This window comes from Saccostrea echinata, unplaced genomic scaffold (assembly GCF_033153115.1).
Source record: "Saccostrea echinata isolate AGI-Se365-2 ecotype Australia unplaced genomic scaffold, CSIRO_AGI_Sech_v1 ptg000006l, whole genome shotgun sequence".
NCBI classification, from domain to species: domain Eukaryota; kingdom Metazoa; phylum Mollusca; class Bivalvia; order Ostreida; family Ostreidae; genus Saccostrea; species Saccostrea echinata.
In genome coordinates this window covers 9,982,959-10,055,047 of record NW_026889755.1, presented here as the reverse complement: position 1 = coordinate 10,055,047, position 72,089 = coordinate 9,982,959, and the positions used below count along the sequence as shown (strand labels likewise).

At 34.4% G+C, this 72,089-nt stretch overlaps 2 protein-coding genes across 2 annotated transcripts; one reads left to right on the top strand and one right to left on the bottom strand.

Moving 5' to 3' along the window:
* The first annotated feature begins 3,947 nt into the window (after positions 1–3,947).
* On the top strand, positions 3,948–7,300 carry LOC133180360 (mucin-5AC-like). The gene is made up of 2 exons (XM_061314903.1): positions 3,948–6,845; positions 7,265–7,300. Exons 1-2 carry the CDS (start codon positions 3,948–3,950, stop codon positions 7,298–7,300), a joined length of 2,934 nt encoding a protein of 977 aa, XP_061170887.1.
* A 34,662-nt stretch (positions 7,301–41,962) lies between these two features.
* On the bottom strand, positions 41,963–58,657 carry LOC133180514 (cysteine dioxygenase-like). The gene is made up of 4 exons (XM_061315016.1): positions 58,481–58,657; positions 44,771–44,906; positions 43,205–43,455; positions 41,963–42,703 (listed from the first exon to the last, which is right to left on the bottom strand). The coding sequence occupies exons 1-4, from the start codon at positions 58,536–58,538 to the stop codon at positions 42,513–42,515; spliced, it is 636 nt and encodes a 211-aa protein (XP_061171000.1). The 5' UTR covers positions 58,539–58,657; the 3' UTR covers positions 41,963–42,512.
* Positions 58,658–72,089: the final 13,432 nt, after the last annotated feature.

Below are 72,089 nucleotides of genomic sequence, written 5' to 3'. Positions count from 1 at the left end.
ATATTTAGAGAAAAGATTCTAATTAAGATGCCGATAGTTAAAATATTGATTTATATTCGTTAACTCTAGCCCTAGAGTAAACAGTTAAATATCAACATTTGATTGTCAATAATTTATATAATCTGTTTCGAATTGTTTTATTCATTCCTTAAATATTTATCCCTACCAAAGATGAATTTTCTTATTCAATACTTCATGTTAATTAATTGGTTTCTGAAATTTTAGTATGGATTGTCAATAATTCGTTAAGGTATATGTCAATATATGTTAGGTTTTCGACGCAGTATAATTAAAGGGAGCAAAGGTAAGGAGATTTATGTCCGTTTATTATTTTTTTTCAGCTTTAAGCTCAGCAATTACTTTTTTTTTCTCGGAAAAAATACTCTTGACAGTGGAATATGTTATATTATTGGCACTAGATAATCTATAGGAGACAGGGATTTTTGTCCAATTTCTTCTTCTTTTATTTTTTAATTCCATAAAAACAAAATTAACAATTTTCCTTTTTAATTTAAGAATTTAGAAGTAAGTTTTTGTAAAGAATACTCATAAACTCTTGAGTCTTTAGTAATATCTAATTTGTGATAAACATAGTTTTAGAGAACGTGCAATAGCTATTTAGATTTGATATTTAGAAGCTACAGTAGTCAAAACTGCTTAAGGCATGTCACTTGCAATATGAATTATGTAAAAGATTTTTTGAAAAGTATATTTTGAATAACTTCTCATAAAGCATTACTCAAAATTGCGAAGAAAAAATTGGGTCATTGTGCATCTTACTGAGCAGCGGTGCAACTTGACCTTTTTGCACTTAGATTGCAACTTTTTAGTAATCATACAATTTAACATATTTTATATTTTACCTAATATAACCATGGCAATAAATATAATCTTTTAAAAAAATGGTTTAATAATATTTGTTACTGAACAAATCCTGCAAATAAATGCGTCTTAAGTACTTTGTGACCTTTTCGCACTAAAAATATCCTATTTAGGATATCAGCAATCTGAAAAGGCAGAAAAACATTTTCTTGTATCAAACTTTTTATGACTTTAGTACTGTTTGGTTAATGTGTTCTGTAATTTGAAATAATGCAAGAAAAAGTTTTTTCAGTGATGTCAATTTTGAAATACTGATCAAAATATGCAATTTTCAGGTGAAAAACAACGAACATGTTATCTTAACTTCTTAAATAAATCTTTATATTTTGGGAAAGTCTGTTGAGTAAATGTGTAAAATTTGTTTTAAAAATATAAATTGAAACCTACTAGTATATTTTAAATTCCTAGCATATAATAACGAACAAAAAAACTCTGAGTGAAAATTATGTAAGATAATATGTATAATGTGTAGATTTGAAGAATTTCCTTCTAAATATCCTACTGCCACAAGAAATAATCCCTTATAAATTGTGTTCCTTGACAATTTTGTGAGCAATTTTGAAATTGAATATTGTATAATGTACATAGTTTATTTCAGACATGTGTAAGGCCCAAGGGCCTTAACGGTCACCTGAGTACAACAATTTAGAGGATCGATAAACCGATGAATGAAGCTTTGTTGCAAAAAAGCAAGAATAATAGTTCGATTAAGATCAACAAAATAATTGTTCTAGTACATGTATCTATCTCTATGTCCCCCATTTATCACTATTACCATGTAGACTTTTAACCTCTCACATTGACCTCACTTGGCCTTTGAAGAACATTTAAAAAGATAAGTTATTTTTGTTTCATTTTTATTCATGTATTATTTCCAAGTCTACCGGAACATTTAGACTAAGAAAGGACTTTTTGTATTATACAATAAATGTTCTTGCATAATTCTCTTATTCTATTAATCTTTCAAATACATTATCTACAGTGATTAATTATCAAAGGTGAATGGCAAAGGGGAATAACTTCACTCAGTAAAATACAAATTAATAGAGCCCTGGCCAGGACCAGAACACTTGACTAAATGGTCCAGATGTTCAAAATTCTGGTAAAAATACCCTTGCTTATTAACACTCTTTACTCTGTTTGCCTCCAATATGCCCAGGAGCAGAGAAGATCTTAAAAGAAATAATGCATTTTCACTATTTTAACACAGCCCTACCCTAACACCAGAACCCATGACTCAGGGTCATGGAATTTACAAATTTGGAAGAGGTACCCTCATCATCATAACTATGCAGTTACATGTAGTTGAAGATTTTCAAAGAATTCACCCATTTTCACTATATTATCAATAGACCCCCCCCCCCCTCCTCCCCCAAACACAACAGAACCTCTGGGACCACAAGTTTTAAAATTTTGTAAAAGCATCCTTGCTTATCATAACTATACACTTGTTTCTTTGCTTTATTACCAGTAGTAGAAAAAATATTTTGAAAGAAATTATGAATTTTCACTATATAATCAATAGAGTCCCCCCCCCCTTTTTCACCAGAACCCCTGACCCTGGGGACATGAATTTCAAAATTTTGGAAGAGGCAGCCATGCTCATCATAACTATGTACTTATTTAGTTTATTTAATACCCAGGAGCAGAGAAGAAGATTTTGAAAGAATTTATGCATTTTCACTATATAATCAATAGAGCCCCACCCTAACACAAGAACCCCTGACCCTGGGGCTATGAATTTCACAGTAGAGGGCTCAATGCTTATTACAATCATGCCAACAGTTTGACTGCTTGATGTCCAGGAGTAAAGAAGATTTTTAAAGATTGCATTAATTTTGGTGGTTTTAGCCCCACCCCTCAGGCCCCGGGGGGGGGGGGACCATGAAATTCACAATTATTGTCCCCCTTCATCCATAGATGTTATATGCCAAAATTGGTTGAAATTGGTTAAGTGGTTTCAGAGAAGAAGCTGAAAATGTTTAAATGTTAACGCACGACGGACGACGACGGACAAAAACCGGATAGCAATAGGTCACCTGAGTCACTCAGGTGACCTAAAAAAAATTCTTAAATTTCTCTTAAAACCTGACGAGTGATATACCTTAAGTTGACATTTGTGTGTTCAGTATTCTCAAGAAAATGACACAACTTTATTTTATATTATTTTTCCCTCTGCTGGGTTGAAATTAAAGAATTAAACATAGAATAATTTATATGCCTTCTTAGTGGTGTTTTCCGACTCTTTCTTTAACATAATTAATGTGTAGGAAAGAATACAGGCTTCGGCCAAAAATGTAACTTCTATTACTCAATTTTATTAGTTAATATTTGTTCTTTCAGATGACGGCTTTTGCTGTAACTGTTACATTTCTGGTACTTTCACAAGGTACTTGGATTTTTTAAAACCTTGATATTTCTTGTTTTCCCTTTTTACAAAAAAATGTCTATCTGATGAAGTACCTAGACATTTTTTTTCTATCTGATAAAGTACCTATTCAGCATACTGTTAACATTCAAATGATAATCATGCATCCTGCTTCCACCTGTACTTTCTCTAAGGGTCCGTGTTTTTGCCCTCTTATCATTCGTATTTTGCTAAATGGATTTTAGAATTGATCACTGTTCGTTATCTTCAACCTTTGAAAGAAATAACTGTCGCTGTCAATACATTTTTGTAGTGGTCTAAATTAATCTTATTATATGTTGAGACTATTATAGGTCAAGAAAATGTCAAGATAATAAATGCACACATCATATGCAAAAAAAAAAAAAAAAAAAAAAAATCAAAAACAAACAAACATACAAACAAACAAAGGTTTGTTTGTATGTTTTTTTTTTGTTTTTTTTTTTTTTTTTTTGTTTTTTTTGTTTTTTTGTTTTTTTTTACATTTTTGAAAACATATTCAATATATCTGCATTCTCCTCAGAAAATACTCATTTTTGTAACAAGTAGGGTGCATCTTGGCAGTGTACAGGTGTTCGTTTGATATTACAAAATGTAAATTATTTCAGCCATGTACACACATCAGACGACGTGTACGTACACACTCCAACAGTACAAGATGGCGAGGTCACCGTATAGAGCCTATTTGATCCTTGGAGGAAATTTAAATTCGGAGTGCTCAAAGCTGTGTGATAATGACAGTTCATGTAAAGCATACGCCATTGACACATCAAACAGTTACTGCTACCTAACCACTAATACATCTCCTTCCGATGCCAGCAAGCGTAGGTATTTTGCATCAAAGACATGTTCTACTACTCCTGTGCCGACGACGACACAAAATACGGGTACCTGTCCGTATGTACTACAGCAATACATGGTAATAACCTCATATTTCGGTGTCTGGAGTATTGGTGGCAAATTAAACTCCGTGTGTCAAAGACTCTGTGATGACTATGTGTCGTGTAAATCTTACACTATTGATTATGCAACCAGTTACTGTTATCTTAGCTCCTCTGAAGAAAGTCGTTCAGATTCATCTTCGCAGCGGTATTTTGGAGAAAGGCAATGTCCCAGCACTACTACAGACAGTTTTGATTTTATAATAAGTACAACAATCACTTTAGACCCTGAAACGGAATCGGACACCGTATCGGATTTCTTATCAACAGAACCAGGACTTTTGCTAACTACAGAACCAGACGCATCATTCACTACGGAGGCAAAACGTTTATTAACTACAGAACCGGACGTATCATTAACTACAGAGCCAGAAAGTATACAAGCTACTACTGAGCTGGACTTATCATTTACTACGGAGCCGGACTTATCATTAACTACAGAGCCAGAAAGTACACAAACTATTGCACCGGACTTCTCATTAACTACGGAGCCAAAAAGTACACAAACTGCCAAACCGGACTTATCATTTACTACGAAGCCAGAAAGTATACAAACTACTGAACCGGACTCCTCATTTACTACAGAGTCAGAAAGTATACAAACTACCGAACCGGACTTATCATTTACTACGGAGCCAGAAAATCTACAAACTACTGAACTGGACTTATCATTCACTACGGAGCCAGAAAGTATACATACTACTGAACCGAAATTATCAATAACTACGGAGCAAGAAAGTATACAAACTACTGAACCGGACTTATCATTTACTACGGAGGCAGAAAATCTACAAACTACAGAACCTAAATTGTTATCAACTACAGAAGAATCAACGTTAAATACAATCGAGGGAACAACTGAGGCAGAATCTACAATGCGATCTGAGCAGACAACTACAGAATTTAACTCAAAATTATCTACTGACTTGGAACTCATGACTACAAAATCTATGAACCTTTTGACAACAGAAGCAGCAACTTTGCTCCAAACAGAACCAAAAACAAAACAACTATTAGAAAGGGGCACAACATTAACCACGGAATCGATAGAATCAAAAACTAAGGAATCTCAAACATTTTCCAATACAGACGCTGTATCAACCACTGAAGAAGAAACAGTGGAACCAGAAATCTTTACAACGACAGAATCGGAAAGGGTATCGAACTCAAAAACCGACAAATTATTTAATACAGACGAAAAAACCCAATTAACAACGGACTCGGAGATGATTACCACAAAAAGAGAGACTACAGACGACATAGAACAGCATACAATTATAACCACAGACGACATAGAACAGCAAACAATTATAACCACAGACGACATAGAACAGCAAACAATAAAAACCACAGACGACATAGAACAGCAAACGACTATAACCACAGACGAAATAGAACAGCATACAATTATAACCACGGATCTTACCACCATTTTATCGACAGACACGAACCATATACTGACATCAAAGATCTTATTATCTATGGAACCAGAACACTCAAAGGCCACAGAATCCGTATCACTATCATTAACAGAAATGGACTCTACACCATACACCGAAGACGAAACGCTATTAACCACGGAACCTGGGATCATATCAACAAAGGAACCGAACACTTTCGAAACTGCAGTAACGGAAATTTCATCAAACGTAGAAACCGTGACATTATTAACTACAGAACAGGAATCCATAATAACTAATCAAGTTAATACAAAGACAGAGTCACCAAAACAACAAACGACAAAACATAACACGATATCTATAACAGCGAATACAGAAACAATATTACCTGATAAACTTATAACCTCGCACACAACAGAATCAGAAACAAGGGAAACACTGTTAACTACGGAAGCAGTAGCCTCACAGACTACTGAATCAGACACCTTAGAGACAAGAGAAAAGTTATCTACGGAACAAGTATCCATGCAAACAACGGAATCGAAAACCTTACTGACAACAAAAACATCATCTACGGATCAAGGTATCTCGCAAAGAATAACATCAGAAATACCACTAACAGCGGACACGGTGTCACCTATGGAATCAGGTATCCCAACAACCACTGAATCGAGAACCTTAATGAAAACAGAAACTGCAGAACCAGAAATCTCGCACACTACAGAAACGGACACTTCTTTGAAAACACTAACAGCGTCAACCACGGAATCAGTAGACTTGGAAACTACGGAATTGGAATCATTTACGTCAAGACAAACACTGTCGTCTATGGAGCAAGGAAGTTCACCAACTACAGAGTCTAAGACGGTAACAAATCCAGAACAGGATGTTGTGTCAACATCAGAACAAGGGACTTTTATTACAATTGAAACTACTGTCCTTTCAACAGTAGAAACAGAAACGTTATCGACAACAGAGCAAGGGATATTAAGTACAGAACCAATACTTTTATCAAGTACAGTTCCGAAAACACCTTTAACCACGGACCAGAGTACATCATTAAGTACAGATCAGGCAACTTTGAATACCACGGAACAGGAGACGTTGTTTACCATAACGGAACACATTTCAAGTACAGAAGAGGAGAAGACAACGGAATCTAAGAGCACAACACAGGAAACAACAAATACGCCTATACAAATCACAAATGGAACAGTAAATTGCATTTGTGTTTGTCATTACGTCTCTGCATCGCTTGAAGAAAGGATAAACCTCAGGAAACGGTCGCTAATGGTGAATGAGAAAAATCTTTCCTCAACTGTTAGAAAGCTTACATGTGCAAAAGATAATCGTCAGTCGTCAAAATCAATGGGCGCAGTAGGGAGTGTGGTTTTGTCAGTAATTTTTGGACTTTTTGTTTTATCAGATGTTCATCAAGTTTACTTGTTTATGTGCGAAGTATTAAAAATATTGTTACAAAAGTAAACAATAAAAAGAAATTAATAAGGAACATGTTTATTTATTTAATCGGAAAGCGTTTCTGGTCTGTAATATCGAGTGGGCTCCTCCTGACTTCCTGTGATTGATTTTTCTGTGCTTTTTCATCATTACACATCTTTGATTTTTTTCTACAGCTGTATAGATTTCCAATGTCACCATACCTAACCTGAGGACCGTGGGTAAATTAAATTTAAAATTGTTGACATGGGGGGGGGGGGGTTGGATATTGGTACACAAGTCATGTCTCGAGGAATACACCTATGAAATATGATTACCCTGGCACCACCAGTCGTTGCAAACCTATTGTGCAAATGTTAAAGTTTTTAACAAAGTTTTTCTAAGGACAATTCTGGACAAAATGGCGGGCGGTTTCCATAACGGTGCATTATTTGCCTGGATAATTCCTACAGTTTTTAGGATATGATTTTTCTTTTATTTCAGATAAACTGTAAATAAATAAGACATGCGGCTTTGATTTTGGGGAAAACCATTTATTGAACCTTTTAATTTTTATGCAAAATATGCCTTTTTCAATATTACCTCCTACAGTTTTCGAAAAAGAATTTGTTTCACTATCCATGTGATAGCATAGCTGTTTACTATTGCCTAAATTCCATATTTATTGGTGGTTTAGTTTAAAATACGAATTACGGATAGGCTTTCGAAAATCACGCTGCTGTGTTACGCTTCGAATTTCAATCCTTTTAAAGTCATAATAATACGTTAACAATGATAGGGGTATACTTTAAAACCTTAATTATAATAATGCAGTGATATATCGATGGAATTGTTTATGATACATGCTGATAAAACGGATATATGCGAAAAAAACAGGTATTAGCTAGAGATTTCGTATTGCGATATACTGAGATTGTTATGAACTATATTGCGATGTATGTATTGTAATATTTTCAAGGGAAATGAAAATGGTCTCTTTTTATTATTATTATATTATAAACTTCCATTTAAATGCAGAATGTACAAAACTAAATGGCCAAGAAAAATGTATTGTGTTGATTTAATTAGAGTCATGCACCGATATACTCCTATACGACAGTAACCTTACTGTTTGGCACGATTGAAACGTTTCTGACATTATATTCTTTGTATTTTATTTTAGGAATATCGAGTCCAAACAATTTTCCGATATATATCAGTACTACAAAAAAGTCTTGCAAAACAATACTTTTGACATCGTACCGCAATCCACCGGAATATTGGTATTAGTTCAGTTTAAAATATATATATTCATTACAAATGAAATGGATTGAACAGCAGGCATAGTGCCTATAACGTTCTCTCTCTAGGTCAAGGTACATGTAACAATTATTGGTACATTAAACTGCCACGTAGTGCAGAGCAGCTTTAAACAATTAACAATAATACTAAGGTTAAAAAAGAAAATCAACTGAGTACTATTTATAGAACTGGGAAATTCCCTTAAATCGTAAGCGTTTGAAAGACTAAGATATAAACAACCATGTGTTCGTGACAAAGCAAACTACGAGTCTCAAGACTTGTTCAACAGAGTGGACAATGAAACAAAAACGGGTTTGTTTTTTATGACCCTGGATCGAAAGATCCCAGGGGTATATTGTTTTTGTCCTGTTTGTCTGTCTGTTTGTCTATCAGCCCATAACTATTGCGCTGTCAAGGGCAAGGCTTTAATATTTGACATGAGTGTTCATTATGACAAGACCTTTCCATTGGTACAGAAATTTTTGATCATGTGACCTCAACTGTGACCTTTTGACCTACATTTGAAAAACTTTAACATTGGCCATAACTATTGCACTGTAGTCTACGTCCCACTCCAGAATTGTGTTACCATCGGGGGGCATAGTGTTTCACAAACACATCTTGTTTTTTCTTGTTTTTCTTTTGTTCAAATCTAGATCCTACTTTAGGTTCAAAAACTGGAAAAGTTACGGCCAAATTAAGTAAGTGTCTAAGGTCAAGATCAAAGAGGTATAAATTTTTAGTGCCTAAGGACAAATCATGTCACAAGGAATATACATTTGAAATATGAAACTCCTAGCTCCGAACATACTTAATTCAGGGCTATTCAAAAACTTGAGGCTAAAGTTTTTTTTTTAAGTTGGTGAAGATTGTTGATACCCAAGATGAATGACTTTAATGTATGCTTTTTTGTTCTGCTTCAATGATTTTTGACGAAAATACATAGCTAAACAAGGCTTATTTAAAAATTCAATCTTGAGGGGGAAAATCTGATTTTTCGTAAATCGCTTTTCTTGATACAAACTTGGTAAACATTCAGCTATAAAGTTTTTTTCCTCAACTATTTTTATACGCCCGTCTTTAGACGGGACGTATTATGTTATAGCGTTCATGTCCGTCCGTCTGTGTGTTAGCTTTTCTCGTGTCCGGCTCATAACTTTAATACTATTCGGCCTAGGATTATCAAACTTTGTCAGCTGATACTTCTTGGATAGAAGGTGTGTCGCGCACTAAAAGTAGGTCGCTCTGACCTTTAATTGAGATGCTATGGCCAAATATGGAAAAATCCTGTCCGGCTCATAACTAGAAAACTATTCGACTTAGAATCATCAAACTTGGCCAATTTATGCATCTTAGGTAGAAGGTGTGTCGCGACCTCTTTCAAGGTCACTGTGACCTTTAATTTAATTGAAATTTAAAAAACGTCTTTTTACTATTAGATTACACAATCCCAAAAAATGCAAGAGTGTTGCAGTATCCTTATTAAAAAAATGTTAAATCAAGAAAATACTTATTTTTTTCATAATATACTTTACAGCAATCTATAACAAATGTAATGTTACAAGAGAAATTCCAACTCTCCCAGGGGTGTAATTATCAAGCACTGGTCAAGGAGAATTTGATAACAGAAAATTGCACGTCAAATTAGAGAGAAATTAATGAGTTTAGTGTGAGGAGCTAACTGGTAGAGCATCTCTGATTAAGCAGGTGTTATCTATATCTTTTGGGAACTAGGCAAAAAGAATCAGCCGTGTTGGATTAAATAGTTGGCTAACCTAACTTTTAAAATGAATTTGGTGAAAAGTAATTAAAACTTATTTGATATTTTATAATAAATTAATTTGATATTGTATAATAAACTAATTTGATACATTGTATAATATAATTAAAACTCATTATACCCCGGGGGATATTGGAATGAATTGCAGCTTAAAACCAGTCTGACATTAAATCTAAAAAATATCAAGTTTTTAAAAAATGTTTTAATTATGGTAGATAGGTCCTAAAAATCTAAGGGTAATGCAGAAACCTTATCAAAAATGTTGCATCAAGATTACACAAGTTCTTTTTTCTTTTTATAAATCTTTGTAACAAATTAAAACAAAAATCTTTGTTTTTAAATTTAATTTCAGAATGACATAAATATGCATTTTTATTGCACTACAAAGCAGATAGTATGTATAGATCCATTCATCCCTTGGGAGTAATGAGTGAACATGCATCCAGTTAAAGATTAATTAATGAGTTCAGTGTAGGAAGGCTAGCTGTCTCAATCATTTCTTTTAAAGGATCTCTGATCAAGCAGCTTTTATCTGTATCCTTTGGGAATAAGACGGAAGAACTGCATGTCAGTTTATAGCATATGTCATTTGATGGCCAGCCTTTTGTTTTTAATATTAATTTGATATAGATTAAGTTGTTAAGACTAAATTGATATTGTTTTATATGATTTTATTTAATTTTTTGAAAATATCAACTAATTCAGAGCATCATGTCTCTCAAATCTGACGGGGGGGGGGGGGGGGTTGCAGGTTGGAATTTGTCAAGCTCTAACACAAACAGTTGAGGATCTTTAATGTAATATTTGTTATAATTAATGCCTACACCACAGGAGATGTATAACAAATATAAGGAATGGAAAAATCATTGAAATCCTTGTATCAAGGTTGACATGATTTTCTTGCACTCTAAACTGTTTATGACAACTGAACAATATTTGACGGGCGTATCATGCTGTGGCGGGGCACTTTATTTTGAATTCATACTCTCGGTTATAGTATCCAACGTTAATACCTCTGCTACGCCACTTTATTGCCAAATCATGGATGGAAAAGGTAACATAAAAATAACTTTATTCTGAGGCGGTCCGGCAACACAAAAACTGTCTTTCGGAACATAAGGAAGCTCGGATGGGGGTGGTGTCAAAAACGTGAAAATTAAAGGAGGTTGGAAGGGGGTAGATGGGGCTGTGAATCTGCAAATATCACTTGCACTATATTTACAATCATGTACATGTATAAGTAAAGTATAATTTATAACTAATATATTTCATATAAAACGGGGTGCCTCTATTTGTAGAGGTTACTCATCTTGCTTTCCATATTTAAATTTCAGACGCATCCAGGGGAAATCCAAATTCTTAAGACAACAAACGAATATTATTTCTTTCAATAATTTAATTGCTATAGACATATAACTGGGTTGAAATAAGGTAAAGTATCATTATATATTGTCTTTTTAACTAATATTTTTAAAACAAATAAATGGTGTATGACTGTGTCTAGCGCAGTGTATCACAGGAAAGACAGATACAGTTAAACTTCGTTATCTCCAAGTTGTCGGGACCGTTGATGAATTAAGAGATATCCGGGGGTTCGACATATCGAGGTGTTTAATTCAAATGGACTTAATATAAACTTAGCATACTGAATATGTACTTTATAGTAATAACTCCTCAAATTCCTCCTTGTTGGAAATTCTGTGTACAATTTCGTAAATGTATATATATACATGTATTTAGCAATAAAAAGATTTTTGTATAATTCACAAAATAAAAACTTTGTATAGTATGCACAGATGTATAATTCTTCTACCAACCGCAGGCATCGTTTCCCATGTATACAAAACCGAATATCGTCTATTTAACACTGAATCACATGTAACTATTGCACAAGTTTCACTGCGACACACGGTCACATGACGGCGTGTTTTAACGATTGTAAATTCTGCACGCTCTTACACAGGAAAAATAAATTTTAATTTCATTAAATTACAGAATTTTGTTTCATTTATAGTGACGTTTATAGTTTTCTCTTTGATATGCATAACCTATGCGAGCGCACATATTACACATAGCATTAAATAGCAATTAGCAAGATTAACGTATCCCAGCCACAAAGCAATTAACGTTCATCCACGCGTATGCATTAGACTTCAATTCAATTTCAATTCAATTTATTCTCACATTGTGTAATACAACATAGATAAAATACAGCAACGATATCAAACAAAATACATGATGCAAGATTGTACAGTTTACATTAACCTGGAAGGGTAACCCTCTTATTAATTATATTGATGAATTTAGAAAGGTTATTGATAACAGATAGCTTTTTACATGAAAATAAATTTGAAAACTTAAAAGCACTTGGTCGATTTGTATATGTTGAGGGTAAATACAATTTTCTACAATCATTAAAAACAGGACATTACATAATATAATGGTATTCGTCTTCAGTATCATTATTACATAAAGTACAAAATCTTTGATTTGAAGGTATATTGCTCCATCGACCTGTCTCGATTGGTAATTTATGATTTCTAGTTCTAAATATTGCTATTTAATTATAATATTCATTGACACATTCATGTTTAAATAGTTTCTAGTTGTAAAAGTACTATTAGTGAACAAATTATAAATTTTGCCTTTACCGTGAATTTTATCATTCTCATTTTAATATTTATACTCAATGGATATCTGCCAAGCTCACCATAAACCATATAATTTGGAGTAGATGTCTTAAGATGAAGTATAAGTTTACAAAATTTGAGTTGAAGTTTGTCAATAATGTTCACATTTTCAAATCCCCATATCTCACAACCACAAAGAAGGATAGGGATAACCATTTTATCAAACATATCAATTTGACAATCGATGGACAAATTCAATTCTCTTGATTTTTTTTTTATTATGACGTACATAACTCTGGTTGCTCTTTGCACTGTATATTTTCTCGTGCTATAAAAAGAACCAGTTCTTGAGAAAAACATTCCTAGATATTTAAATTGTTTTACAATTTTAATAACATTATTATTATAGGTAAATGCTACGCTGGATGATTGTCTGCCCTTACCAAAAATTATGATTTTTGTTTTATCAATATTTACGTGTAATTTCCATTTTTCACAATATTTTTGAAAACCATTGAGTTGATATTGAAGATCATCCTTAGTTTCACACATCATACAGTATCATCTGCATAGAGCATAATCATAATTCTTAAATATACATTTAGCTTTTGCTCAATTTCTTCAGACAGGCTGTTCAATCCAATCACATTTTCTTGTATTAAAAATTCTTCTAAATTATTAAGATACAATGCAAAGAGAGGAGGAGACAAATTTTCTCCCTGTGGAACTCCATTTCGGTAGGAAAAATATTCAGACAAATCATTATTATAAAATATTCTAGATTTACAATCATTATACATATTAGCAATAACTTTAAGGCATTTCCACAACCCTATTCGCCATACTTCATCAAATGCAGCCTTAAAATCAATAAAGGCACAATATACTTGTAATTTCATTTTCTTTAGTAAAGTGAGTTCTATCAAAGAATGAAGTACAAACATGTTATCAACAATAGGGTAATTTGCCCTAAAGCCGCTCTGGTTTTCCTTAATGAGGTCAACATTATCTGTATATGTGGTCACCCTTCTACACAATACAGATGTAAAAACTTTTCCAAGACCTTAATGTTAACTTAACAACGTTATAGGACGATAGTTTTGCGGGTCGGTATAACTTAATTGCCTTCACCACATTCAGAATTTCAGACTCGAGAGTGTGTTTATCTAGCTCGCCATCTGAGCCCCCCTGAGTCCTGTTCATTTTCATTAACATTCTTAAAATAGTTATAAAAATCTACAATATTTATGTTATGGTGTTCTTTAGGTCTTTTACCATTTACAATATTCCAGTATTCTTTTGGGTTTGAACTTCTTAGCTTTTTAATACTACGTTGTAAGTTAGCTCTATAATCTTTGTATGATTCATTCAGCGTAGATTTATATTTTCTTTGAGCGTCTCGTATTTGTTGTTTGAAAATATTAGATCCATATGATTTGTATCTACGTTTTGTTTTTCTAAAGAATTTCATCGTTAAACCATGTTTTTGTTTTTTTGTTTCTATTTACGTCAAAATTGCGGGGCAAAAATGTGCCAAATGTAGTTTTTGTCGAGGATAGCAATAGATTAGCCGTGCTATTAAACAACAAATCTACATTGCTTTTTCGTGTATTATCAGGGTCTAATATTTTGTTGTCTACAGTTTGCTCAATATTTAGTAGATCTAGTGCACTTATGTTGTTACAGAAATCATTCGATTTAGTGGGGTCCCATGATTCAATTCTTTCTGATAAATTTCTTTGTGGTACACCTTCTGATTCATTATCACTACAGGTAATACAACTTACATGACATGTCAGGGGCATATGGATATCCGAGTACAAACAATTAAAATCTAATACTTCAAAGTGTCTAACAAATTGAAGAAAAAAAAATCAGCATTGCACATGAAATAGTCAACAATACTTGACCTTGTAGTTGTAAAATGTCCCTTTTCTTCATCTTTTGGTACTCTACCGTTCATTATATATAAACTATTTGCCTTACAAAAATTAGTAGCTGATATCCATAAGTATTTGTCTTCCTATCACAACTTTTTCTGTCAATATTTACATTATATGTAATAGGCTTATTTCCAATGGGATTTTCATAGATTGTAATTGCTTTAGCACTAGTGTTTTGATATAAAAAAAAAATAAATAAAACAAATAATTAAATAAGACAAGATATGTATTATAAGATACTAATAATATAAAAACTCATTTTCAGACATTGATCTCATTTTGAATAAAAGGTGTGTTTTTTACTTTTTTTTTTGGAGCATAGATTTCTTGTTGATGGATTTTATCTTATTATATAATTAACTGTTGATCACAGGAACACAGGTAACCCGTGCGTGACAAGACAGGTGGGTGTTATCAATTGAGCGTTCAGTTTACCATACGGACTTGATTAACAGAGCGGAAAATTATCCTGACTAGATTTAATGAAAAGGTATACAATTTTACTTCAAGATAACCGGGGTATTCGACAATACCGTGTTCGACATAGAGGGGTTTATTTTAATCATTTATACAGCAAACGTCGTCGGGACCACGGCCTAACTTCGACATATCCGGGGTATTCGAGATATTCGTGTTCGATATTTTGGAGTTGAGCTGTAGTAATTATTGACAAAGTCCTAAGATAAACTTTGATTTCAAGAAAACATGCACATTGCACATATATAAAAGCATCCTCAGGTAGTGTAGATTCAAGTTTGTTCAAATCATGTCCCGGATGGGGGGGGGGGGGGGGCAATGGGCGATTAATGTTTTACTTAGGAATACATGGGGAAAATCTTTAAAAATCTTCTTCTAGAGAACAGCTAAGCCATTATTGGTCATATTTATATGGAAGTATCTTCAGGTAGTGTAGATTCAAGTTTGTTCAAATCATGACCCCCGGGGGTAGGGTGAGGCCCCAATAGGCGATCAAAGCTTTACATAGGAGTACATAGTAAAAATCTTTAAAAATCTTCTCGAGAACAGCAAAGCCATGATCGGTCATATTTATATCCTCAAGTAGTGTAGATTCAATTTTGTTCAAATCATGACTCCCGGGGGTAGGGTGAGGCCACAATAGCTGATCAAATGTTTACATAGGATTACATTGGAAAAATCTTTAAAAATCTCCTCAAGAACAGCAAAGCCATGATTGGTCATATTTATATGAAAGCATCCTCATGTAATGTAGATTCAAATTTGTTCAAACCATGACCCCAAGGGTAGGGTTGGGCCACAATGGGCGATCAAAGTTTTACATAAGAATACATCAGAAAAATCTTTAAAAGTCTTCTTAAGAAAAGCAAAGCTATGATTAGATATATTTATATGGAAGCATCCTCAGGTAGTGTAGATTCAAGTTTGTTCAAATCATGCCCCCCCCCCCCGGGGGGTGGGGATAGGGTGGGGCCACAATGGGTGATTAAAGTTAAGCATAGGAATACATAGGGAAAAACTTTAAAAATATTCTTCACAAAAACAGTAAAGCCATGATTGGTCATAATAATATAAAAGCATCCTCAGGTAATGTAGATTTAAATTTGTTCAATGACCCACCAGGAGAATAGAGGGGCCATAACAGAGGATCATAGTTATACAAATGAAAAGAAAGGATATATCAATAAAAATTTTCATCTTAAGTGTCTCGGAGAAAACCATGCAAAACAGTCCACAAGCAGGGTTTATGTATTGATATCAATTTTTGTGTGCAATATAGTATTGATATACCATTATATTTGCCACATCGATAATAAATAAAACAATAACGTAAAAATAAATTAAATAGATAGATAAAATATATAAATGAAAAAATAAATAAATATAGAAATAAACAGACAAAGAAATTGATAAAAAAAAAAAATACATGAATAAATTTAATTTAATTAAATTAATAAATTTACTAAAGATACTTCAAACAAAAGAAACTAGTGACAAAATCTATATTTTTATTTATTTATTTTCTTTTTTTATTTATTTATATATTTTATTTTTTATCTATTTATTTATTTAATTTATTCATTTCTTTCTTTTTAAAAAAAATGTTTTATTCAATCATTTATTAATTAATTAATTAATGTTATTTCTTTCTTTATTTATTTTGTTAATTCATTTTCAATTTTTTTTTTTCAATTTCTATTAATTTGTGTAGTTCCACATAAACAGTCTCAAGGTCAAGATCTAGTAAATGATTTTAGACTGCATTTTTATGCTAGATCCATTATGACGTCATAATCAAATTAAACTTTCTTTTTTCCCGTACTTTACGACTGTAATAGAATTATGAAGAAAATAAAGTATTTTCCTGGAATTCAATTTGAAATTATGTGAAAAGTAATCCCGAAACCTATATTTAATTTAATATTATTTTAAAGGAGAGGCTTAGAACATACAAATTGCCGTTTTTTGAGAGACTGTAGGCAATCTGGATACATTTAATTTGATATGTAAAAAAACCTCCCATATTCATGACTGATTTTCTTAATTTTTCAATGAAAAGGATTTTATAATATAATTTTTAGTCTTGTTTACCCACAAATTATGCCCCGAAACACCTTATTTGACCAAGCTATACTTATAAATCATCATTAAAGGAATTTATTTCTCAAATTTGAGAAATCTTTAGGCTTCTTTTATTTACTAGATCTTGACCTTAAGGAAAAACAAACTATGCTTCAAACTATTTTTAGGCATATCTGCATTTCTTTTAATTCTTTTAATTTCATGATGGGTGTCAAAATAATCGTTTTATTACATACAATCTGAATTCGGAATCTGTTTATTGCTTCTTTTACTTTGGTACAAAAAAAATGAAATGTTCCTCAAAAACTGTAACGGTTGTGAATGTAATTCCGAACTGTTGATAATTGATCAGTGACTCTGGGTACACAGACAGACACCTATTGTCCTTTTGACTGACCATTATACACTGTTTATTCTGAGGCAGCACGACCGTATCCACTCTGCAGGTGTTATTTCTTTCACAACCGTGACAAGTATTTCAGCAAATTTTTATTTACCAAAGTAAATCGGATCAATAAAACAAATTCCAGATTCAGATTGTGCGTAATGAGACGAAGATTTTGGTACCCATAATGAAATTAAAAGAATTAAAAATAATTTAAATATGCCTAAAAAATAGTGTGAAGCATAATTTGTTTTACTTGAGACTGCGTATGAAGAACTACACAAATTGAATTTAATTAACCAATAGATTAAAATAAATGAAATAAATAAAATAAAAAAATTTAAATAAAATTAAAATAATTAAATAAAATTAATTTGTTTATTGATTATTAAATAAAACAAATATATAAAAATAAATTAAATAGATAGATTAAATAAAATAAAATAAATAACTAAACAATAAACAATTTACTAAGGATATATATATCAAACAGAAAAACTAATGAATAAATCTACATTTTCACAAAACTTGAAAAATTCTAGTAGTAAAGTATTAATTTTCTCACAAATAAAAAGCAACAAAAACATATTTTTACCCTTTTACTGGGTCAAAATGAATGTCAGGGGACGACAGGGAATTGAGAGGGTGGTCAGGGGATATCAGGGAGTCGACAGGGACGTCAGGAAATGTCAGGGCACATCAGGGGTTAGACAGTGGTAACAGGGGCCAGGTCAGGGGACGTCAGGGAGTAGACAGGGTAGTCAGGGACAACGACAGGGGATCATAGGAGAAAGTGAGTGGGAGACAGGAAAATGTCAGGGACTGACAGGGGAACGTCAGGGTTTTTTTTTTTTGGAATCTAAGGGAAAAATCATTATAGTAGTGAATGTAGACTCAAGTTTGTTCAAATCATGACCCCTGGGGGAAAAGTGGGGCCACAATGGACGGGCAAAGTTATAGGTAGGATTATATGGGAAAAATCTTTAAAAATCAGCTTCTCAAGAACAACAAAGCTATGATTAGTCATTTTTATATGGAAGCATCCTCAGGTAGTGTAGAATCAGATTTGTTCAAATCATGACCCCATGGGGTAGGGTTGGGCCACAATGGAAGATCAATGTTTTACATAGGACTATATAAGAAAAATCTTTAAGAATCTTGTTCTCAACAACAAAAAAGCTATGATTGGTCATATTTATATGAATGCATCCTCAGGTAGGTAGTGTTAATTCAAGTTTGTTCAAATTATTACCCCAGGGGGGTGGGGGGTAGGGGGTCCACAATGGATGAGCAAAGTTTTACATAGGTGTACATAGGAAAAATCTTCTCATGAACAGCAATGCCTTGATTGGTCATTATCTACTTCGAAGCATCTCTGGTAGTGTAGATTCCAGTTTGTTCAAACCATGACCCCGGGGGGTAGGGTGGGCCACAATGGACGAACAAAGTTTTACATAGGAATACATAGGAATTTTTTCTTTAAATCTTCTCACAAACAGCAAAGCCATGATGATTAGTTATATAAAAGCATCATCAGGTAGTGTAGATTCAGATTTGTTCAAATCATGCCCCCCCCCCCCCCCCAAGATAGGGTGGGACCACAATGAAAGTTCAAACTTATAGGAAAAAAGCCACAATTCAGCAAAGTAATGTGTAAGCATCCTTAGTGTAGATTCAAGTTTGTTCAAATCATAACCCCCCCCCCTTTTTAGGGGGTAGGTCGGGGCCACTTATGCATTTATACTTTTTAATACTGAACTAATTTCTGCTTTTTTTCCTAGCCACAGTGCTCAGGTGATGGATATGGCCCATGGGCCTCTTGTTCTGCTCATCGGCTTCAAGGTCGACATGAGCATATGTTAGAAACAGAGCGTTGTGCCCAGTATGAACATTGTGGATGTGAATTTCCACTGACTCCCATTTGGCCCACAATACCTCTCCATCACCATCTGGCGTTGAGGCTGCTACCCAGTACAGGTGGTTGGTCAGGCTCTTGCATTACTTCACCAGATCTGCACAGTCCTTCAACTTGGATGCAGAAACAATTTTCTTCTTTAACCTGAAATATTTGTGAAAAATAATGAGAAGTCTAGATTTGAATAAAGGAAAATAAAAGCAAAAGTGAAGTGAAAGTCTATTACATGCATCCTTTATTTTTATTAAAGTGTTTTAAAAAATTGAAACAATTCTGAAACATATACATATAATGTGATCAAACAAAATAGTGAAACGATGGTAATACACATGTAAATCTATATGTATACAAACCTTTAGCTACATGCCAGACATCATAATAATGTTTTGTGTTAGGTAAGTTTTCTCTGATCCATTTCTGAATTTGTAAATGTCTGTCTGTAACGATGGTTCCCACTTGTTGTTCTTTGTCTTGTAGCCACTGTATAGCCCTTTCCAGTCCTCTTTATCTCCATACCATTACTATTCTTCACTTCGTTGCTCTGTAAATGTAGTGAAGTGCCTTATTTTATAAATAACAAATACATCAAGAGGGTCTTATTTATCTGCATTATAACAAATTACTTAATGTTGAAAAGAAGCCAATAACTTACTCAAACTTCATAAATACAGAGAAACTTTGATTATGTAAATTGATAAATTATTGCACTCTTTCATACCTGAACTAGCTGTATGTCAATGACGGTGCCAGTGTCCAATTCCATGGTGCTGTAGGAGCCATACTTGGCAGAATGACCGGGAGAATCAGCCCGACCACCTCCACCAATGACAAGGGGTTGTCCCTTCAGCTGGCATCTCTGAACACACTCTTTCTGTTGATTGTCCCACCCACGGTTATTGAAGGAAACAAAATGGAGGATTGGTGGGTGAGGAAGGTTCTAGTAGAAATGGTGGCAACCCCCATACACTTCAGGACACGGAGAACCTTAGCTGCCAGGGCCCCAGAGAATAAGATGCTGGCAGACAAGGCGAGGTTCCCAGATGGCATGGTTCCAATGGACGGTTGACTGCACCATTGCCAGGAGTATCCACAAAACATGCACATGCACTCAGCAGCAATCCTGACCATGGTCCCAATTACTTGCTGCACATCTGCTCTGGCATAACGATGGCATATCTTGAAGGAGCTGGGGCCTGCTCACTATGAACTTCTTCTCCTCTCGGGGATTGCATGATGTTCCACTCCTAAAGATAAAACCGATTTTAAATCATAAATATGCCATCAAAACAAAATTACACCTATTCTTTTTCATAATTTTTTGAATATTATAAATCAAATAACCAGTCTTTTTAAATAATGACACCAAAAAGGTGTTTACCTATTGAGTGTACATTTATAATTAGAAAAATTAAAAGACCCCTATTGATTTTGAGATCAAAATATTAATGATTTAACACACACACACACACACTCACACAAAATCTTCGATAGTTCTCATCCACCCCACCCACCCACCCACCCCCTTTCAAATTGGTGCTTTGCCTAAAATAATTTCATAAGTACAGTATATAAACAAATTCATATGACTACATCATAATTTTGTTTCCATCAATTATTAATTTAAGGAGGCTGGGGGGTCAACAAATTAACCACAAATTAACCACCAGATTTAACTTAATTTTTTAGATATGATATCTTAAGCTGTCAACTATCATTTGGAAAAGAAAACTTTCAAAAATTTTAGTTTTAAAATTTGATCATTTTCTATATCTTCATATGGAGCTCTTCTTCTAAAGGAGATCAATATAGTCTAAAAATGGCCACAACCCCCCAGCCTCTTTAAATGTGTAAATTGTCATGTGTTGGACATGGACTTACACTCATTAACAAATCGAAATCACTGAGGAATTTAAATAACAGTTTGTCAGCATAACTCCTGCACTGAATTTCCTGAAACTTTGTAGGTATTTCAGACATATTGTATAGATTTGTATGTTACCAAGAAATTTTGATTCGTTTATTTATATAGAAATTTCAGCCCAATTAGATTTGTAACATACACAGATTTGAATGTCCTTATATGCAAGAAGTTTTGATGTGATGATTTTTTGCAAGTTATGCCCATTTTTGAATTATACTGTGTATTTCAAATGCACTGTGCCATTCATTACATGTTGCATTGTCGAGTTTTTAGGGAGCGTGGGGTTTGTGAGCTTGCTCACTTTTTCTTTCATTAATAAAAAGTATTATGAAATTCTAAAACATGACAAAAATCTGTTCTTATTTAAAAGTTATACAAATGTATTTAAAAATAGTTGAGTATTTATTATAGTCTTCCTTCATATGCAGGAACATACAGTATCACTTGGGGCCTAGGACCTCCAACCTTTTTTCTGCAAGTCTTCTGCTATTTTTAAATGGTATGAAAATTTAATTGACAGACTCAACCACCCAATTTTATTGCAGCGAAGGCAAATTGAAAATAGAAAACTGCATTCTAATTACTTGTTTGGGATCTTCCTTTTCGAAAACATACATTATTCTTTCAGCTTTACCCAAATATATTACAGATCTGTATGGTAGTGATTTATGCAAATACACATGAACAATGCTCACAAAAAACTACCCTCTAAACTTTGTAATATTTTGTCATTTCTAATTTACTCAGCAACCCAGGCTTAGCTTCAAGTTTACATACTTTCCCTTCACGAGGAAATTAGAACTAAAATAAAACTACAACTGTCCAAAAGGGACAAATACCCCCCGCTGGGTTTTTCAGAGAAAGTACCAAATCACTAATGTTTTCTAGATGTGAGAGGTGTTCACAATTTCCTTAAACATTTACAGTGAAAATTTAATTACTCATTATATATTTTTATACGTCCGTCTTACGACGGGACGTATTATGTTATAGCGTTCATGTTTGTCCGTCCGTTAGCTTTTTCATGTCCGGCTCATAACTTTAATACTATTATGCCTAGAATTATCAAACTTTGTCAGCTGATACATCTAGGGTAGAAGGTGTGTCGCACATTAAAACCATGTCGTTCTGACCTTTAATAAAGACGCTATGGCCAAATATGGAAAAATCATAACTAGAAAACCATTAGACTTAGAATCAAAAAACTATGTCTTTTAACTTTTAAATTACACAATCCCAAAAGATGTCAGAGTATTGCAGTATCTTTATTAAAAAAGTGTTAAATCAAGAAAATACTAGTCTTATTTTTTTCATTATGTTCTTTACAGCAATCTGTAACAACAAAAATTCCACCTCTCCCATGGGTGTAATGATCAGGCACTGGTCAAACAAAAATTTTGATAGCAGAAAATTGCATGTCAAATTAGAGATAAATTAATGAGTTTAGTGTGAGGAGATAACTGGCAGAGCATCTCTGATCAAGCAGGTGTTATCTACATCTCTTGGGAAATGGGCAAAAGGAATCAGTCTCTTAATTAATTGCTTTTGTTGTATTGAATTGTTCTTGTTGGCTAGTCTTACTTTCAAGATAAATTTGATGTAATTAAAACTAATTTGATATTGTATATAATAATTAAAACTTATATGATATTGTATAATATAATTTAAACTAATTATTTATTGTACATTTTTTATTTGAATTTTTATATCTTTACAACAAATTGCAGACTGCCTTGTCTCGCTAAGATGTCATTCAAACAATTGAATCTAAACTGTTTATGATAATTTAACAATATTTGATGGGCGTATCATGCTGTGGTGGGGCACTTTATTAAATGAATGAAACTAAGGTGCAGCCTAATAAAACATCAACACTAATAATTACAGTGTTTTTTATTACATTGAAAAAATAGTTTGCAACTATCTGCCATCTTTGTGAGACATGACACACAGCAAATTGATTGTTGAAAAAAAATATAATTAATTAATTATAGAAAATCAAATTGATTTTAATACCTTTATATCAAACTCATTTTAAAAATAAAAGGCTGGTTTTAGCAACTATGTATTTTGACAGACATAAATTACAATTAAGAGACTTAGACAACAGAGATCTTTATTTCTTTCTGCCCAATTCCCCTGAGATATAGATAAGACCTGCTTGATCAGAGATGCCCTAACAGCTTCCCACACTGAACTCATTAATTGATCTTTAACTGGATGCATGTCCACTCATTACTCCCAAGGGACAAATGGATTTACACTATCTGCTGTGTAATGTAAAAACTGTTTTTAATACTTTGTGTTTTTTTTTTAGCTCTAATGAGTAGTTTTAAGCTGTAGTTCACATTTTTGTACAGATGTTCTAGATTCTATGTCTCAAACCTTAGACATGAACCCGAAATGACTAAGTCAATAAAAAAAAAAAAAACACCTGTAAAATGCAGAAAAATTATCAAATAATGTTGAAAATACCAGGTGCACATCTTCATATGGTAAATAATAAGTGTACAAATTTTCATACAAATCTATGCAATAGTCTCTGGGAACAGATCCAGACAAAACCACATAATAAAAATGAAAAAAACACCTGTAAAATGCAAAATAATTATCCAATCATAATGAAAATACCAGGTGCATACCTTCATATGGTGAATAATAAGTGTACAAATTTTCAGACAAATCCTTCCAACAGTTTCCAAGAAACGGTCCGGACAAAATCTCGTCTACAGACAGACGGACATGCTGATTCCAATATACCCCCCCCCCCCCCCTAAACTTCGTTTGCGAGGGGTATAAATATTCAATTGTCTTCGATATCGTGTTTTATTCCCTATTTCACAATTGCAAATTTGTATTTAATCAGAGACTGTTTAATGGACTTACCCTGTCAGCCTCACGCTTTACAGGAACACGGCGGTCTGAAACATGAGGGGTCTCCAGAAATGCCTCGTTGAGATCGTCCCGTTTTCGCTTCGGGTAGACGTTCTTCGATGAGAATCCAAACTCTTTCATAAAAAACCCTGTGCTTCATTGAAATGTTCGCTGCATATCACAGTATTCTGCGATGGCCCAGTCCAGTCTCTCCTAGTGAGGTTAACAAATCTAGTCCAGGCAGCTCTCAATCGCTCTTCTTTTGGGAAAATATGCACCGATACACTTTCCGGTTGTCTCTTACTACACACATACGTCCCTTGCTTTTCCCACTCATTTTTACGCTAAATAAACACACAATGTACGTTGTAATTCTTCATTCATAAGCGCCAGCTGATGTATTATGAGGTCAATTCCGTCCGCTCCATTTAGCCTCGTTTTCGAGATCGTAAAGGTGTGATTTTTCGAAAATCGTATTTTAGCCTATTTCTTGTTTATAAGGGATCGCATTAAAATGAAACCTTCGAAGTATATTTTTATTAATCAAAATGCACCATTTAAACTGAACTTGTACTTAGACTTCGCAGACACAGGACAAAGATTTCAGAATGAAAATGGTATGTCTGTAAATTAAATATTTGTTCTGATACTTTTGGTATACTTTTAATATAAACAAAGAAAAGAAATTTACACATTTCATTTATTTCTCATGTTTAATTGACTGCTATTTTTTTGCATGAAGAAGACACTGTTGCTGAAAGTTGGGGGTTTGAATGAGGCAGACGGTGTGAAGAAATGCATGCAAAGGTAAACATTTAAATACCAAAAAATGGGGTTGGGGGATTGGTTAAAACATGCTGTCTCAATTCTCACTTTTTTCCCCAAACAGATGTCTGTCAAATGCCATAATCGCAAGAATGAATTTGAGAGGAAATAAGGGAAAAGGCTGCCTTCAGCAAAACGATTTTATATACTGCGATAAAAAGTAGACATAACATTTTCTTTAACATATGACTAGAATGAACAATAATCCAGAAATACATAAGGTCATGATCTACATATGCATAAAATGCATAAATAACACTCACTGATATATGATTTTCTTGCCAGCAATCCAAGGGCAACTGAAAGCAACATAGACTTGATAATGGTGAAATACCTGAAGTATGCCCATGAAAGAGCTTGAGGAGGTGGCCGAAAAGATAAAAAATGACTTTTGGGCATTGTGTTTGAAAATATAGTGTTCAAGCTGTTGGTCACACTCCTAGAAAAAAAATTGCTCCAGTTCAGTATCTTAAATATAGCTTCTGCAATAGAAAATAATTATCAAAGTAAAAAAAATGCTATCATTCTATTAATTTTTGTTTTTAAATTGGCATTAAATTTTCGACCCCACTAGAGAAAAGCTTACACACTTATTTTACCTTGCTTGTACATGTATAAATGAATTGAATCATGTATCATTTTAGTTATATATTTTACTGTGCATAATTAAACAGTCTCACTTGTATTATTCATGTTGTTGTCTTAACGTAAAAGTTTAATAAGGGAAGTAAGGAATAGCAATTGTATTAAAAAACGTGGATAACAACCTGATTTTGACCTTTTGTAGCATTTACAATTAACTTTGCAATAAGGTTAAATTAATATTCTTTCAAAACCTTTTTTCTACCTTATTTCAACGTCATATCAACGTCATAAGTTGACGTTGAATCAAGGTCAGATTTCAACGTCAGTTCAATTAACAAATCCAACCAAATTTCAACGTCAAAATCTGATGTTTCAACGTTGAATCAACGTTGATGCGCCTGCTGGGGTAGTATCACTTGAAACAGATATAGAGGTTAAGGTCGATCAAAAAAATCCTAGCCATGAATTAAATAATGAATCTGACTGAGGAAGGAAACTCCGAGGATGAAACACAGCTAGCTAAGCTTGCTAGTAAATATAGGAAAGAAAGGGATGATTAGTCTTCAGAAGACGGCATACCATTATGGGAATTGTCAAAATGAATGAACCAAAATCAACAGACTGTTGAGGGCTCAGAGTAGTAAGGGGGCAGAGAACAGTCAGGATGACGTCATGGGTTTTTCCAGACCCCAACCACAAAGGTCAAAATAGAGGTCACAGTCAAGGGTGGATTCTACAGTCAATGACGTCATGGGTTACCTTAGTGCGCAGAGTGAGTCTACAGTCAAGAGGGAGTCTACAGTCACTGACGTCATGGGGTTTTCCAAACATTAGAGGTCATACGATTTTACAGTCATGGGGAGTTTACAGTCACTGACCTTTTTAAAAAATAAGAATAAATACCTTGTAATTCTCAGTTGCATTGTTATAACGATGGCAACTCAGGGAAAGCAGTACAAATGGAAAATTTTACCCTGGAATGCTTTAAGAAGAAATGAAAAGAAATGGACTTTACAAGAAAGTCAATGGTTTGACAGGAAAGAAGATTGCATTGTTGATTTGAAGGAGAAAATGAAAAATGGTTATGACGTTGCAGACAGCCGGGGATCTGAAGAATACATATTGAAACGTAGGGTTATGCCGAAAAAATACTTTCCACAGACCTTAAGAGAATCTGATTTGTACAGTTCAAGTTGACATCAGGGGTTTTCCAAACCCCTCCCTACGGTGGTCATAAGTATATAGATTTTAATATAACTATGATTTTCCCCTAAAATCCTTTGTTTTCTTTTTTTTTTTAACTTGAAGCAATATTAATGGTTAAAAAACTATTTTACCGTAAAAATGCGAAAAAATAAGTGATATTTCATTGAAAAAAAACCCAGATTTAAATTAGTCTAAATATGATAAAGTAGTGAAAATTAAAACAAAACCTTGGTCCACATACAATCTAATAACATATCATGACAATAGTAATGATATTTTATACGTATTATCATATATATATTTTTATATTTCCACACAATAATTTCAATTAGAATAACATACGAAAACACAATTATAGTTCGTCTTTTTTTTTCCCTTTTGATTGTTGTTTTCCTGTCTTGTCTTGTCATTAAATGATTTTTTAAAAGATACAAAAAAAAAAATAATTTTGATTAAATTTACATTATCACAGTGACGCAACAAAAAATCCACATATTCGTTTGCAGACTTTGAGGAGATGTTGATAAAAATGGGGGAGGAGTTGGAAAGGACAGCATTGCCACCTCCGTAAGCAATTTTGTAAACCCTGGTTAAATCAGCTTTTCATACCAATAAGAGTTATCCCTCTTTTCTTTCTTGATATATCATTTTAGTAAAAGACCAATGTTTTCCTTTAAAAAAATAAATGTTGCAAGTATTTTATTTTACAATTTTTTCTTTCCTTCTTTTTATTGAAGTTATATCCCATCCCCAACCTACCATACCACATTAAGAACTGTCAGCAGTGAAAAATTAACCTCAAACGAGCCAGTTCAAAGGTAAAGATTAGTTTTCCATGCATCATAATCACCAAATATTTACGTAGTAATACATGTATTTAAAATAGGTATAGGCATTCAGATGACACTGAAAGTGTTCACATTGTTAAGTTACTTAATTAACTGTTGAACAACTGATTTTAATGTGGTTAAACCAAGTAATAAATAATCTTTTACACTTCAAACAATAGAAAATACAGGTTTGAATAATTTCGGTAATTTACTTTAACATATAATACAGACATTAAATGTCTTTTTCCCTCTCTCTCTTTAGACCGTAAAGTCCTACACCGGAAAGTAAATTATTTCAACCGGTAGGTAGAAGTGCTGACTACTCCCCGGCTCATGATACAAACTGGCCACCGACACTGGCTGACAAGGAGTCTGCATCATTTAACATGCAGAGGACTCCATTTTGACCACCTTCAGGTAAAAGACTTAATTTGTTTTTTTCTAAATTAATGCTTAATTAAAAGGGAATGCCACACCAGAAAATTTAATGTTGAAAAATATTTACACAACAATACTTTGAAATTAGAAACTTATGCAATGACCATAAAAAAACTTGGTTATCAATTGCTGTAATATTGATTTTATTTTATTTTTTTTTAGAAAAAGAGATTCTCAAAAAGCTGCAAAGTTAGAAAAAAGGATTGGGAAACCCCCAAAAAGATTAAAGGAACAGATAGAGCTAGTTGATCAGCTTGTAGAAAGCATAATCCAGGATGTGCAACAAATTAAAATCATTGTGAACTACCTGGAAGACCAATTGCCAAAGTCTTTCCCGAAAAGGGTGAAGTTTACCACTTTGTAGACGAAAAGTGTATGATTTTCATTGATGATTTTTTTTTTTATAAATCCACAGTTGTGTTCAATTTATGAACTAATAGTACTACATGTAAACAGATTTTTAAAATATTAGAATTAAACACTGTTTAAACCAGCACAAAACTTTAACTTAGGAACAAATAGATCCTAACAAAGCTGAAAAGTTAGAAAAAAGGATTGGAGAATCCTCAAAAAGATTAAAGGAACAGATAGAGCTAGTTGATCAGCTTGATGAACGCATAATCCAGGATGTGCAACAAATTAAAATAATCGTGAACTACCTGGAAGACCAATTGCAAAAGACTTCCCCGAAAAGGGTGAAGTTTACCAGTTTGTAGATGAAAAGTGTATGATTTTTATTGATGATTTTTTTTATATAAACTTCCTTTTTATGTGTTCAAAATATCCACACTTGTGTTCATTATGAACTATTGCATGTAACCAGATTTTAGAATTTAAAATAAACTTTATATATGTTATGTTGTATTTGATAATGATTGTACATTAAATCTAAAATGATATTCTTTTTTCTTTTTTTTGGGGGGGGGGGGGGGGTAAAAAATAATTTAGATAAGTTAAAGGGATAATGATTATGTCGTTCAAGTATAACAACAGTTTACTTACTGTGTGAGGTTGATGAATGGTTGTTTTTCTGATGCAAGAGATGTTTACATTCAGTGGCTGAATACTTACTTGAGTTTTGGACATTTATATACTGAACTTCAGTGTCATAATTAAAGAGTGACCTCACTAAGCCCTAGAGTTTTTATAAAGGCCAAAAAAATCTAATTTTAGTGATTCTCTTATCCTGTTACTATGGGTGCAGTTGTTTTGTATGTAAAACTTTGTAAAAAAAATTTATATGATAGAAAATGTTATTAAACTGTTACTAACTTATTCAGTTGACTTGTATCTTCAAACTGTGCACAGAATATAAAAAATTTGACGTTTTAATAGCAGAGGGAAATTTACGAAAGTGTGATTTATAGCAACATCCTTCAACTGTTGCTATGGGAACTAGAGTGACCCTGGTGATAAATATTAATAGTATCCCTCTTCAACTGTTGCTATGCGAACTAAGGTGACCCTGATAGTAGATATTTATAGTATCATCCTTCAACTGTTGTTTTGTGAACTAATGTGACTCTAATATCACACCGTTCACAGTAGCTCAGTCGGTAGAGCGCTCGCTCCGTGATCGGGAGGTCGTGAGTTCGAGTCTCGGCCGCGACAGACCTAAGTCGATAAAAATAGGTAGCAACTGTTCCTTCGCCATGCGCTCGGCACTTTGAAGTGAAAGTTGCGGGTCCTTCGGATGAGACCTTAAAAACCGAGGCCCCGTGTCACGGCAGGCGTTGGCACGATAAAGATCCCTCACTGCTCAATGGCCCTGAGTGCCGAGTAAAGGTCAAAATTTGAAGCCCTTCACCGGTATATGGTGACGTCTCTATACGAGTGAAAAATTCTCGAATGGGACGTAAAACAATATACAATCAATCAATCAATCTAATATCACAAATATTGAGTCAAGAAAGGTGTTTTCATAGTATCTTCCTTTGAGTGTTGCTATGCAAACTAGGGTGACCCTGAGGTATGTTTGGAAAATCCCATGACGTCAGTGACTGTAGACTCCCTCTTGACTGTCGACTCACTCTTTGCACTAAGGTAACCTATGACGTCACTGACTGTAGACTCCACCCTTGACTGTGACCTTTATTTTGACCTTTGTGGGTGGGGTCTGGAAAAACCCATGACGTCATCCTGACTGTAGACTGACTGTTCTCTGTCCCCCTTACTACTAAGGAATAATCTTCACCTTTTATCCTTTCACATTGTGACAGAAAATTTTTCATTATACAACAGTGACATAGAGATAATATAGAAAATTATGAATGAATAGTGAAATATCACAATACCTATCAAGATACAGTTCCAATATATCTTGTTATTCCACAATATGCTTATGCCATATTATTACACCCCTATGATAAATGAAATAGCCATCAAGGACCAATTAATGTTTTGAATTGCAATTCAAATATAACAAACTTGTTAGTGAATTATGTACCCTACAGAATTTTACATTTGACTTTTAACCTGAGTTATCGTGAATTTCCACCTTGAACTAGAACTTTGTGATAAAAAGTTTCAGAGTTTGTTGTCGAGATATAGGTCAGTAATGATATTAATAATATTCATGCATATTGCTTGTCCCCTAGAACTTTGGGAGTAAAGAAGATAAGGTATATTGTGTAATAGATTTTAATATATGACCAATTTAGTCCCACCCAGGGGACTTATTCCTGGAACCACTGCATGGACATGAATTTTGCTTTTTTTTATAGAAGGCTAGCGGCTCATTGTAAACATACAAACAATTTGCCTGCTAGATGTCCATGAGAAGAAAATGTAATGATTATTTTCAATATATGACCTAGTTAGACCCATCCTGGAGCATGAACCTTAAACCCATGGGGAAAGGGGGGGGGGCATAAAGTTAACAATTATGGGCTCATTGATTATTATAATTTGTACCTGCACAATTGTACCTCCTGCTGGATGTCCAATTAAAAAGTTTTGTAGATTGCATGTATTAAATTGCACGTAGATGGTTTTTGCTTAATCCCATAGGCCCTAGGGGGGTAGGGACCTTGAAATTCGAAGTCATTGTTTCCCTTCACCCATAAAAAGCATTTAAATATCTAGTTTGGTTGAAATACACAATTTTCAATGAATGTTGCCTGGGTTTAAACTGTTTGATTTACATCAGTACATCTGAAACCAATATATCATTGACTTGTCTAACAATCTGCATGAGAGATACTACATACATGCATTTATTATGACTCTTCTTACCTGAAAGTCTCTGCAAAGCTTCATTTAGGTTTTAGTCCCCTATCGGTGAAACCGGAGAGGACTATAGGTTTCCTCTGAGTCTGTCCGTCCGTCTGTCTGTCTGTCTGTGCGTCCGTCTGTCAGTCTGTCCTACTGGTTTTCCGCACTTTTTTTCTTTATGCTTTTGAGAATTGATTTGAAACTTGCTATGTACCTTTATAGTGAAAAACTACAGATCAAGTTTGAATTTTATCACGTTCTGCCAAGCGGTTCCAGAGTAAATCAGTTTTAAACATTCCTCTTTTTTTATAATAGTTAAAGATCGGGTTCGTGCTGCACTATATTAATGTTACAAAACGAGGTTGTCAGGTTTAAAATTATTGGTTTCAAACTTGCTAGGTAGCTTTATAGTGACAAACTATAGATCAAGTTTGAATTCTGTCACGTTTGACTAACAGGTGCTAGAGTAAATCAGTTTTAAGCATTTCTCTTTTTTATAATCGGGTTCACGATCGGGTTCGTGCTGAACTAAAATGTTCCAAAAACGAGGTCGTCTGTGACAGAAGACGGTAAAGTAATATTGTGCATTGTTTTCAGCAATTCCTACAAGCGAATACTTAATATACTTGGCGAAATAGTACCAGATGCAATAAAGACTGAATATTTTTCCCGATTTGAATTGTTTTTTATATCCCTTTTTATTTATAAGTTATAAATAAGATATAAGTTAAAGGCAGAGATTTGTTACAGGGTGATAATGCCAGGTTAGGGAAAACGAGTAACGTAAGCAATTGTCATGTTTTTCATACATTATGTGATTTTAGTCAAACACGTCTTTGTAAGACAACCCCATTTTTGATGAAAATGAGCGAATGTACACAAACAGCACTGTTGAATGTGTAATGACAAAAACTATATGCCCCAGAATCTTCGATTACGGGGGCATAAACGTTAGTGGCAAGGTTTAAACTTAATAGATTTAACTTAGTTTTTGTGTTGGGTAAAGGCATATATTACCATGCCAAAGACATAAGTAATTTCCTTGACACTGTTCATGGCACAATAAATAGTCTTCTAAAAGCCGTGAGTATGGACATTAAAGAAGTACTATTTCTGGCAGGTATTAAAGCATTTGGATTGATATCTGAATTCATTTCTGCACCACTGTGGAGAGAACTTGAGGAACCAGGACACATTCTTGAAATGAATGAAACATTCAAAACATTGACAGATTTCCTTAAAGATGTATGATTATGTTGCAAGTTTATCAGGGGTGAGGTATCTCAATCTGATACCACAATAAGAGAAAATGACAGAGTAACCTTACATCTTGTAGTGAAGACACTGAAGTGGATGAAATACTTCTCCCTCTTTTCAAAAGTCTCTTCAACGCAATACAAGAATTGTTAGAAAGAATGGTAGAGCATCATCTTCCTGAGGGACAGTTTTGGAATCCAACCGAGGAGCTGAAACAAAAACACGATCTGTTATGAAGCATAATAAATTACCAGAATTTACCTTTGGCAAATTAGATCAACTGCTGAGAACAAGACCAAATGCAACAACATTAACCAACGAAAGTTTTTTAATGTAAAGTTCTAATAAGACAAGAGAAAATCTTTGTGGACATGATCAAGAAGAGAAGGACAGGTTACTCAGTGAATCACGAAAAGAAGGAATCAAGATACGCCGTTTGTTCAAAGAAAGATACAGGAGCAGATAGAATTAAGAAAGTTGAGACATTTATAAGTGATATATGCTATAATGGATCATTTCAAAGTTTAAATCAGCTCAATTAAGGATTAGAGAGACTGGACAAAGAAAGTGAGACGAGAAAAGCTTTGTAATCTCAATTAAAATTTCCTAATAATGTTCTTTATCAGAAGCATGCGGATAAAAAAATTTTCAATTTAAGTATTTGGATAGAATCAGGTAAATACAAAAACTTTCCATTAGATACCATCAAAAAATGTATTGACACTGATTCAGGCAATTTTTACTGTTCCAACTATACGAAGGTTGTGTCATATCTCTTATTCCAGGGTTTCCGCAATGGTATAATGTAAAATATGAGGATGATTCAGCAGTCTATGCATACAATCTTGCTGCTGATTATAAGAAGGATATCTGAAGATTATTGTTTCAGCAGAATAAGGAGGAGTTGGTTCTATTAGATATGACTTTTGCAGTTGTAAATATTTGTATATAATTTGTCAATAAGTATCTCTGAGTTTTTAGACACGGTGCTAGGACAACATACTTAAGTGCGCTTTCATCCTAAGGTAGTAAAGATACTAATTGGTAATGGACACTACTACCGTTTACTAATTATCTACTACATGCTGAGAGGGTCAGAAATAGACACTAATGTGTACTTCTAATTAATCGGACATGCAAGAATGTGCTGACCACTCTACTGACCATTATCTGGTGATGATTTGATACCTCCTACGCATCTAGTGGGCTGGACATAGATCACACATGGTCCTCTCCTATATGGAGATGACAATAATATGCTAATTAAAACCACCCTAAGAACGCTTTGGTGGGAGGAACAGTGAAGATGAACTAAATATTCATTAAGATGTGATCTGATTCCTGTTTCCAAATATGTGACACTCGTCCAGTACCATTCAGTATAAAACCTGGTGCGCGCTTGGTATCAGCAGCCTTTTAACATCCTTCGCTCCGAGACCTTTAGAGAACGCTTGTTGTTTAGAGAAACTTTAGGTGCCTTTTGACTTTGATCTAAACCTTTGTTTGTTTGCTAACCATTTTGGATTGTAATAATATAGCAGTTATTTAAACTTTACCAGTCTTCTTAATCACGAGTAGTGTCATATGTGATTAATTGGTGCTGTGACCAGGATTACGTATTCTTACGTAACACGAACGGGAAATCACATCAACGCTTAAAAGGACAAAGACTACTGTAAGTAACTGTTTTGTTATATTTTGATAAATTCATGATGGACTCCCAAGACATGGGCAATGCTTTTGATCTAAGTAGTGCATTCACGAGTTTGTCGTCAATTCTTGAGAACAAATTTGATGAATTAGGTTCATCAGTAAAGGGATTATCTTCAACACTGGGTACTAATGGCATCTCTAATGTAATCACACCATATGAGGGGGATCCATTAAAATTCAAAGATTGGATAAAACCTGTTGAAACGTATGCATTCATGAATCACTTGCAAGATGATAAAGTGCAAATTGTCGCTTTTGGTTCCAGTCGTGGGGCGGTTTCTGATTTTATACAGAGCAAAATACCTAATAGCCCAGGGGGACCTGGAATGCATTAGAGGGCGAATTATCTTCTCGATTCGCCAAGGTGATGGATCCGCAACATGCGTTTATATTGTTGCGAAAAGTTGTCCAGAAACCAGAAGAAAACGTTCAAATTTATGCTGATCGTTTGCTTTCGTTGGCAGAAGATGCCTACAAAGGTCTTGATGGAGAACCGTCTGTAGAACGACAGCTTGTGGGATTCTTCATCGATGGTCTATACTCAGATAGACTAAAATTCAAGGTCATGCGAGAGAATCCTGCAAACGGCCATAAATTCTGCCATTGCTGAGCAGAATTTATACAAAAGATTCGAACTCAGGTCAGGTAGACAAGCCCATGTACCCATGGAAGTCGATCATTGTAGAACACGTCGCCCTAAACCAAAACCACCAAACAGAAAAAAGTATTTATTCTGTAAATCAAACAAAAAGTCTTAAAGACATAGAGTGTTGGAATTGTGGAAAGAAGAGTCACCTAAAAAGAAATTGTAAAATCGAAACGTACAGTTAAACAATTAAACTTCTTTCAAAATGAGACCGTTGGGAGGGGTAAACAATTGTGTGAATAAAAGAATCAAAAATCAAACATTCCAAGATTCAAAATTAATATCGCGGGAAATCCAAATTCTTGCATTATTAAAATTAACACGCAAAAATTCCGAGCACTTATCCATACAGGTGCCGAAGTTTCATCGATTCATTCAAAAGTATTCAGGTCTCTTCAAAACATTCCACAATTATCAAAAGAGAGAGTCAATTTACAATCAGTAAATGGTGAAAATTTAAACATCAAAGGGAAGGCAAATGTCAGTTTTCAGTTGGGAGGCATGACTTTGTACCATCCATTTTATGTTATTGAAAATATGAATAGAAATGTCATATTGGGACGTGATTGGTTGATCAAAAATGGTGCACGACTATATTACGATTTAGGGACATTCAGAATTAGTGAAACATACATTCCGTTTGAAAAAAGATATTCATATATCAGCAGTGATAAGAGCAGTAAAAAAGTCAATAATCAAGCCACAAACGGCGCATGTTTGTTTGGGAAAACTAAAATTCAATTTTGTTGTTGAAGATGGTTTAGTTGAAATTTCATCAATTGAAAATGGTTTTGTAGGAAGCAAACCAGGACTATGATAGGAGACTCTATAACAAAAATTAAAACAATAGAGTACCAATTCTTGTTGTAAACAACACCAATAAAATAATTAAGATTAAACGAGGATGTCCACTTGGTCGAGCAGGTAATGTAAACAAAACATCGGTGGCCTCGTAAATGAAATTCAAACAACAAATGAAACTGGCAGTAAAATAAATAAAAATCAAATTGACGTTCCAAATGTTCACAAAGATAAAATTTCAAAATTAATTTTTGCTAACGAAGAACTTTTGCTGAACGCGAATCTGATTTAGGTCAGACGGACACGGTGAAAATGAAAATTGACACGGGAAATCATCAACCCATAAAAAATTGCGACCATATAGAGTTCCTCTAAACAAGCACTAAATTGTTGATGAAGATGAAATGTTAGAAGCAAATGTAATTCGAAGATCTAAATCACCATGGAGTTTTCCAATAGTTGTTGTTGATAAACAAGATGGGTCTAAAAGGTTTTGTGTTGACTTCAGACAGTTGAATAAAATAACGAAAATCAATTCATATCCATTGCACTAATTGATGATATTCTGGCTACTTCAGGAAACCCAAAATACTTAAGTTTAGATTTGAAATCTGGATATTGGCAAGTTTCAATGGATGAGTCAGGTAAGGAGAAAACAGCATTTACCCGATGTTCTAATTTATTCAACTTCTCTTGAAGATCATTTCAGACATATTCAAAATGTTTTTGACAGGCTTAGACAGCATGGTTTAAAACTGAAATTGAAAAAATGTAGTTTTCTGAAACAAGAGACAAAATATTTGGGTTTTGTTATCAATGGAATTGGAATTAAACCAGATGAAGACAAAGTTAAAGCTATTTGGCATGTTCCAACTCCAAACTGTGTCAAAGATATCAGAAGTTTCATTGGAATGTGTAGTTATTATAAACGATTTATTCCAAATTTCTCAGAAATTGCAGCACCTCTCATTGATGTAACAAAAAAGTATGCAAAATTTAAATGGAATGAAGCATGCCAAAGGGGGTTTGAATATTTAAAAGAAAGCCTAACTGTTGTGCCTCTGTTAGCTTACCAAGATTTAAATGAAGAGTACATTTTGTACACTGACGCGTCGGATAAAGCAATAGGTGCTTGTTAAGTACAAAGATCAGATAATGATAATGAAATTATTCCTTGTGTTAGGAATGAAAAACCAATTTATTATCTATCAAACAAGCTAAGTGATACTCAAACGCCAATTAAAAAAGAAGCATATGCAATATATTATGCTCTACAGAAATTAGATCACTATTTACATAGTGCTAAATTTGTAATCAGAACGGATCACAAACCGCTAAAGTCTCTATTTGAGGCTCCAATGAAAAACAGAAAAAAATACAACTTTGGGCTCTAAGCATAACAGGATACAATTTTAAGATTGAATATATTGCCGGAACAGAAAACACTTGCGCGGATCTACTATCAAGATTACCTGAAAACGCTGATATCAATGAAAAAGAAATGGACGATTTTGAAGATCCAGATGAAAATGATAAAACGTATGAAATAATAAATTTTCTACATTCAGATTCATTTGACCCAAAACGGTATGCAAGTTGTGAACTTGAACCACCAGATTTTCCGTTTAAACGTGACCTTGAGTTGTCAAAAGAAAAAAAATGTAGATATGATCTTAGAACAAAGTAAAGATCCTGAAATTCTAAAGCTTAAAAATAACATCTTACAGGGTAAAGCTGATAGAGCAACACAAAGTAAATATCTACTAATTGATGATATTGTGTATTTCTTCTCAAATGCAGACCACGACCCAGTTGTAAGATTATTTGTCCCTCAGCATTTTAGGGATGGGGTAATTAATCAGTACCATGATGACACTGGGCATATGGGAATAGACAAAACATTTGACTCAATCAGACAGAAATACTATTGGCCTAATTTGTATCAAGAAATCTACAGCTATGTAACTAAGTGTGTTACTTGTTCAATGAGGTCCTTGAAAAATTTGAAACCACCACTTCAAGAAACAGATATACCTCAATATCCATTTGCTAAGATTGGATTAGATTTATCTGGTCCATACCCTAGGTCCTTATCGGAGAATAAATACATGTGGGGTTCGTAGATCTGTTTAGTGGGTGGCCAGAGGCATTTGCTATGCCAGATTAAAAAGCTGAGACGATTGCTCATTTGATAATCGAAGAAATCTTTCCTAGATATGGGCGATCTTACAAATTGTCACAGACAATGGAACAGAAAATGAGAATAGGATTGTGAAAGAGACTTTGAAAGAACTTAACATCTCACACGTTACTACATCTTACTACCATTCACATAGGATTCCTGAAGAGAATGGTGGACGAGCTGGATGCTGCAGAAAAAAGACCTCTGATTCAAGACATTTAGCAGTTTCAGCGATGGCGTTTCACCACCCCTAGTCAAATTTCAAAAAGCTAAAAACCTTCCTCAAAAAAGAAGAAGAACAAAACAGAAGAAGAAGCCTCGTTAGAAGCACGACAGATAACGTATTCCCTACCAAAATAAATTTGAAAATATATCGTTAATAATTGAAAAAACTAATAAATTCCTTGAAGAAGAAGGAATTACCCCTCCTCCCTCCGTAAGAGAAAGAAGTCGAATCTACGACGCAGTCGGGTTGCTGTCTAGATAACTGGGACAGCACTCTGACAAATACGCCATTGACCTAGCCTTGTGTATATCAGGCAAGTCAATAGTTCATGGAAATGCCAAACTTTACGCCGATTTCAGTTCTGATTCTGACTCGGATGACCATGATTGGGAATCGGTTGAGAGTCTGCCGATACATAGACTTCTAGCCGACGTCGAGGAGGAAGACCTTGATATTGACCCCAATTGTGAAAAATTTATGGACAATGTTAAATAAATATAACTTGATTATTTTTCCTTTTCAGAAATAAATCCTCAAATAAATCGTTCTACAATAAAAACTTAAAACTCATGTACCAAAACTGGAAAATCCTTTCAAATTAAAAGAATTGTGTGAATTGCGTCTCTATGGAAGAATAAAATGGAATTCTACTAATCAAGACTGATTGTATGAAAAATATCTAAAACCTCTATTCGATCCTGTGGTCACAATCGTTTTATGACAATTATAACAGAAAAGCAATCTCTCAATGCTGTAATACAAATTCTGAGTGATAACTGAGTATTTTACACAAATATAAAGTAGATGTGACAGTGATTAAGAAAAATCATCTGACAGATTTTGGTAGGTAAGCTGGAGGACACAATGTGAACAATGAAGGTTATTTAATTTATGTAGACAGTGAGTATAACATCAACAAACTGTCTACAGATACAGAGTAAAGACTACATTAATAGAGTACACAGCACCATGGAGACCATCGCGTGTCTACAGCTTCTCGTATATGTGTATACTCTTTTTTATATTAAATCTTTATTCTTAATATTTGATTACTCTTTTGAAATATTTATGTGTGGTCTGTGTATCTATATCATCCAGGCAGGTCAGCAGAAACACCGAAAAGATTTACTGTCATGGACAAAAGATGTCAGCCAATACTGGTACACAGCTAGCATTTCAAACACCTAGGAGGAGTTTATTGTAAGTTTCCAAGTGCAAACAAGAGACCCACATGCCTTACCATACACACAAAGTACAAAGGATCCACTGAACTATGAAATAAAACAAAATTAACTTAGAGATGAAGATATGTTACCTCAAAGAAGGAGAAATAAGATAATTAGGGATCAACAAAATAGCAAGTCTAGTACATAAAGGAACCTATTTATTACTAGTACTTATGCACATTAAACAGACTAAACACTCATTAGCCTACCTTCATCGTTAAAAAATATATAATGTACAAACATAAGGTATTTTTGTTTCATTATTTTATCTATCATTTACATGTCTACATGTATAAAACTGTAAATTAAAATGCTTTTTGTATTATACATGAAAAAAATTCTTTCACTCAATTACATTATTTACAGTAATTAAATATTAGGTGAATAACAAACTAAGAAGAATAACTTTCAGTACAAAATATAATTCCCTAATATGTCAATAGAGCCATGTCCTGCACCGGAACACTTGACCCAGTGGTCCGAAATTTCACAAATCTGTATAAAACAATTCTGTACTCTGTTTGCCTCATAGATACCCAGGAGAAAAAAAAAGTTCTTATTTAAACATTTTTTGCATTTTAACTATACGATCAATAAAGCCCCACCCTAACACAAATGCCTTAAAGTTCGGATAATCTTTTTTATAATCCTTTCCATTCCAATTATAGGTTAAGCAAATTACGTCATACATACATTTTTTTTGTTCAAATTGGTATCTTTTCTTTCTTGTCAAATCCTCCGTGTATATTCTATCCAATGATTCTTAGTGCAGTTTGACTATCCTAATACCTCTACCATCACCTTTCACCTTTTCTGTCCCTATTGTTTTAGGATCACCCGAGGTAACATTTACTCTGAAGAACAGCATCAAGGTATAATTTCCCTCAATATACATTTTATCCTTTACTAGTGAGGCTCTCCTTTGATCTTCATTTTCTCCTTCTTTGATCCTAGCCTTCTTGTATATAGGATACAGACTCGTTCTGCGTTCTTGGATTTCTTTCGGGAATTGATGACCAAACGAAATGTTTCTCTGTCTTTTAAGTCTATAGGCATTTTTGGAATCCGTTTCCGCTGGGGATATCTAGTACATTTTGTTTTTTTAATATATATGTTACAGAACAAGTTCCCAGCAGTGTCATTTTTAGCAAGTTACCAAGAAAGAGAGTGAACAAGCATGGATTGATAATTTGCTATTTTGTCATTTCTGCTGTCCTTAGTTTATTGTGCATGATAATGGTCTGAGAAATGAAAGTGAACATTAAGTTGATTTGTATGAGAAACTGGGGAGTTGGAGATTGGCATGACCATGCTCTGAGAAGATGTAAAAAGAGATGGAGAGTCAATGAGAGTGGATGTGTTTTACAATTGTAGACTTTGTTTATTGTTATAACTATATTGTGTGCGTTGTAAATATGATCTGATAAAAATGATGAAAATCGCTCTACTTTTAAGGATTTCAATGCATAGATTACAAAAAAAAATTTGAACATATCGCACGAGCAAAGAGAGAAAATGTTAACCCTAACCGCGTTTTTTTTTTTCGTAATCAAGCAGGAGATCATAAGGAATATTTAGACATCGATATTAACGATGGTTACCGCTCTGTTTGTGACGCTCTACATGGAATGTTTATTCACTGTAGCCGATGCTACTTTAATCAAGCTGTAAAAATCCTGACTGTAGAATCTTTTTCATATTAAATTCAGCTTATTTGAAAACAAGAGAATTTGTTTGGAACCAAAAAAGATATTTATGTCTTAGATGTATCTACGCAAAGACCTGTATTTTAACAAAGATATTTGCTAGTAGTAGTCATAATTAATATGCACGTCATTAGTCATTGCTCCATTACCTTTTCTTTATAAATAAGTTCTGTTGAGAATTTTAATGGAGGCAAATCTAAACCCATTTGATGTGCTACTGCTAGTATGAGAGATTCACGTTTTTATATCGTTGTTTTTTTTATTACCGTCATTTATTATGAATATAAATACACCACCATGTTACCCAGCCGCGGAGACTGTAGCAATCAATGTCATACATGTAGTATAATGTCAACTCAATATTTTTGTAAACTAAGGAAAAAAATTGAAGGAAATTGCTGGTATTATTACCTTAATTACTGTATAAAAATAATAAATGTAATAATGTAATAACTATATTTGTATTGTATCTATTTGTTTGTATGTATGTAGCATAATGCAAGTGCGTTAATGCATCTTGTATTAAAAATAATAATTGTACAGATAATAGGGGATCATTCCAAATATGTGCCACATTATAAAAAATTTTAAACCCAGAGATAAATTTTGGGGTCGTAATCAGGTGCTACACTGTTAAGTTCTGTAAATGTGTCCTACTGTTCAGACGTATGATCTTACTTTTACAGACTTCAAACACTCCTGTGATATAGCAGGAGTATGTAAGAAAATAAATGAATTAACAATTTTCATTTTATTAACATAAACCATAAAATACAAAGTAGCCAGTTGCATAACAAAACCAAGGTGAAAACAGTCAGTGGATGCATATGGAAATCATAAATAATTCCCATTAACACCATCCGATACAATTATTTTAAACACATCTCTGCTCGGAAATTATTATTTATTGCTTTTAAGAATTCGTATAAAAAACAAAAATACATAGAACAATTCTTTTTTTATTGTTACTTGCGATATTAAAAAAACACACACATTTTGAAATGAATAAACAATAGGATAAAAAGAAAAAAAAAATTCTGAGATTCGGTTTTCACATCAAGGAAGATCAGAACTAGCAGAATAAGAAAAATTTGTATTTAAAAATGCAGTAAAAATATACAGTATGTCATAAATTGTTCAAACGCATTTAAACAAGAATAAAGACAGTTTATATTTAAAGTATCACAATAGAGATATGTTTTTATCAACATTAATAATAATAATTTAACTTAAAATCATACAGAGATATCTCTTGATTACACGTAGACATTACAGAATCAGTTTACTTGGAACAACAGGAACGTGAACAGCATTGTTCACTGAAGTCCTGATCGTAACCCATCGGAACCTCTGTAGATTTTCCCGTGGCGTCATCATATTTCCTGCACGAGGAAAAGGGCGGGGAATAAAGGTGTAAAGTGACAGCGCCGTTCACGTGACTTTTGTTACCAACTCGGTGAAGTCCGTCTGCGTCTATATTAATAGATGATATATCGTTTTAAAATTTTATAAATAAAAATAAGCCCATACATATAAGTAAGACCTATTCAACACGGAAAATGTTTATGCTGACATCACACAATATAACAATAATTCAAAATGTAAGAAAATGACATTATTTGCGATTTAAGGCTGTATAAATTAAACCCCCAAAAAAACTCAATAAACAGCTTAACTATACTGCTTATAATGTCGTCGGTGAATTGTATAGAACTGCCAAGGAATAAAGCAATAATAAGGAATGGGGAATCAAGATGGCGGCAATGACAATATCGACTATAACGAACTGAAATTTTGTTTAAAATAAGTCTCTTTGTCATTCCTTTCAATTTCTTTAAATGAAATTTCTTTTGTACATAAGTATGGATTACAAAGTGCCCGTCAATATAGTTTTTTGCCTATTTTGCCAAAATATTCCTCGACGTTTAAACGTTTTAATATAAAAATACAAATGTATACAATTTATACACATACCAGTGATATGAGCCACATCATTAAGTTTGTATACCCTGTCTTCTATCTTCTCCATTTTGCATACACAACAGCTTTCACATGACGTCATATCCGGATTTTTATACAACTCCTCGAACACTTCTCCCTTCAGAGTCTTCATGAAGCAATGAGAGTTAGGATGATTATGTATAGGGCTTTCCTGGCCGGTATTCCAACACAGTATCATCAGATTATAATGTCCATTTCCTTTGTCCAGTAGAGTTCTCGTATATCTGCACAGTAAAGATTACATAAGACGAGGCATTTTGATCACCACATTTTTAAATATATACATATATTTATTTCTTTTCTAATTTGTTAAAACAGTTAAATCAAGCCCCCGGAATGTCTTTCTCATTTTGCGATAATACAAAAGTAACGATTTGTTATACAATATATTAATCATTTGACAAAAAGCAATCAGGATATTTTGATAAATAAAATAAATATTTATTATATTTAGGCTTATACGGATCTTTACACCTGTACAAAATATCAATTGTAATATATAAAAAAGGTCAATTAACAATAACCTATTTAAAAAACATAGTTACACCCTACCATAGGATTTAAAGACTGTAGCTCTACTGGTTTGTTCTCATAACAAATGAGGAGAAAAGTAGCACTTGGACTTTAAACTTTGCAAACAGCATTAAATAGAATAATGATCCTTGGTTTAGTCTCTTTTCGTGGCAAGATTTATTGCAATCAGACCAAAACTGTAGGAGGAGTAGCCTTTTAAAGGAATGTTACAGAAAATTCGATTTTTAGTAACCATGGCAACATCGTTCATCAAAATCAAAAACCGATAAACAAAACTATGAAACTTAATGTAATCTACTTGTGTGCCACGTTATATTGAAATCATACCAAAACTGTAGGAGGAGTAGCGTTTTGAAAACTTGTTTACAGACGGACGGACAAACAGACAGACATACGGGCGGACGACGGACACCCTACTATCGCATAAGAGCTTCTGGTCTCTGACCAGTAGAGCTAAAAATGATCGAAAGAAAAATTCATAAATGCAATTAATTGTTGTGCATATAAGAAATACACATTTGATACTATATATTGTTTTAAGATACACTTAAATTTCTAAACCATTTATAAAAATATAAATAAAAAAGAACAATGGACATAACGCAGTTTTAATGATATATTTACTTTTTAAATAAGTTCTCCGAATTCTTTTAAGACTAGGTTTTAGACTCATCAAATGCATATTTTAAACTATAAGTGTTAGTAAAATTTTTCTGATTTTTATCATATTATAAAAATCAAAATAAAAAAGAACAATGGACATAACGCAGTTTTAATGATATATTTACTTTTTCAATAAGTTCTCCGACTAGGTTTTAGACTCATCAAATGCGTATTTTAAACTATAAGTGTTAGTGAAAATTTTGAGATTTTTATCATATTGATGAAAAAAAAGTGCTTTTTCCAAATATATATATATATAATGTTTTGTTTCTTTTATATTTAAGGAATGTTTTTTGTAAAAAAAAAAAATAATATCAAAAGACTAAAAAATTCTGATCTTACTTTTTATCACTCCACGTCTCCTTGTCTTCCCAGTCTTTGCTCTGACTTTTATACCGACACATCATTTCTTTAACCTTCTCTACCGATTCCTCATCCAATCCGTGCGCTAGCAACGTTCTCAAACTGGATTGTAGATCTGTCAAATTGAACTGATCCATTATTTTGTAAACAGTGTAAGAGTAGAAAGATTATCGAGCTAATATCAGATCTGTATACAACACAAAAAAAATATTAAGCTACAGACTGGTTACTTCCTCTCTTATATAGGGTACTAAGAAGCAAGGATTTTTTTTTTCTTGCATGTGTTTATTAATAGCGTTCGGACTTCTTGGAATTCTCTACATAAGCACACTAATACTTTCGTTTCTCAGTTTCCTTACGCTGGGTTTTTTATGTTATGGTTTCTGTATAAATTATTTTTGACATGACGGATATGAATAAATAACAAACAATACTATGACCATGTGTTGTAATTAATATTTCGACTTCGAAGCAAAGGAGATACAAGATATTTTAATATGTTTATTTTGCTTCAATAGCATCTTTTAAAACCGTTTCCATTGAAATGTTTAAACAAGAAAAAAAAAATTTTTTTCAATAAATTCAGTCATAGAAAATATTTAGATGAAAAAAAAAGGAAAGTTTTCAATTAATGAATATTAGGTGTATAATTATGTCCTTATGCTATTAAATTTATCCTTCTCAATTTATAACCGTTAAAGCTACATAAAAATAATTTTAAAATTGAAGCATTTAAAAAAAAAAAATTAATAATTACAATTAAAAGCCCCCCCCCCCTCCCCCCCCCCCCCGTAAATTATTTACGTCTTAGTTAAATGTCTGAATCACAGTTTAGACCTGTGGTATTTTTCGGTTGAATCAATAACCTGGGCACTAAATGTATCAAATGACCGAGTTCACTGGATCGTACACCTATTTAAAAGCTCATTGAAATGAAATGTTGACAACGCTACCGTACATGATTAGGAGCGTAACAGTGAACAATAAATCTGTATATGTTTGTTTTCTTCACAGAAAACGCACAGCAATAATAAGCAAACGATTCTGGGAATTGTATATATATATATTGCTGGAACTTACAAAACCTATATGAGAAACGTACTTTCGTTTTCGGTTTTCGTCTACTGGCATACGGAATACCGATTACATGTTTTATACAGGTTAAATACGAATTGTTTTATGTAATTATTTCGGTAGTTAATGAAATGTTGTATCGACTTTAGCATTCAGAAATACTGAATAATATATTCATTACCAAGATTTAAATCGTTTCAAATAGACGGTATTGGGCTTAAAGCTTTTCATATTTATTTCTAGCCACCGTGTAAACCTATAGGGTTTGAGACAATTATTTTAATCAGAAAATCAACATATTAAACTATTTACAATGTACTTAAGATAGAGTGCATTGACCTATAATCCAATCGGGATATGAAAGTGTAAGACTTTTCCGTAAGAATAAACAAACCTGGTAATCGGATTAAGGACAATGTAATCTACCAGGATGCAGGACAGACGATACGTTCCTCAATAATATATAATTTTTTCTAAGATTCTGTCATTGAAGTATTGCTACTTTAACATGTTTACTCGCAAAAAAATGAGGTACTTTACCAAGCATTTGTGCAAGATACCAGAGGATGTTTTTCCTATAAAATCCTTTTGGAAAAAACTTAATTAGCCAATAACACATTTTTTGGTGTTTCATTTCTTTAAAGACAATTAGAAACCAGTTTAGAAATCAAAAGGTAATTAAAATTTTGAATATTTTCCTCATAATTCGAAGGTATACAAAACAGATATTTGAGGAACGTATCGTCTGACCTTAACATTATATTAACTTTTGCACAATACAAGGACGTTAGACTGAAGCTTATTAAAGTTTATGTTTCAATTACAATTTATTTTATAAAATTCCAGGATTTTGTCCAAATTTATTGTATAACTTGTTTACTTGAATCTGATTTGTTTGTTTCATATGTAAATGAATATTATGCATTGTACATTATAAAATACGATCTACGGCGTACTTCAGGAGACGCTATACGATCAGCTGTACGACTCACAACTTTCAGTAAATAAACTCTTTGCAAACATTTTGGTTTCATTGGCTTACAACCGTTCATGCAATTTTTTCCTCTTAGCTTGACCATTTCACTCCCATCATAGTCAACCTGATAATAATTAAAGACCGGGCTAAATTCCTACTATGTCTTACATTGAATATTCTACATAAAATATAAAAGAATTTTTGTAGCACGTTTAGGTTTAATACAATTTACTGATGCATATATATTAACGGCTCTTAAATTTACTTATTAAAATGGTTTAAAGCCTGTCAAAAATGATTTAGATTTAATGTAAAGTATTATAACAAAATGCAAAATGGGTTTCACTTATTACAAAGGAGAAGATTTAATCTCGAACTCATAGGCAAAAGTATATTATATGGACATGTTTAACTCGTATGGTATTTTTCTTCTTATTAAAACATCAAAAATAATATTTTTTATTTCATGCATAGAGACACTGCGTAGTAGCAGCTTTTCTTCATATTCTATAAAACTTATAAGATTAGTGTGATTAAAATATAACTGCATTAAGAAGAAAAAGCATATTTATTTTTTTTTTTCGATTTTATGTTTAATTTTGTTATGTCCGATCAAGTACTTTTTGTCATCTCCCTATAAGCTGGTGGTCTTGCAAATGACCTGATGATGACATGTTTTCTAAATATAAAGATGTAAACAAAATTGAGCGTGCTGTTTTACTATTACAAAATGGCCCATCTTAAAGTAAAACTACTCAGGGTTCATTAAGGGTAATAGAATTAGGATCACTTGGGTGGTGGTCTTCAAAATACACATAAACATTGTATCTACGATGATCAGCGCGCGGGGATCAAAACATCCAGGATGTATCAGCCAAGGCGTGGATCCAAGATTTACGGACGAAAGAAAACAGTGAAAACATTCACGTTAAATGCATATATACAATGGCAATAACTTAACTTTTATGTGTACGTAATAGTCAAACGATAATTACTGCCGTATATATTTAAAATAAAACAGAACTTATTAAAAAAAATAAATTTCGAAGAAAAAGAAATTTTACCTAAAAGCACAATTTAAGCAAAAACATAAATGTCTCTGATTTAAGTAACTCAGTGCTGCAGGCATTGGAATAAATATCATAAAGAATCATTACGAGTATTTTCTCGGATGTCTGCACTATTCTTTTTTTTTAATTTAAATGTATTCATGCAGAAAAGTTTTAGGAAAAACACAATTTTCTTTACCTAGCTCAGATTTCGTAAGGATTAATAAATGAAGTAACTTATCATTTTCTTTATACAATTCTAATTTGCGTTTTTTGTTAATTGGATAAAGTAATAAAAAATCACTCCTTGTATTCTTGAAATAAAGCCAAAATTATAAAATGTGTGTCTCATGGAACAGCCTATAAAATCGATGTTGGTAGATTGGGGCTCTTTTCAGTGTGAAAAAACTTAGTTAATGGTAACTTTTCAATTTTATAACCTTTCTATGCATGCTATTTTCCTAGGAGCGTATACATGTACATGTACTAATATTATACATAATATAGCGTTAAAACATGAATCTGCATGGGCAACAGGATCCCATGGTATGATGCAGGAGTGTTTCAAATTTTCTCAGTGGCTCGATGGCCAAGTCACGTCAGAGGATACAATTAAAATAAGGAAAATATTTGGAAATTAATTGAGGTTCGGATTATTCCAAGTTAGCTCTTTTAAACTTTTTTGCTACCGTAGTAGGCCACTAAAAACTAAAGTCCAAAGGAATACTAAGGTTTTATCCATCTTCATATGGAATAATTGTTATCTAATTTTTGTGAATATTTCTCAGTGGTTAGATTTTTTTACAGACATTGTACAAAAAATATTTAAAATGAATAAAGCATATTTACAACAGGTAAAATAATACAGACACGTAGCATCAGGAGGGTCGCCCCTTCCACTTTTTCCCAAAGATTAAAAATATTCATTAAAGGCGCGCCCTTGCCCCATCTTCCATCTTTTGTTCCAGTATGGTATCCCATGGGAATGTATTATAATAAAAAATATGGTTGTTGGAAAAGTTGTAATCCCACTTCCAAAAAATGAAAATGTTGAGTTCGAGCTCCTTTTTCCCCTTGTCAAAGATTGTTCAGATAAGTCGTCAATCCCCCCCCCCCCCATATTTTTTTTTAAAGCGATACTACTTCCTGTAATGGCTGAGAAAATAATGTAACATTCTACTGTTTATTCTGTGACATTCATGAAGCCAAAGAGATGACATTTCAGGCTTTCTGGAAAGCCAAACTTGTTTTATTAAGTTATATTAGAAGTCTTTACAATGAACAACTTGTTCTTTTGAAGTTCGAATGTTTCTTTCTTATGTGTTGTACATTGTGTAAAGTTAATCTTTATCTTTTAATCTCTATAAAGTACGCCTTATTAATGATAATAAACCCCTTTTCCACTTCCAGAAATCTGTAGTATGAAGATGACACAATTTAAACACCAAGTCCTAATAAGATAACAACAGTCAATTTAGGGTATCACTTGAAATATGGCTTTATAATTAATATCAAAAAATAATTTTTTTTTTATCGCATTGTTATACATAATAACAAAAACAGAAAATCCTAACTTTAAAATTTCAAACTAAATAAATCAAAACGACAAATTACTAACACACTCTCGTAACAGCAAGAAATATTCAACTCTGATTTAATTTTAGTTCTTTTGTTTGAAACAGAAACTACTGAAAAAGATATGAGTTGTTTGCTTTGTTTCGTTTTGGTAATAAATTTAAAATTAACTGTATTCCTATTATAGTACAATAAAGTGCCCCTCCACAGCATGATACGCCCGTTAAATATTGTTCATTTGTCATAAACAGTTTAGAGTGTAAGAAAATCATGTCAACCTTGATACAAGGATTTCAATGATTTTTCCATTCCATATAATATTTGTTTATACATCTCTTGTGGTGTAGGCATTGATTATAACAAATATTACATTATAGATCCTCATCTTGTTGTGATAGAGCTTGACAAATGCCCATCTGCAGCCCCCCCCCCACCCCAGCTTTCAGATTTGTGAAACATGATGCTCTGAATTAGTTGATATTTTCAAAAAATTAAATAAAATATCATATTAAACAATATCAATGTAGTCTTAACAACTTAATCTATATCAAATTATTATTAAAAATAAAAGGCTGGCCAACAAATGACGCTATAAACTGACAAGCAGTTCTAATTCCCACAGGATACAGATAAGAACTGCTTGATCAGAGATCCTCTAACAGAAATGATCGAGACAGCTATCCTTCCTACCCTGAACTCATTAATTAATCTTTAACTGGATGCATGTCCACTCATTACTCCCAAGGGATGAATGGATCTATACATACTATCTGCTTTGTAGTGCAATAAAAATGCATATTCATGTCACTCTGATATTAAATTTGAAAACAAAGATTTATTTTTTAATTTATTACAAAGATATATAAAAGAAAAAATACTTTGTAATCTTGATGCAACATTTTTAATAAGGTTCCTGCATTACTCTTAGAGTTGTAGGGACTATCTACCATAATTAAAACATTTTTTTTGGAATACTTGATTTTTTTTTAGATTTAATGTCAGACTGGTTTAAAGCTGCAATTCATACGGACAACGGGCATGCCGATTCCAATATCACCCCCCCCCCCCGAGTATAATTAGTTTTAATTATATTATACAATATCAAATTAATTTATTATACAATATCAAATAAGTTTTATTTACGTTTCACCAAATTCATTTTAAAAGTTAGGCTAGCCAACTATTTAATCCAACACGGCTGTTTCTTTTTGCCCAGTTCCCAAGAGATATAGATAACACCTGCTTGATCAGAGATGCTCTACCAGTTAGCTCCTCACACTAAACCCATTAATTTCTCTCTAATTTGACATGCAATTTTCTGTTACCAAATTCTCCTTGACCAGTGCTTGATAATTACACCCATGGGAGAGGTGGAATTTCTCTTGTAACATTACATTTGTTATAGATTGCTGTAAGGTTATATATAAAAAAAAATTAGTATTTTCTTGATTTAACATTTTTTAATAAGGATACTGCAACACTCTTGCATTTCTTGGGATTGTGTAATCAGATAGTAAAAAAACAGTTTTATTTTTAAATTTCACTTAAATTAAAGGTCACAGTGACCTTGAAATAGGTCCCGACACACCTTCTACCTAAGATGCATAAATTCGCCAACTTTGATGGTTTTGTCAAATAGTTTTCTAGTTATGAGCCGGAAAGGATTTTTCCATATTTGGCCATAGCATCTTAATTACATCTTAATTAAGTACAGCTTGCCGTGAAATGTAATCTCACCAACTGCAGAGTTTTAAAATTTTTCTTAAAGTCTTGTTAAAATGGGGTTTTCTTAATGGCAACTGAAAATGGACATACTCATGTGAATACATATATATAAAAACTAAACTATTCAAGCCTCAAATACTTCAACACTTTCTGAAAAAAAAGAGATAATTCTCTGGGAAATAGATACTTTTAGCTGACTATGAAAAAGCCAGAAAAAAAAAATCAAATTAGCAGATGTTACTTCGGACCTTCAAACCAATACAGAAGAGACATCCCATGCAAAGTTGGGGGTGCGTTGGTCCAACATCAGCTTGCTATCTCAGACTGGTATTGCCTGCCTCTATCGTTCGAAAGAGACAGGTGACTACCGCCATCTAAGCCAGGAATTCCTGGCTTGATTAATGCGCCATCCATCGCCGCTGCTCTTCGCCCTGGCATGGGAAATAATCACAGTAAACTGATAAGCCGCGGCTATCTGCTGAGTCAGTGAGTCATCCTAAACCGATGAATGTTTAAAATGTGTCAGTTTCAATTAACAAATGTTGCAGTTTTCTTTTATCCAAGTAATGTATGGTATGTAATGTGATAGGAGCTTCGCAAGCTAATTAAAATACCTTCAGGCGAAGCGAAATGTGTGAGTGAAATTAGGGACCTATAGGCCTATAGTAAGTATATAAGTCCCTGGTGAAATGTTAACACTTGTGTTAAACAAAATCTGAAAAAGGGAATATTTGTATTGTATGTGGAAAGTATTGTGACCGTGTTAGATTGATTGCATCAAAAGCAAAAGCCGAGAACTTGTAATTCTAACTAGTGTCAATACTTTTATGATTTGTTTCAAAACATCCCTCACGGTATAATTTTTTCCAATGCAGCTTTTGTACGCATGTAGAATTTAAGGTAACGATATAACGCCCGATATCTCTGCACTCTGTGATCTGTTTTGGTTTCCCCGACACATTTAAATTTCTACGTAGGCGAGAGTTTTTATCAGCCAATGAGCGCGGCCAGCAGAGGGCTCTTTACATTACTGGTCACCTGTCTGTATATCGCGCATATCAGACAGGCAAGCCAGTCTACTTGCTATCTGGGAAGCTACCTCATGCTGTGTTGTTAACTTGTGCACCGGAACTGATTTTCTTAGGACAGATGGGCAAGAAATGTGTCAGTCGTGTAAATTATATACAATTAACTAGAGCCGAGCTCGTTGCAGAGTAACGAATAGGTCTTCCGTTGGAGCAGTGACCTTCAGTCAAGGTCATGTCATATTCTAAGATGATAAATAATCTTGTAAAGGACCTATCAACTGGCAATGTTCCGCCAGTAGAAAGACAATAAAATAATGTACACTTTCTATTTTGTGACCTTGAACTTGTCCAGATGACCTTGCGTCAAGCCATGACACACTCTGGTTATGACGCAAACCTATCTGTGTTACCGACTTGACAAGTTCACATATGTTCTTTCAGACCACACATCCAGTAAAAGCATCGTTCTTAGTGACCTTGAACTTGAGTCAAGGCCATGATACAGTCTGTATGATACCAGCAATACCCTTCTGAGTGTTTCCGACTTGACAAGTTTACACATATTTTCTTTCATTTCATTTCCATATAGTTGTAATTTATTACGTTTAACTCGCTGGCTTCAAATTTTATTATAAATATGTTTTATGTCCTATTTCGATATTGAAAAACGTCGGCGTCTTTGAGTATGTGTACAATGTGCATTACGTAACCCTATCACATCATGTTTTATAACGCAGACCATACATGAGTATATAGTCAGCGTTATAAAAAGGTAAAAAAAAACCCAAAAAACAAACATTTTATTCATTAAAAATCTCTGCATAATTATCTTTGCCGGTTTCTTACAGAACTAGATCTAAGAGTGTTCCAAGGAACGCATGTGTCGCCTGCTTTTAGCTTCATTAAAGATGTAACTAAGTCTAAAAGTGATCAGCTATTTATTTGCTACGGCATGGCATATAGTTCATGCAAAAAAAAAAAAAAAAAAATCCAGGGGTAGTAAGACTGCGATAGAATCTAACAATCAAATAAAAATACAAATCCTTAATCCCTCAAAGCTAAAATGGATATTAATGAAATTTGAATAAATTTATTGTAAATAATTATTTATAAATTAATTTAGTACGTGATTACAACAATCCTTCAAAAGAGACTTCAGTCTATCATATCCGCAATTGTCAGTCTACACCATCCATTTTGGAATACCAATCCCGTTGTATTTTCATAGTACTTAAATTTCAGTTTTTGTGGTTTCTTTATTTCATACAGTGTCAAAATGCATTGTCATGAGCACATAAACATGTATAAATATTAATTATCAAACCCCTGCCTCTCTAATTTCAAAAGACTTAAGTTAAATTTAAACCTCCACAGTATATTTTGCAAAATAGGTCCAAGGTCAAGTGGACTGTAACGCTGGTATTATTCAAAATGTTTTATGACAAACAGTACACAATCTAAAGAGCATAGACTTACCTCTTTTAAAAATATCAAAAAGAAGTTGTATATCGGCATTATTGGTTATTTTGAAAAGTAGGTCAAAGGTCAAGTTCACGGATATCTAGGTCGGAAGCCATGGTAAAATACAAAAGCCATAGTGTCAAGCTATATGTGCAAATTATCAAATCCATACCTCTTACAGTTCTCGAGATATAAGGTGTGACAGACGGACGGACAGCAAGACAGACAGACAGACGCCAGGCAAATTGATCGTTAAGTGCTGCTCTGCTCTGCAGGCGACACAAAAATGTTTGTTTGATTGTCTGTTTGTTGTTTAACGTCCATTGAGCTGCCAGCATTGCCAGTGGAGGGCTGCAAATTTAGGCCTGTACTCGGCACTTACGGCCTTTAAGCAGTGAGGGATCTTTTTTCATGCCAGAACCTACTGCTACACAGGACCTCGTTTATACGGTCTAACCCGAAGGACCATACTCCACGTTATTTAGTGGAATTGTTTGTTTGTGTGTTGTTTAACGTCCTTCTCGAGATTTTTCACTCATATGGAAACGCCACCACTTGCCGGTGGAGGGCTGCAAATTCAGACCTATACTCGACACTCAAGGCCAATGAGCAGTGAGGGATCTTTTTCGTGCCAGCATCTACTGCTACAGGGGATCTCGGTTTATACGGTCTCATGCAAAGGACCAGTCTCGATCCGCATCCCGCAGAGGGAGTCGAATCTGCGACGTAAAGATTAACTCCCTACTCCGCGACTCTAGAGCAAACGCTCAAACCACTGCGCCACGCGGGCGACGTGGTGGTTTTCGAAACTGCGACTCCAAATCGTAGGGGTAGAAACAATTTTTATAAAGGTAATATCATTATGTACTGACTCAAGCCTGTAGAAAGTAATTTCATTTTTTTCTGGGATGGGGCAGGAACAATCAAAATTTTTTGATATATAAGAATAAAAATGAATGAAAAATTAAAACATAATTGCAGGGGGGGGGGGCACGACCGTATAGCTTTAAGCTATATAGTGACTAAGAAGCTATATAGTGACTAAGAAGGAATAACTTGTCATTTGTCAAAGTCTTTTACCTAAACTCTTCACTTTCAACTGTCAATAACAGATTCTTGTTACAAAGAGAAAAGTATGCATTTATATGTAGTACAGGTATCCATCTCATGTGCATAATCTATTTAATCAATCATTTTATTCTAAAGGGAGAGTGAAACCTCAATCAAAACTTGTCACAAATACTGGACTTTCTGATTAATTATAATATACATGTAAGAACGGATCGTAAATTAGGACTGCAGGTTTCATAAATTCACAGCATGCATCTTCAGCCTTAATTAAAACGTTTTTTCGAAATATTACATTATCTGTAAAGCACTGTGTCTATAAAGCAGTGGCACCAGAAGTTTACAATTTTGATTGACAGGTGAAGCGCCGTGCACGAATTTCATGTAACTATGTACCAATAAGAAATGAAGGGATCTAAAGAAAAGAGTTATTGTGATTGACATTGAAATTAAAACAGAGACAATTAAGAGTAGTTTGGCTGTACTGGCCTTTCTGACATTTGAAGTAAAGTTTTAGAGGAACTCATCATTGAAATGAAGTTGTAAAAGTGTATTATCAATTATTTTTATTTTCATCATTACATGTGTGCTAATATGTTTGTTATATTCAAGTCCATGTATATGTACTCCTTGTACATTTTTTCTTTTGAACCACGCGTGCAGGTGGAATTAAATTATAAAAAGTGAACATAGTTCTTAAATGCATGACATTTACGTTACACAGTTCTGGACATTAGAAATAAATAAGCTTAAAGTGTTGCCGATATTTTATCGCATGCTAAAAAATATGTATAACATAAAACATGTATTTTAAAAAAATCAGCACAATATAGCCTTTCAGATACTCATACATACAAATCAAATTACATATAATATGAAATATTTTATTGAAAATTTACGATCTCTTCTCTGTAAACAGGTAGACATTGAAGGCGAAAAGGGGCTCGAATAGCCGCCAGTTTTTTTTTTTCTTCTTCTTCGGAGAGCTGTACAATTATCTTGGACGACATATCGCGTACAAGAACAGTGTACAAAACAGCAGTGAAAATAAAATAATGAACTCAAAGTTTAATTCTCTTCTCTCAATTATTTTTTGAAATATAATTACCAATCAATATACAAGTTTTTTTTACCAGAGTGTATAAAAAACTACTTTACATCGACTTTTCAAGCGGTACATGAAAGCTTTGATGCATGACCAGGTACATGTAATTGCTTTCAAAGCATGCAAACTCAGACTATCAGGTAGCACAGGTTGCTGGCCTGTCAATCAAACCAGCAGCTATTGTTTTGTATGATTGACGGGCGGTATATTATCGATCTTAAGCTAGGTAGATTTCGTGGGCGTTAATGGAAAATTGGGTGTTTAATAAAAGCACACGTACTTGCCATATGCTGGAGTTACAAAACTTTAGTTGACAGAGTTTTTCACATAGCATGTTCAGAGCTGGTGTAATCATATAGATAGCCATTTTAAAATGAAAATATATGTCAGAATTTTAAGCAATGCGTCTTATTGTTTTCAAATATATCTCTTTTGAATTCTTTGTCTACAAACCTTGTGTGTCAAGTTAGAATTATCTGCAGAATTAACCACACGCAATGAATCTCCGAAATTTAACACACAATAACACATAACTGAGAAATATATCGTTTCTTAAATACATGTACATGTATGCAGTTTTAAGATTAGGATTCATGAAATCGGGGACCTTTATACGCCCTTAATAAAATGTTTTGGATTTAAATTAAATCAAATTAAGATAAGATTAAATGATTTAATTGAATGATCCGATATGATTTAAAAAATAATTTTCCGTAAATCATTGTGTTAAAAGCAAAATGAATATAGAACGACAATGTTTTGTGTTTGAGCAATAATACATGTAGTTGCTACCTCGGCCATCTGCTATCGAGGGAAAGGTTACGCAATTGTAAACAAACACAAAACCCGGGATGTTTGTGAAATGCGGTTAAATGCAGTTAAAGACTGATTTATTTTTTGCTAACTTTTTTAAAATTTAATATAGTGTATGTTTCAACATTAAACGACTAAAAGATGTTTTGTTTACGAACGCAGGTCGCTGGTTCACATGCAATGGATCTCTTGTGATTTCCGCCACAATAATTTAATAAGTATATCACCAACTTGACCAACATAGATAAGATGAGATAATTTGAAGATCCGATATGATTAAAAAACACAGTTATCCGTGCATCGTTGAGTTTGCAAAATAGATTTAGAAAGGCATTGCCTGTTTAGTGTACGGCCACTGATCACTGGATCTAGGTCACGCGTGATCGGTTATGTAATTATAAACAAAAACAAATCCCGAGACGTATTGAAAATGTGTGACTCAATAATTTGGAATGAAGCCACAGAACACGTAAAAATTTATTACAAAGTAATATTAGTATTTATTTTGGATAGGTTTATCATTTATAGCAAGTTTATTTCAGTTATGCGCATAAAGATTTCACCTTCACTTGTCTAATGAAACTAGTTACCTGTATATGGGTCAAGCTTCTAGCTCATATATTAAACAAGACTCGAACAAAATAACAAGTTCATGAGATCAATAATATGTTAAAGAACAACTTTTAAGCGACAGTTATCTCGAAATATTTACTGTTTTTGAGTTATAAAACGAAAACTTTCAAGGACCCCTAGATCCCTAATTTTAGGGACCAGCCCCTTTTTGGTAGTGCCAAATGAAAGACCTTAAAATTGTGCACAACTTTTATTCAACATGTCTTAACAAAATATTTTTAGTTTTAAAGATACATAGGAAAATATGTGTAAATTTTCACGTTTTTAGGCGTTCTAATTTTTGACCCCTATCTAGCGCCATTTTGAACGCAGAAATAAAAAAAACAAAAATAGATGTGCACAACTTCAATGCTTCTATTATTCAAATACAGTAGTATTTCTGCTCCAGCTTTTTTAGTCTCTGAGCCTTTGTCTGGAAACGAAACCCCCGAAATTTTCATTTAAAGGGAGATAACCCAAAAGCGGAAGTGGATTTTTGACATATTTGACAGCATTCTGATAGAGTTTTGTAATGTCTATAAACCCTGCAAATTTGAGCAAAATCCGTTGAGAAATGAGCGAGATATGAAGTCTCAAAGTTGGCGTCTAGAAAGGAGAAGAAAAAAAAAAGAATAATAATCTTAACCATCAGAATCAGTAGAAGGTCTTCCGTTGTGACGAAAGACCTTAATAAAAGCAAAGATTTTACATTAAATTGGATATAATATTTTAAAATTAAAAAGTAAAATAAATGTTGGATGACAAAATAATGTAAGGGTAAATCAAATATATGCTTCAAAGAAGTTGTTATCATGGTTATTGGAGCTGAGGAAACCAGATAGAAAACATCCTAATGTACACACTAATAAATAAAATACTGAAATGAGATATTTCTACAAAACACAACCCCTGTTGACTTCATCACAATACAGCAACCCCTTGCAAAGTGTATTTCTACTCAGTGGCAGAAAGCAGGAGGTGGAGGGGGCAAATTTCAGCATTTGAAAGAAAAAAAATCCGGAAACTTAGAGAACCCCCACTCCCGACCCCCAAGAAATAGAATTTCTAAAAACCTTGCTTCCTGTGGGCCTTGATTATAATTTGTAGCAAACCCACATGAAGAGCGATGGACATCCTGCTTGTCGTTTACACACGCTTGGTAAAGGTGCCTTTAATATATATTATACATAACGTTACACGTACATCCCAGTTTGCGTCCGTGTAGACAAGAGCTTTCACACTTTGTCGCTCCATTGACCATGCTGACCACAGATTGCCGTTATTCTCGCCGCTCCATTGACCACAGATATTGCCGTTACAAATTTTGCAATTCTGTATTTCTCATTTAATTCATTTTTTTCCTCCAAATTATTGGGGCGGCGATCGCCGCCCCTTTGCCGATGCCCTTGTGCTGTATGTTGAAGTGTTGAACATCTCGTCAATATCCAGTAACGGCATGTCATTAATGAGTGTTAATCTTATTAACAGCAGCCAAGTTAGCATTCTGATGGGGAACGATAAGGGATACAAATATTAAAATTTCTTTTTCTGCCTAACAATAAATGTTAGAAATTAAATCAACTGCTGATTTTGTTCCCCGAATAAAGAATTTCGTCCTATAAAGTAGTAATTTTACTGGCATTATAGTTTGTTTTTAAAAATCCGGAAATTACATGTTCGTCCCTATTCCTTTCAAATTTATGAACGTGTTTTAATTTTAATATCGTATAAATGTGTAAATCATATTAATAGTTCATTATTTTCTCGCTTCTAATATAAACAAACGTTACACAAGATCCATTCAATGGTTTTAAGAACCCATCGCATTCAATAAAATATAAAACTTCAACCAAAGAACAAGTAGAATACGTGTTCGTACAATTTAATAATTACGCTGATCTGCCGTATTTTGTCGCTCGTACGAAGAAAACTCGACATATTCACAATGTAGTATCTGTGCGACTGTCCCGTGGTACAACTTACTGTCTGTATTACTTCAGACGACGGGACAGTCGCACGGACCTCTTCTACACGTGGATGCCGAGCTGACAGGACGTGTGAGGGACAGCAGCGGAGCGGGGAGTCGGCCCGGGCCAGAACCTACGGATCTGTATATGTGTTAATAAATATTTGTAAAGAACCTCAAAAGACTTTACTGGCGCCCAACTCGCGGGGCCCGGGAGATTCCCGTACTGCTGTCAAAGTTGGGTTTTTTTTCAGGCATCGTTTTAGCCGCCATTTTTGGTGCTGCTAGGTATGCGAGAGCACGTGTTGGTTTTTTATGTATTTCTTGAATCAACTTTCAGAATTAATTTGTATTGTATGTGATTTTATCTGATTTATTGTGATATTTTATTATGGATATGTCGGTAGAGGAAGCCGTGTCGGCTTTAGGCCTGGGCACTCGCCCGGCTGACACGCGGTCAGACAATACCACCCCTCACACTCCGGGTAGGGTGGGGGGATACCCCGGGGAGGGGGGTTATTCACCATACGCTTATAGCGGGAGTGAGCATTTTGCCTCCCGTCACACACCTTTTGCTCAGTCAATGTCAGGTCACATGGGAGGGGGGTTGCCCCTGGGGGGCCCCTCTACACCTATGCCCGGCCTGCACTCGGGCATCCCCTGTGGGGAGGGTAGTGTATTACATGGAGAGTCAGAAAAAGAGGTAAGGTTTGCCCAGAATCAATTTGGCTCACCAGGGATGATGACCAGTGATTCCCTGGAGGCCTCTCTAGGTAGCCCGTGTAGGTGTGGCTCACCTGGTAGCACTGTGGGTTGTAGCCCACCTAAACAAGAATATAGTGAGGCCCCTTCAAATTCAGGGTTAGAGCATCCATATTCTTTAGGGCATGTGCATTCAGTTAGTAGCCACCCTGTCCTTGTGGGAGACAGCTAACCTGGGGGGCCCTGCTACTCTGGCTAGACCAAGCCGCTTGGGTGAGGTTGTACCACACCCACTTGACCCCACCCTTCCGTCCCATACACCGTGTGTTAGTCAGCAACCTGAGAGGCCTATGAGGCCTGCACAGCTCACCTCCGAGTATGATCGTCAACATGTGAGGCCCGTAGATCCTGTAGGGCTCACCTGGGACCCTGCACCCATACAGAGCCAACCTAGACTAGCAGATTTTGGTGCGCCCTTTCTCCCTGGGGATGATTTGCAACCCCGGAGCTCAATGCCACGCACTATATCTGCCCCAGCCCCTGTAAATGTTGGAGTGTCACCAGCAATGGTTCATTTACAAGTAAATCCTTTAAACACTGGTGTGACTGCTGCCAGACCCCAACCTACATCATTGTATGCTAGTTCCCCAAGCACACCTTATCATGTGCCCCAATCAGAGTACATCAATCCTGGGGGTAGGCATGCCCAACCCCCAGTACCCGACCACACCCAGTCTGTGTTGTACCGAGGCGAGAGTACTCCAGCCACACTCCATGGTATGGCTATGCCCAATGCACTGCAGCACCATAGTGTTCCTGTGTCAATGAATTGTAGTCCTGCCCATCCCGATACCCCAGCCTGCCATTTTGGAAGGGAGGGGGAGAGGATAGCACATGTTCAACCTAACATGTATGGGGCAGCCCATCCGGGATACTATGCTAGTCAGTCAGTCCCGGCTAACCAGGCTTGCAACTTTAGTACACCAATACATTATGGCTCACCTGGTTACCAGGGCACCACACCATACCCAGGTAGGGCAGCCACTGGGGGTAAGCCCCGGTATAAGGACCTTAGGTATGATGGTAAGACCAGTTGGAAGGCATTTTTGCACAAGTTCGTTAGGTTATCTCGCAGCCAGCTATGGACAGAGGAGGAGCAGCACGACCAGTTTTGTTTCTGCCTTGAGGGGGCAGCAAGCGAATACTACACCTTGCTGTTAGAAACCAGTAGCCAGCTCCACCTAGGTGAGATCTTGCAGAGATTTGAGAAGCGTTTTGGCTCCTCTGCCCCCTATCTCACTCATCAACTCAACTTCCAGGCTGCCAATCAGAATCCAGGAGAGTCACTTCGTCAGTGGGCAGACAGGGTGCTGACCTTGGCAACGCGAGCCTTCCCTTGTGTGCCGGACGTGCACACACACGCCATACCTAGGCTGTGTTATGGAGCCGAGTACCGAGATGCTGGCCTTTACGCCCTCGACGGACATCCCCGGACTGTGGAGGAAGCCGTGGAGCGAATGCAATACTACCAGCACTCCCGGCTACATAGGCCTAAAGCCAAGAGAGAGGTGCGGAAGTTGATCCTCGGTGAGGACACTGGACGGGATGATCCTGGGATGGGAAATGTGGATGCTAGGGGGGAGCTTGAAGCTCTCCGGAGCAGGATAGAGAAACTTGAGGAGGCCCTGAGGCAGAAAGGATATGCCCCCTTTCCGAAACCTCGGAGGGCTGGTTCCCCGCCATCCAGATGGACGGCTCATAAGCGGAAGCCTTCTGTGTGTTTTAAGTGTGGAGAGGTGGGGCATTTCCGTAGAAATTGCCCCACTCGAGCTACAGGGAAGACAGTAGCCACTGATGGGCCGCGGGGCGGAGCCCGGATGAAGGGACCCCTTGGTGAGAGGTATCGTAGGCCTGAGTCCCAGGAGAGGGGACCTAGGAGTGGAAGGCCTGGATCCCAGGGAGGGCCCTCCCAGGCAGTTCGATTTATGAACCCAGAGCAGTCCCCAGAGAGGACTGACTCGGAGAGTAAGGAGCAGGGGGCTAGTCAACCCCCTCCTGTAGGCGGCGTAGGCGCAAGCGGCGCAGGCTAAGGGTCCACTTTGAGACGCCCCAATCGCCGGAGCTATTCTCAGCTGAGGAGGAAGAGGCATCCTTGGACGAGGAAGTGGGGAAGCTTGTGGCCCCCCACTCCACTCCGGAGCCACTTGGACCAGCCCGGGATAGGACTAGGGAGTTTCAGGTCTTTGGGAGGACCAGCCGTGGTAGTTCTGATCAGGTGTCACCCGAGAATGAGGGGAAGGAGACCTGTATACAAACTGGGCAGTCACGCCAATCTCAAGGCTTTGCTGTTAGCCTGTGCGTGCCATGCCTGGAAGTAGAGATGGTGGAGGAGTCTCTATTGGATTCTGCAGTTGAGGATATCAGTGTTACACCTCTTTCCCCAAGACCAGCCCAACCTTCGAATGAGGCGGCCTATGGTCTAGTTTCTGTGGGATCACTGAGTTCTGTGGACAAAGGCTCCACCCTGGAGGTAGATATAGATAGGGTCATGAAGGACCATGTTGCGGAAGTGGGGACAACCCCATATGATTCTGGCAGTCCCTCGTCTGACAGTGCGACACCAGAGGAGAACAGTGCATGTCGTTTATACAGATCAAGGCGGAGGCGTGGGCGACGCCGGAGGGTGAGTTTACCCTCCAGGGCCTGATGGTGTGACTGGTGTCACAGTTTCTCAGTAGTGAGTGGGCCTGATGACCTTGGTCCACTTGGTTATCGTTAAACAGATGTAGGATGATTGTCTGGGAATTATCCCGGACATACCACCTGGTTGGGAGTAATCCCGGACTTGTTACCTAGGATTAATCCTGGGTGTGGTTTTGCCTGGAGCTTGCTTTGGCACTTGTATTTCTTGGGCAGTTAGCCCGGGAGGGTGTTTACAACGCCCCAACGTTGGAGATGGTTCCGGACCCTCTTTCCTGTGGTAGACTCCAGCCTTTCAAAGAAAACAGGGGGGGAGTGTAGTATCTGTGCGACTGTCCCGTGGTACGACTGTCTGTATTACTTCAGACGGCGGGACAGTCGCACGGACCTCTTCTACACGTGGATGCCGAGCTGACAGGACGTGTCAGGGACAGCAGCGGAGCGGGGAGTCGGCCCGGGCCAGAACCTACGGATCTGTATATGTGTTTGTATATGTGTTAATAAATATTTGTAAAGAACCTCAAAAGACTAACAATATCACTCTATTCATAGATATGTTTTATTACTAATTCAGTGCCCAAATGAGCATAAAGGGAACAAATTTACAAGAGAAAGGCCTAAAATATAGTTAAAAGAAAAAGAAAGAAGAAAAATCGTTTAGACATACATGCACCTATATAAACATGTACATAAAATAGACATATGACTCTTCAATATACACACACACACACACACATATATATATATATATATATATATATACACAGTGGCGCCGCGTTTATCCGGACGCTTCACAATCCGGACGATATTTTTTGGGAACCGATTTTTTTCACGTTATTTTGTCTCATTAATCCGGAAATTCGCGTTCCGTATCCGGACGGTCAATTTCTACTACAAAACATAATAGTTCATTGAAAAATGACTCGTTTATCCGGACGGTAATTTTTCAAGAAACGACATTTTCAAACTTATCTAATTGTTGTAAAAACGTTGGCCATGCAGTCAGTTTGAAGGTGGTTATACCTGTGACCTACAAACAATAGCGTCTATAATTAGCGTGTGTTTACTCCATTCAATCACACGTTTATCTTTATTATGAAGCTCAAAGAATTTAGCTGACAATGTGCATTAATTAAATAATAATCCGTTCAAAATGATATTGCTAACCGTATATACATCGGTAAATTCAGGAGAATTTTTGAGAGTTGTAAATAAAATGAACAATAAATAACGAGCGATTTCGTATTTGCTCTTTATCATGTCGATTGCGTTAGTTTGAAATACGATGTTCCATTTCTAAAAAAAAAAGTAAATGTATTTGAAACGCTTTTTTTCCCACAAGACAGTATAGAAAGGTACATAATTGAAGAAATATCTCTATTTAATGTACTACCGTTTACAAACGTCCATTTCATTTAAGACTGGCGTAACCCTGGTAACGTACAGAAGTTGATTACGTTTTTCAAGGTATTTTTTAATGATCGAAATTCCAACTTAGCGTCTGTAGAAAAAAAAATATTGATAATCATGAAGATGGCTTGTGTTTACGAATGTTTTTAATACTTTGTTTGAGTTAGCTTGCAGTGTCCAGTTAATTTTATAGTAACCCTGTGTAATGAATATACGGGGAATATACAGGGTTAGTTTATATTTGAACATTTTCAATGATGATGCTAAACAGTTCTGTCATATCATATGAGCTTCAATAATTTTAATATATGGCAAAATAAAACAACAGTTGATCAAAATTTGCTCAGCCCATGAAGTCACATGCCAAAGAGAAGGCGAATTAAAAAAGGAGGTCTCGGCATAAAATTGCCCATCCATTTTTTTTATTGTGTAAATTACATTTAATATTTTATTTTTTCATTAATCAATTACTGCTTTTAAAACAATTAACCAAAATATAATTTAGAAGTTTTTTTTTTTGCTGTCACATTTGAAACAAGAATGTGCATATATACATGCTTAGAGAGTGCTTTTTGAGATGTGATTCAATTATCCGGACGATTCATTTATCCGGACGTTTTCGTTGGGGACAGAGGCGTCCGGATAAACGAGGCGCCACTGTATATATATATATATGTATATATAAATTTTTAAACAGCAAAAGGCAGCCAAAAAACCTCAGAAGAATGCTCTGTCCTTCCAAAATAAGGAAATCTACAAAATCCGTGACAAAGTGTAAAAACCAGCGATGTGGCACATGTCCTTTTTTAAGACAAGGACGTCATTTAATTTCAGAGGAAAAGATTTTTATATTAATTCGGACATGACATGCGAGTCCAAAAATTTAATATATGTTATTACTTGCGGAGGATGTAACCAATTCTACATCGGTGAAACGGGGACCACATTGAGAGCCAGAATCCGGGTGCATAAACACATTCAAGTCCTCGAGTACCGCAAGATGAAACTCAGCGAACTGACAGGTGCGTCTTTTTTTTCTTATAAGACAAACAAGTCCTGTACGAGTGTAGGAGGACCACTCAATAGTGTAACTGCCTACAACCCAAATGAAAATCATTCAAATATAAGTTTGTCTTTATTCAGTGGCGTCTCTGCATGGAATGACAATATTTAAAATCAAATGAACAATAATCAGTGCATTTTACTTTAACAATACTCAATCCCTTACTCATTACAATAGTATATAAACAATGACAGAGATAATTCGAGCTCTACGTACTTTGTCGCTGTGAACAAATAATCAATTAAAATAACAAAGTTATAAATGAACAACTCATTCGTGCGACCTGTTACCTTACACAGATATATTAATAATCGTGATCGCTTGTTATTTACTTACAAGAAATGGAAAACAACATGCCGAAATGTATTTTGACAATTACTAAAAATAAATTAAATTTCTTTGACTAAAGAGTTCCAAAAATAAACAAGGGCGCTAAATTCAAACATGATGTAAAATATTTGACAAGTTTCCGGAGATTTTTCAGTTAATCAAGATAAAGCATTTAAACGACAGTAAGATATAACAAGGTAAACAGGCGCATATAAAAATCACAAAGGTTAGACATTTCCTTAGCATAAATAATTAAACTTTGAACTGCATAATCAGACAATAAAATAATTATTTCACCTATCAATCGTTTTATACCAATTATAAAGTATTTAATATTAGCCAATCTCAGCTCAAATTTAGAAAATAAGTTTTATGAAAGTAAAAGAAATTAAAGATAGAAATCTAATAAAATGTGCTACATACCTACAACCCAAATGAAAATGATTCAAATATAAGTTTAACGTAGGTCGCGGGTTTGCTGACGTCGTTAAAACTGGGTACGCAATTTCTATGATTTGGGCGACTTTCTTGTGCGCATTTGATTATGACGTCACAATGAAAAAGAAATTTGTTTTATTACATTCCTCAGTATATCATTATTTAGCTATAACTTTTCTTGGAATTGATAGTTTAGTGTTATAGTATTTAAGCAACAACTTATCACAAATAATGAAGGCTTTTTACGATATGTATAGTCGATACAATACTTAGATAAACTTTTGTTGGAATTGGTAATTAGTGAAGAAAGCTTATTACGATTCGAATGATCGACACTGGAGATATTAATAAAAAGTTTAATTATTTGTTATCAATCGCATCTTCTCGGGCGTTTCCTGCAAGCTTGGAAAAACAAGTGGTTCTTTTTAGGCTTGTCGGAAAGGCCCGAGAAATTGCGATTGATTTATTTTCACTTGGTATCGCGAAACGATATGGACACAAGGTTCAACTGACTTTTTTTTCCTTTGATCGTATTTGAATTATCAGTTTGATTTATTAAGAGAGAAGCCATTATTTAAAAAGAATCGCAAATACACCTGTTATATCAAAGATTAAATTTTATTTTTAAACAGGATATTTTTTAAAATATATAGATGTACAAGTTTATCATAAATTAAATACTGCTAAGGTACGATGAAACATTAAACATTAAGGCAATTTTTAGCGACACTGACCTCCTGTTAGGGGACAACTATTTGATTCTGAGGGAGAGGGTGGGGGTGGTGGTGGCAAATTTTACCGAGTCAGATTGTTTATTTTCATGTCGGTGAAGGACAGATTATTTATTTCCAAAAAAAAAAAAAAAACCAAGGACAGATTATTTATTTCTTCTTCACTGAAAAAAGTCTAACAAACAAAAAAAAAAAAAAAAAACCAACAAAAAAACCCCATCAAAGTTGAAAACTTCCAGGGGGGGGGGGGTGCTAGAACTAGTCTTGGACAGATTATTTATTTTCTTGCCCAGTTGAGGACAGATTATTTATTTTCAACATTTTCGAGGACAGATTATTTAATTCCAAAATCTGTAAGCCCCCCCCCCCATGAAATGATCGTCCCCTAAGCAACAGCTTGTAATGCTGTTACCTACAGATTTTATTCGCTACTTTGCTTTCCATGTCCAACAAGTAGAATTAAAATTCTAAAAAAAAAAACAAAAAGGCTGTTGATTACGTCAGATAAAATTAATTTTTAAATCCTCGTCCCATTTACCCCTCTGAAAATGTGGTATGTAAAAATAAATATTTTGTTTAAATATATACTGAAAATATATTGTATTTAGCCGGGACATATTTGGCAGAAAATCGTAGATTTGACCGCTTTACTGCATGGTCAAAATAAAACATTTTTATATTTGAATTACTTGAATTAAAGGATACCGTTTTCCGCCAGCACGCTTAAAAAGAAAAATACACAGCCAAATGTAAGGATACGTCTAATCAACGAAAAAAAGCAGAACAAAACAAACAGAAAAGAAACGGTAAGAAAACAACACATTAAGAAAGTAAATTGGAAGAACGAAACTAAAGGAAATGACAGTTGTTTTACGTCCCTTGCGAGAATTTTCACTAATATAAGACGTACAAAAACCCTAATCTGAAGAGAAAAATGTCTAATAATCATTTCAGAGATATTCAATTATTGTGATACTATTCAGGGGTAACTTGAAAGCAGATAGATGTGAATCTTTTTTTTTTTTTTTATAAAAATTAGTTAAGCTTATTTTTCTGCACTGAATACCGGATAGATATTCACGACGTCAAGCATGACGTCGCGATATTTTATGACGTCGTTCTTAAAAATGTTACATTTTCCGATATAAAAGCAATTATCCACATTTAAATTACGCGAAAACTAACCCGAAGACATACTGATTTTTTCACATTGATTTATTTCAAATCAATTCTTTGTTAAAATACCAAAGGGGAAACAATTTCGTCTGCACCATTTAAAAGTTATTGATATTTTTTGAAACAAAATCTTGCCTCAAAACGAGCCGAAAACGACGTTTTTCTCATATAATTCAATAGAATAACGTCGAAAATGTAACGACAACAATGGCATGTTTTGGATTTAATTACACAAAAACGATGCAGACGAATTTTATAAAATTTTCAGAGAATATAAAACGTAGGTAGAGGATTCATATAACTAATTTTCATGGTATGTTTCCGGACACTTTCAAATGGCCTGCAAACCCGCGACCTACGTTAAGTCTTTATTCAGTGGCGTCTCTGCATGGAATGACCGAGAGTCGGGCCACTTTCCATACGGAGACCCACACTGCGGGTTGTAGATATTAGCCAATCAGAATTTAGAATTAAAAACTAAATTGTCCGAAAAGTGTGAAAATTAACCATTTAAGTAAAAACTTCCAAAAAGGTAGGTAATGCGCAAAAGTGAATGCGCACTCGGTTTCTTTGTCCTTAGCCGAGAACCAATTAAACAAAAAGATAGCCAAGAGGGTAAATTGTTAAATACTTATGTAATCAATTTAGGCTGACCACTAAAGCTCAAAAAGTACCGAAATAACACCTATGCCAAAAAGTCAATTTCCCTTCTTTAATGTGAGATTAAATTATTTACCTGTTGACCAGAGTCAATTAGCAAAAAGGTTTTTGACAACAAAAAACTGGACACTGCAATCAAGAAAAACTTAGTACATCTGTTGACATGTAAAAACATTTAACAATTTCTTTTGTACTTGATTAAGCTGACAAGTTTGTCTCCAAAATTCTTGGCATTTTTATTCATTTTATTTTATTGTAAAATAAATCTCTCTTTTGTAAATTATATGAAATAAAATAAAATTTCAAATCATTAATATAAAAAATTCATTTTTAACAATATACAACATGACCTGTCTTTCTGACATACTTTCTATTTATCAATAAAAATATGCATTATGACTACTTCCCCCCCTGCTGTAATTGCTTTCGACCTCGGAAGCTCAAATTTAGAAAGAAAAATGTAAAAATATACAAAATAAAAACTATTGACTACCAAAAACCTATCCGCTACAATATGAAAAAGAAAAAAAATTCTAACATCACTACTTAAACCTGTAAAAAAAACTAATATTCTTTTATTTACACAACACAAATCATCATTGATACAAATGGAAAATGAACAAAACTCATTTATGTACAACTGCATATTCAATTACTCAAAGTGTTTGTATAGAGAGTCCTTAATCACTCCGAAGTGTTTCACTCTCTAAAAGTCACATTAAATGTCCATGATTTCACCTCCATATAGTATCGACGAGGTTGACATGAATTGTTCATGCGCGAATTGTTCGTAAATGAATTTTTCGGATCCTGGGTTCCATAGTCATAAGTATATGAGCAAGAAAGTCCCTGAGTATATCAAAATGTAATCACATATGATCATTAATGCAGAAAAATTAAGACAATAATCATAAATAAAAAAACAATAGTTGATATCAGAATCATAAAAAAATGTACATGATATGCTGAGTATAGCAACTCTTAATACCACAGTAGAGCACATGAAGATCTAATTAAAAAAAAATTGAAATGAAACTATGTTAAATAAGCCAATATTGCTTAAAAAAGAAAAAAAATGTGATCATGGCACTGGAAGTAAGGGCTTAACTTGATTATCAACTGGTCTGGGTAAAACATAAGCATAATTTTGATGAACCAGAACAATGAGGGCACTGAAAGGTTGGGCCAAAATTTTCTTTAGTTTATACAAAGTGAAAGGATTTACAGTTACCACCCGAGGAATAATCATTGAAACATCAGTTCTTTTATCAATTACTGAAAAAGATGTCCAAAGAAGGGATAATTTGCATGAAAAATAACCAGAAATTGTAACATCTTGAATTTTAGGAATCTGGACCAAGTAATTTGATGGGCACAATGACAAATGCATCAAGGGAACTAAAACACATTGTCCTCCTGAGGTTAATTCATCTGAAATATAAGTACCACAGGATTTAGATTTCCATACCCAAATTAAAATGAGTCCCAAAATGAGTAACAAAATGGCTGAAAGAGTGACTGAAGCATGAACCCATGTTAATTCTGATCCCAACCACAAATCAAAATGACTTTTGGTAGACTCTGTAGGAGCTGGTGCTTGATAAATAAAAGTTGGGACTGTTTGTGATTTGACTTGAACTTGTTGAATAATTGTTAAAGCTAAGGCTAATTTTCTGTATTTACACAACAAAAATATACTGAATCCAAATGAAATGATAGCTAATCCTATACCACTAAAAATTAAAATTGCATTAACATCTGGCCATGTCTGTTCAATATTAATTTTCCCATCAAGAAGTGGTTCTGTTAGTGATTTAAAAACTTTCTCATCCTTTTTAGCAGCTTTTGCCATTTTCTTTAAATTCAAATGAGCCTTTTCATCTGCGACTAAAAATTGATTGAAAGAATGATTGTAAAACTGGAAGTTTGGCACTGAAAAATTTACAGGTGTAGGAAAAACACTGTCACCAAAAATATGTGAGAGTTTTGTTTCTTCAAAAAATTCTTGCAGTAAAGCTAAATTTACTGGATGTACTACTGTGAATTCTTTGTCTTTGTTGTAACAATTTACTAAACGGGGTGAAAAATACAAGGTGGATGTGGACACTGAACATTTACAAGGAATGGTCAAAATACAAAACATACATCCAGGTAGAACTTTTGTTTCTTTGGGACAAGTTAAGGTAACTTTTGGACTGTTATATAACAAAACAGAAGTTGCAGACAATTCAATAATTTGAGGTTTTAAAACATGAGGTCGAAATCTAAAATTACAAACTTTATGAATTTCTTTCTTGTCATTTTTGAATAAAGCCAAAACACAAGTGGAGGTCGTTATTGGGGTTAGGGCCCAGTTGGTATCACAAACCATAGTTGGTCCCTGTTTACAATTGAGTAGATCAGTTGTGTCTAACTGTAGATAATTATCCTTATGAGGAGATACTGCTAAATACTCTGGTAAAGACAATAATTGAGTAGCATGAGTTGATGACCTATTATTTGCAGTAGGGACGGGCATTGAAATGACTTTATATAACTTCATAGCATGTTTCTGTGCAGAAATGGGAAATTTTACAGTTACAAACAAGGAAGAAAGATGTCTTGTATAAAAGAATTGACCCTGAGAATAATAAAATGATGGATTTTTATGAACTTAATGAAATCCGGTATGTGACTTTTTCAAAAGATTATCAATATGAGCCAAAGTGTTCATCAAAGAAGCCTTGGGTATCAAGAATGGGGTAATTTTACCATCAACTAAAGATTGAATTGCAGAATCTAACTTATCCAACTTACTCCTGAAAACAGTGACTTTGTTTACTTGGTTTAACAACATTTCTGAAACATTAGTAAATGATGATTGAAAATCAGTCAAAGCATTATGGAACTTAGCAGCTAAAATTTGAATTTCTTCAGCATTGTTCTTGATACCATTTTTCAAATTTGTCATACGCCTATTTGCTAAAGATATATAAGAGGATAGATGCGAGCTATGTTGAACCAAAGCATTTGCCATGTTATTACTTTTTCTGACCAAAGCATTAATATGAGAAGCTAAAATGTTTACATCACCCATAGTTGCTGTGCCGAATAAACCTTTGGCCAATGACCCAATGAAAGGTAGAAGTGCTCTAGTTTGTTTACCACTTTTTGAAGGAACACCAATCTTTTCAACCAAAAGATTAATTGATTTCATTGTTTCATTGAAATGACTAAAAAGTTCCTCATGCAAATTGTGTACAAAATTAGCCAAATTACTAAAAGAAGAACAATATTGCTTGGCATGGGGACACACAGGAATGTTAGGAACCTTAACACGTTTAGGCAAGGGAATCGTAAATGTATTCAACCAATATTCACTAGCTTTCACAAGATTTGATTGTTCCTTAAATATTACGCCATAGTTGATCCTGGTAATGATGTCCTTTTCACTTCTCTGTAATTTACAATCAACCGGGGTAACAACTAGTATGACAAACAGGAATAGCAAACAAGTATTCATGATCCCCCATAGTGGCCCTACAAAATACCAAATGAAAAAAAATTAAGGATGTAATGGGATCATTGTTAGAATGAGTCGTCACCCAAAACTAACTAGCACTAAACCACAGTAGATAACTACCAAAGGAAAAATGA

What these genes read in the sequence shown, in the direction of transcription:
- LOC133180360 (XM_061314903.1), top strand. Translation starts at nt 3,948, where the DNA reads ATGGCGAGGTCACCGTATAGAGCCTATTTGATCCTTGGAGGAAATTTA. An exon ending in TACAAATCACAAATGGAACA is followed by an intron (nt 6,846 to 7,264) that starts GTAAATTGCATT and finishes TTTTTTCTACAG; the next exon opens with CTGTATAGATTTCCAATGTC.
- LOC133180514 (XM_061315016.1), bottom strand. Translation starts at nt 58,538, where the DNA reads ATGGTCAATGGAGCGACAAAGTGTGAAAGCTCTTGTCTACACGGACGC. An exon ending in ACACGGACGCAAACTGGGAT is followed by an intron (nt 44,907 to 58,480) that starts GTACGTGTAACG and finishes TCAATTTGACAG; the next exon opens with ATCTACAATCCAGTTTGAGA. An exon ending in GAGACGTGGAGTGATAAAAA is followed by an intron (nt 43,456 to 44,770) that starts GTAAGATCAGAA and finishes TTTACTGTGCAG; the next exon opens with ATATACGAGAACTCTACTGG.